The 72,089-nt window shown below is 38.5% G+C and overlaps 3 protein-coding genes across 3 annotated transcripts; 2 read left to right on the top strand and 1 right to left on the bottom strand.

Moving 5' to 3' along the window:
• Positions 1–32,999: 32,999 nt before the first annotated feature.
• On the bottom strand, positions 33,000–33,947 carry LOC129007079 (olfactory receptor 52R1). Its single transcript, XM_054437355.1, is given in 1 exon segment — positions 33,000–33,947. A coding segment is annotated over 1 exon segment (948 nt).
• A 17,063-nt stretch (positions 33,948–51,010) lies between these two features.
• Positions 51,011–52,146, top strand: LOC129008968 (olfactory receptor 51F2). Its single transcript, XM_054441548.1, has one exon. It carries the CDS (start codon positions 51,076–51,078, stop codon positions 52,102–52,104), a length of 1,029 nt encoding a protein of 342 aa, XP_054297523.1. The 5' UTR covers positions 51,011–51,075; the 3' UTR covers positions 52,105–52,146.
• Positions 52,147–61,832: 9,686 nt separating this feature from the next.
• On the top strand, positions 61,833–62,774 carry LOC129008892 (olfactory receptor 51A7-like). Its single transcript, XM_054441353.2, has one exon. The coding sequence runs from the start codon at positions 61,833–61,835 to the stop codon at positions 62,772–62,774; it is 942 nt and encodes a 313-aa protein (XP_054297328.2).
• Positions 62,775–72,089: the final 9,315 nt, after the last annotated feature.

Below are 72,089 nucleotides of genomic sequence, written 5' to 3'. Positions count from 1 at the left end.
ATAAACGGAGGTTAAAAATGTAGCAGATAATGAGAAATTTAAAATATAAAATGTGAAGAATTTATTGATATATAAAAGTCCTTAAGAAAGTTGTAGGTGATTAAATGTAGAGCATGAGTAACCTTCAAAAAGATGAGGACCATCGTTTGCACTGATGCTGGTGAGTAAGTGTCAAATATGTAAGTTTGTGGAGAGTTATATGATGAAATTGTTACCTTTTTCTCTGAAGTATTTGGGGGTAATTTACTGCTGTTCAAAAGTGTAAAGTGATGGCTGCTGGCTTCAGGATACAGTAGACGTTTTCAGGAGACAGCAAATGAGAAGGGCAATCGGCTCAGTAAACAGAAATGCTATATCGCCTCTTTCAAGTAAAATTCTAAAAATAATTTTGTCAATTAATATATTTATATTGTTCAAATCAATTTTGGGGATAATTAAATTAAATAATAGCAGTATTCATGAGTATAATGTTAGTATTTTTCACTCAAGCCTTTAAAAAATTAGATGTGTCAAATTCATGAGAGTAAATATTCTGTAGCAAGGATACAAGTTACTGTTCCCTTTATGCTAGTTTTCTATGGTTTCTTTTAAATCTCCAGTTGTCTGATTTTCAATTCAATCTGAGAAACATTATGAAAATATTTAAGTATGAATTATTAGAGGTTGTATATCTACGTGTTATGTGGATCGATGAGGACAGGGCAAACCCTCATGATATCTGACTTTTCTATAAACCCATATGACTATTTGTGAATAGGTAACAAAGTAAAAGTCAACACGATAAATACATCTATCTACCTTCTTACCAGCTTTACATGGAAAGAGGATCCTTCTCTGTCTTTGCTAGATGAGGAAGAATAGACTACAGTTCTGGAGCCATGGACTTTATAGTAAGGTAGAATTGAGCTGTGAGATTATTTGTATGATTTATGTCTCTCTGAGGCCAAAGACAGAGAAAAAAAGAACCCCCCCATCTATAAAAATTAGAGGGCAGGAGTGTGCAATCCCAGAGGGTTTTAGCTACTAATCCAAGTGACCTGTGGTCCACAGGGACATTAAATGCAAAGGAAAATAAACCAAATTATACATATAAATAGAAAATTTACACATTGTTCATAGCATTGGGGAATAGAGAGAGACGTACATCATTGTCTCTGGATTATAAGTGTGCTGGCAAGATAGGAAAAGAAACCACTGTTCACTGGGATCATTATGGTCACAATGAAGAGGGAAAATTTTACACCCAGTCTCTAGGCTCCTATGCTTACATTTCCACATTGAACCATAGGGAGAAGATAGATGTCCATTCTCAAGTCCATCCTTTTTCAAACACTGAGTTTTCCCCCAGTAAATGTGTCAGCTCCTGGTATATTAATCTGGCCCTGTTTTGCTAGTAGCTAGGATTACCATGAATGAATGATGTTCTCATGTGCATGTATTCTTACTCTGTTCCCTGCTGTTTTCTTGCATTAATACATTCAAGCACCTGATTCTTGGGAGAGTTTTTTCGTTTTTGTCAGTGTAGGCAGTTGACTAAAGGATGCAGACACTTTACAGTCTACTAATTCTAGGTTCATAAGAAAAGTCTCACATTCAAGCCTTTGTTTCTCCTTTATAGAGAAGCTGCACATTTGTGGAGACAGTCTTGTTTTTGTTTAGGTATCAATAATACCAGTAATTTGTTCCTCACTCAGCTATTTTTCTTTGATTTCTACTTTGCTATTATTCCTGTGCATTCCTGTTCAAGTAATTTTAATGGCTGAAAGTGTGATGGGTTCAATTCAAGCACTATATCTCTACGGGGCATTCCCATCAACTGTTTTGACTAATACTTCCACGACAAAAATGAACCATAATCAAATCATTTTATAAGTCAGAAATAAATAATTAAAAGTTTCACCTCTGTTGCCTTCAAAAAGCTAACTCTCTAGAGTTTTCACCCAAATATCTGTGATTGTCAGATTGCAAAATAATAAAACATTCCCTGAGTACTCCTACGTTCTTGGACTCAGCCCATGTTTATCCTCTGCTGTTGAGTGTGGGTAGGACCTCTGACTAACTTCTAACCAATAGAATATGGCAAAGTTGACAGGATATCGTCACATATATGTCATACAAGATCTGCCTTTGGTGAATCAAGATTCCATGTTTGGCAAACCTACGTGGCAAAAGACTAAGAGTGGACTCCAGGTAACAACCAGCCAAGAACTGAACATGGCCTCCTCTAGCCAACATGTAGCAAGAAACTGAGTCCCTCAACTCAACAGGCCACAAGGAACTAATAGAATCTGGCAACACTTCATAAGCTTGGAAGGATAGCCTTCCACAATAAGGCTTCAAATGAGACACAGCCTTTGGAGAAAACTCAACAAAGCTGTATTCAGACTCCTGACTTACAGGAATTCAGAGGTGTAGTGTTTGTGGGGTTTTTTTTTTTTTTTGCTAATTGTTTTTGAATTTTAAATTTTATTTTTAGTTCTGGAGTACATGTGCAAGATGTGCAGGTTTGTTACATAGGTAAACATGTGCCATGGTGGTTTGCTGCAACTATCCACCCATCATCTAAATATTAAGCCCAGAATGCATTAGCTATTTTTCCTAATACTCTCCCTCTGCACCCACCTCACCCCTTGACAGGCCCTAGTGTGTGTTGTTCTCCTTTCTGTGTCCATGTGATCTCATTGTTCAGCTCCCACTTATAAGTGAGAACATGCAGTGTTTGGTTTTCTGTTCTTGCATTAGTTTGCTGAGGATAATGTCTTCCAGCCTCATCCATGTCCCTGAAAAGAACATGATCTCATTCCTTTATTATGACTGCATAGTACTCCATGGTTTATATTTACCACATTTTATTTATCCAGTCTATCATTAGTGGGCATTTGGGTTAACTCCATGTCCTTGCTATTGCAAACAGTGCTGCAATGAACATACGTGTGCATGTTTCTTTGTAACAGAATAATTTCTATTCCTTTGGGTATATACCCAGTAATGGGATTGCTGGGTCAAATGGTATTTCTGGTTGAGGAATCGCCACACCATCTTCCAAAATGGTTGAACCAGTTTACGTTCTGACCAACAATGTAAAAGCATTCCTATTTCTCCACAACCTCACCAGCTTCTGTTTCTTGACTTTTTAATAATGGCCATTCTGACTGGTGTGAGATGGTATCTCCTTGTGGCTTTGATTTGCATTTCTCTAATGATCAGTGATATTGAGCTGTTTTTCATATGTTTGTTGGCTGCATGAATGTCTTCTTTTGAGAAGTGTCTGTTTATGCCCTTTGCCCACTTTTTAATGGGGTTGCTTGTTTTTTTCTTGTAAATTTGTTTGAGTTCCTTGTAGATTCTGGATATTAGGCCTTTGTCGGATGAATAGATGGCAAAATTTTTTCTCCCACTCTGTAGGTTGCCTGTTCACTCTGATGATAGTTTCTTTTGCTGTGCAGAAGCTCTTTAGTTTAATTAGATCCTGTTTGTCAATTTTTCCTTTGTTGCAATTGCTTTTGGCAATTTCATCATGAAATCTTTGCCTGTGCCTATGTCCTGAATGGTATTGCCTAGATTTTCTTCTAGGGCTTTTATAGTTTTGGGTTTTACATTTAAGTCTTTAATCCATCATGAGTTAATTTTTGTATAAGATGTGAGGAAGGGGTCCAGTTTCAATTTTCTGCAAATGGATAGCTAGTTCTCCCAGCGTCATTTATTAAATAGGGATTCCTTTTCCCATTTCTTGTTTTTGTCAGGATTGTTGAAGATCACATCGTTGTAGATATGCGATCTTATTTCTGAGTTCTCTATTCTGTTCCATTGGTCTATGTGTCTGTTTTTGTACCAGTACCATGCTGTTTTGGTTATTGTAGCCTTATAGTACAGTTTGAAGTCCTATAGCATGATACCTCCAGCTTTGTTCTTTTTGTTTAGGATTGTCTTGGCTATATGGGTTCTTTTCTGGTTCCATATTAATTTTAAAATAGTTTTTCTAATTCTGTGAAGAATGTCAGTGGTGAGTTAATGGGAATAGCATTGAATCTATAAATTACTTTGGATAGTATGGCCATTTTCATGATATTGATTCTTCCTATCCATGAACATGGAATATTTTTCCATTTGTTTGTGTCCTCTCTGGTTTCCTTGAGCCGTGGTTTGTAGTTCTCTTTGAAGAGGTCTTTCACTTGCCTTGTTAATTGTATTCCTAGATATTTTATTCTATTTGTAGCAATTGTGAATGGGAGTTCATTCATTATTTGGCTCTCTTCTTGCCGGTTGTTGATGCATCAGAATGCTTGTGACTTCTGCACATTGATTTTACTGCTCAATGATTTATCACTTGTAACTGCAACCCAGTTGATGATCTATGTTTTAGCCTGTTTTGTGTTCCTGTAAAAGAATACCTGAGGCTGGGTAATTTGTAAAGAAACAGAGGTTTATTTGGCTCATGGTTCTGCAGGCTGTACAGAAAGCATGGTGTCAGCATCAGCTCAGCTTCTGGTTGAGGGCCTCATGTTGCTTCCACTCATGGCTGAAAGTGAAGGGTAGTCAAGCGAGTGCAGAGAGTACATGGAAAGAAAGGAAGTGAGTGAGAGAGAGAGAGAGAGAGAGAGAGAGAGAAGGAGCCAGGCTTTTATTCTGTATGAATTTAAGGGATACAAGTATGGTTTTGTTACATGTATATATTGTATAGTGGTGAAGTCTGGGTTTTGAATGTAACTATTATGTGAATAATGTACATTGTACCTATTAAGTAATTTAGTATTATTCATGCTCATTTCACTCCCCTACCCTTCCAAGTCTCCAGTGTCTATCATTCCACAGTCCATGTCCTTGTGTAAACATTGTTTAGCTCTCATTTATAACTGAGAACATGCAGTACTTGACTTTATTTCTGAGTTGCTTCTGTTAAGATTATGGCCTCCAGTTTCATCCATTTTGCTTCAAAACACAGAGTTTTGTTCTTTTTGTGACCAAGTAGTATTCCGTTGTGGACATATGCCATATTTTCTTAACCTAGTCATTCTTTGATGGACACTCAGGTTGATTCATATCTTTGTAATTGTGAATAGTGTTGTGATAAACATGTGAGTGATGGTATCTTTTTTATATACTAATTTCTTTTCCTTTGAGTTGATGCCCAGTAGTGAGATTACTGGATCAAATAACATTTCTATGTCTTTAAGAAATCTTCATACCGTTTTCCATAGAGATTGTACTTATATTCCAACCAAGACTGTATAAGCATTTTCTTTTCTCCGAATCCTCCCCAACATGTGTTATTTTTTGACTTTTTAATAATAGCAATTCTGACTGGTTCAAAATTATATCTCATTGTGGTTTTAATTTGTACTTCTCTGATGATTAGTGACTTGGTTTGGCTCTGTGCCCCCTACCTAAATCTCATTTCAAATTGTAATCCCCAAAGTGTCAGGGGAGGGGCCTGGTGGGAGGTGATTGAATCATGGGGGCAGATTTCCTGTTGTGTTCTCATGATAATAAGTGAGTTCTCATGATATCTTGTTGTTTGAAAGTGTGTGGCATTTCCCCCTTTGCTATCTTTCTCTCCTGCTCCACCATGGTAAGACGTGCTTGTTTCCTCTTTGGCCTTCTACCATGAATGTAAGTTTCCCGAGTCTTCCCGGTCATACTTCCTGTTAATCCTGTGGAACTGTGAGTTCACTAAATCTCTTTTCTATATAAATTACCTAGTCTCAGGTGGTTCTTTATAGCAGTGTGAAAACAGACTAATACAATTAGTGATGTTGAGCACTTAAACTTAAAAAATCTGTATACTATGCTTACCACACACCAATTGATTTACCCTTGGACAATGGGACTTGTGATATAAACATTGAAAATTCTTAAAATACAAGGGTACTAGGACAGAATTCTAGGTTCTCCTCATCCTGATTTTTCCAATAGCTACTTGTAATTCTTTGGAAAATTTGATTAACCTCTCTGAATCTCAGTTTTCTCGGACATGAAATGAAGATTAGGCATAGTAACCTCATTTACTGAGCACCTATGTGCCATGAGATTTGGTCCCCTCTAGCTACTGTAAGTAAACAATGATGTCTTAACTTTGTATGTCTAGGAGTTAAGAATCATAAAAGTTAAGGACCCTGTTAAACTTTATATAGATAGTGAGTATCAGAGGTAAAATTCAAACACAGATTTGTCTGAAGATTTTAAAATATTTTCCCAAGTAGACAGTTTTATACCTAGGTCATTTCTGAAAGCCATAGGCATAGAAGGTAAAATAAATAATTTATCCTTAAATATTTGTAAGTAATTCTTTTATTGAAGTATACATACATCACAGTATGCAGATTAAAAGCAAACTGGTTGAATTTTCACATTTGAATACGTCCATGTTACCACCATCCAGATAAAGAAATGAAAAATTACTAACAGAAAAAACCACCTTTTAAGATATTTCAACCATTATTCCTTTCTCCTCAAAGGTGATCACTCTCCTCACTTCTATCCAAATAGGTTAGATAGATGACTATACCTCACCTTAATTAACTTATCCATTCTGTTGTTGATGGATATTGTTGTTTTTCCCATTTTCTATTGTGAATAATTCTGCTATGAATATTATTGTGCTTGGCATTTAAAACATATGCAAAACATATGCATACCTTTTCAATGGTTATATACCTGAGAGTGGAATTGTTGGATGACTGAGTAGGTTTATGTTTGGCTTTAGTAGATATGGCCAAAAAGTTTTCCGCAGAAATTGTGTATAACCATATATACTCAGTATATATGGCTATCCAAATACACAGTATATATGGCAGTGCATTGCAGTTCAAATCAATTCACATCTTTCTCTATAAGTGTTATTTCTGTTTTTGTTTTATCCTTTCTTATGGGTGTTCAGTGATACTTCATTGAAGTTTTAATTTTAATTTCTTTATGACTAATAGGGTGAAATAACATTTGATATATTTTGTGCTGTTTGGATACTCCCTTTTAAGAAATGCCTCTCCAAGTCTTTTGCCTATTTTCCATTGAGTTGTGCCCTTTTACCTTCATCATCACTTCATCATGTCGTTGATTTCCATATGGATATCCAATAGATCTGGTATTCATTATTAAAATAAACATTCTCTTGTTATTGCATTGTGATATCACTTTTGGTATCTATCAAATGCCTATATGTGGGTTTCTTTCTAGATTTCCTGGTGCTTCCCATTTGTCTATGTGTCTTTCCTTGCACCAATACTGCACTATCTCTGTAATATGCTTTGACGTCTGGTATTATAAGAATAAAGCTTCAACTTTATTCTTTTGCGGCAGTGCCTAGGCAATTCTATATACTTCGCATTTTCACATAAATTTTAGAATAACCACTGTAGGAAAACCTGCTAAAATGTTGATTTGGAATTGCATATATATGCCACTTTTGAAAGAACTTACTTGTTTAGAATATTAAACCTTATAATTCATGAACATGATAAATATGTGTATGTGTCTTCAATTTCTGATGATCAGTAGTTTTTTCTATCAAAACCTTTCACATATTTGATTCCCAGTTGCATGATTTCTGATGCTATTTTAAATAATATCATCTTAGAAATTTATTTTTTGTTATTGATTTATAGACATACAATTGATAGTTTAATACTGTTTTTTGTATCCAGTTATCTTGCTTAATAACATGAACTACTAATAATCATTTATTCATTCATGTCAATTATTGTATGTAGTGCTATGCCTCTTGTTTTTCCTGATTATGTAAATGCACAGTCATGTCATCTGTGAATAACTTAAGTTTTATTTTATTTTCCTTTGCTGGGTATTTTACTTTTCTTGCCTCATTTCAATTCTTAAGGTCTCGGATACAAAGTTAAGTAAAAGTGGTGATGTTAGGCATCATTATCCTGTGACCAAATGCAGAGGGAATACTTTAAGCATTTCAACATTAAGTATGATTTTTGAAGAGAAATTTTCTATTTCTGGTTTACTAAGTTACTATGAATATCAATTTAGATTCATCATTTTTCATATGGAGAATAACGTAGTTTTTCTCTTTATTTTATTAATGTGGTAAGATACATTGCATGATTTTTAAATATTCTTACTGAGTTATTTTTGATAATATTTTGTTTGAAAGTTTTGCCTCTAAGTTAATGAGAATTTTCATTTTAATTTTTCTTGTTTTGTAATGCCCTTTCAAGTTTTGTGGACTCACAAAATAAGTTGGGAAGTATTCTTTTCTTACCCACTTTAGAAGTGTTTGTACAATTAGTATTTTTTATTTTATTTTTCTATTTTTCCCTCATATTTTTGGATAATTCACTAGCAAATACCTCTGAAGCTGAATATTTCATTTCAGAAAACTTTTTGAATTAACATTTGAATTTCTTTCTTCCTTACATTAGTTTTGCTAAGTACTATTTTTAGGAAAATGTCAAATTTCATCTAAGTTTTCAAATTTATTGTTATCAAGTTGTTCAACATATTCCTTAGCTTAATGAATCCTAGCAAACGGAATAGAACCATTAACCATCACCAAGCTTAAGACACAGAGCATTACTGATATCTCTCCTTCAAGTCAAAACCTCCTCAATGGCAACCAGCCTCCTTACTGAAGCACCGTATTTTTTTCCAGTAACTGAACTTTGTGTAAATTGAATTAAACAGTACATACATTTTTGCTCCTTGAATTTTTTACTCAATATTGAATTGAGTGATTGTATATTCATCCATGTAGCTTTATGTAGTAGTTTTTCTCATTATCATCATTGCATAGAATTCCATTTGTGGGTATACATCAACTTATTAGTTTGTTGACTATTGATGGTCATTTTGTTTTTATTTTTCAATTTTGAGTTACTACAAATATTGTTGTTATAAACTTTCTTGCATATTCCCTTTGTAAGCCCATGAACACATTTCTGTTAGGGTTTATCAAGAAATAAAATTTCTAGTTCATAAGGAATGCAGTTTTAACATATATGACCAAAAAGGTTTTTGTAAGGATATAGCAAACAACCCTCCCACAAGCAGTGCATGAGAATTTTAGTATCTGCATCATCACTAACACTTGGTATTGTCGCCAATTTTAGCCACTCTGGCATATATATAATGGTGTTATGTTACGTTTTTAATTTACATTTCCTTAAAGTTGGATGCATTTTCACGTGTGTATAGGACACATGGATATCTTCTTTTGTAAAGTTATCGTTAAAAAGTTTAATCTGTTTTTTTCTCAAGATTATCTATTTTCTTATTGATTTTTGTTTATTTTTGCATGTAATTATTTTATTTGATATATGTAAAAAGGATACAGTGAAATCTGTACTCATACATTATGGCTAGTGGAAATGAAAGATGTCACTTTGGAAACAGTTCAGCAGGTACTTATAAAGCTAAACATACAGTTAGCATATGAGCCAGAAACTTCACCTAGGTGTTTACCTGTGAGAAAAGAAAATATATCTTTTTGCAAAGTACTGAAGTACATATTTCTCCATAGAAACAACACAGATATGCTTCAATGGGCAAGTAATTTTAAAATATAATATATAAACATATTTATAAATATATAAATTAATGTATCTATAAATAAATCTTTTTAGGTAAATATATATATCTGTAGATATGTAAATTACATATTTGATTACATAAATATATATGCTATGTAATAATACTCAGCAATAAAACTTGATGCATGAAATAAAATGGCTGAATTTCAAAAGTATCATGCAAAGCAAAAGAAGTTACATACAGAGACTATATGTTTCCATTTATATAAAATTCTAGAAAAGACTAAAGTATAGGAGTTTACAGCTCCAGCCAGGGGCTGGGGGTAGAAAAGAGGACTTATTTTATAGAGGCATAAGAGAATATTTTGATTAATGAAAGTGTTATCTATTTTGATTGTGGTGGTGGTTGCATGACTGCATAAATCTGATGAAACTTTGAATTCTATATACAAAAAAGGGTTACTTATTGTATGTATAATTTTATCTCAGCAAACCTGCCTTAAAAACTAATTGCATAATCAAGTATTAAACTGTAATTTTAATATTATTTTAAAACCATTCTGATTATATATTGTTGTATAAAATACCACCCTGATGTGGTTTGGCTCTGTGTCCCCACCCAAATCTCATCTTGTAGCTCCCATAATTCCCACCTGTTGTGGGAGGGACCTGGTAGGAAGTGATTGAATTATGGGGGCAGGTCTTTCCCATACTGTTCTCATGGTAGTGAATAAGTCTCCCAAGAGCTGATGGTTTGATAAGGGGAAACCCTTTTTGTTTGGAGCTCATTCTCTATTTGCCTGCTGCCTTCCATGTAAGACATGACTTGCTCTTCCTTGTCTTCCACCATGATTGTGAGGCTTCCCTAGCCAAATGAAACTGTAAGTCCAATTAGACCTCTTTCTTTTGTAAATTGCTCAGTCTTGGGTATGTCTTTATCAGCAGCATGACAATAGACTAATGCAGTAAATTGGTACCAGTAGAGCAGGACACTGCTGAAAAGATACCCTGAAAATGTGGAAGTGACTTTGGAACTGGGTAACAGGCAGAGATTGGAACAATTTGGAGGGCTCAGAAGAAGACAGGAAAATGTGGGAAAGTTTAGAACTCCCTAGAGTCTTGTTGAATGGCTTTGACAAAAATGCTGATAATGATATGGACAATGAAACCCAGGCTGAGGTGGTCTCGGATGGAGATGAGGAACTTGTTGGGAATTGGAGCAAAGGTGACTCTTGTTATGTTTTAGCAAAAAGACTGGTGGTAATTTGCCCATGCCCTAGAGATTTGTGAAACTTTGAACTTAACAGAGATAATTTAGGGTATCTGGAGGAAGAAATTTCTAAGCGGCAAAGCATTTAAGAGGAGACTTGGGTGCTGTTAAAGGCATTCAGTTTTAAAAGGGAAACAAAGCATAAAAGTTCAGAATATTTGCAGCCTGACAATGGGATAGGAAAGAAAATCTCGTTTTCTGAGGAGAAATCCAAGCCAGCTGCAGAAATTTGCGTAAGTAAGAAGGAGCCAAATGTTAATTCCCAAGACAAAGGGGAAAATGTAGGGCATGTCAGAGACCTTTGTGGCCCCTCCCATCACGGCCTGAAGGTTTAGAAGGAAAAAGTGGTATATTGGGCCAGGCCCAAGGTCCCTGTGCTATATGCAGTCTAGGGACTTGGTGCCCTGCATCCCAGCTGCTCCAGACATGGCTGAAAGGGGCCAATGTAGAGCTCTGGCTGTGGCTTCAGAGGGTGCAAGGCTCAAGTCTTGGCAGCTTTCATGTGATGCTGAGCCTGCAAGTGCACAGAAGTTGAGAACTGAGGTTTGAGAACCTCTGCCTAGATTTCAGAAGATGTATAGAAATGCCTGGATACCCAGGCAGAAGTTTGCTGTAGGGGTGGGGCTGTGAAGGAGAACCTTTGCTAGGGCAGTGCAGAAGGGAAATGTGGAGTTGAAGCCCCCACACAGAGCCCCTACTGGGGCACCACCTAGTGGAGCTATGAGAAGAGGGCCACGATCCTCCGGACCCCAGAATTATAGATCCACCAATAGCTTGCACCATGCTCCTGGAAAAGCTGCACTCAACACCAGCCTGTGAAAGCAACCAGGTGGGAGGATGTGCCTTGCAAAGCCACAGGGGCGGACATGCCCAAGATCATGGGAACCCACCTCTTGCATCAGTGTGACCCAGATGGGAGACATAGAGTCAAAGGAGATAATTTTGGAGATTTAAGATTTGAACGCCCTGCTGGATTTCTGATTTGTGTGGGGCTTGTAACCCCTTTGTTTTGGCCAATTTCTCCCACTTGGAATGGCTGTATTTACCCAATGCCTGTACCCCCATTGTACCTAGCAAGTAACTAACTTGCTTTCGATTTTACAGGCTCATAGGCAGAGGGGACTTGCCTTGTCTTGGATGAGACTTTGGACTGTGGACTTTTGAGTTAATGCTGAAATGAGTTAAGACTTTGTGGGACTGTTGGGAAGGCATGATTGGTGTTGAAATATGAAGTAAGATTTAGGAGGGGCCAGAGGTGGAATGATGTGGTTTGGCTCTGTGTCCCCACCCAAATCTCATCTTGTATCTCCCATAATTTCCACATGTTGTGGGAGGGATCCGGTGGGAGGTAATTGAATTATGGGGACAGGTCTTTCCATACTGTTCTCATGGTAGTGAATAAGTCTCACAAGATCTCATGGTTTGATAAGGGGAAACTTGTTTCTCTTGGTGCTCATTCTCTCTTTGCCTGCTGCCATCCATGTAAGATGTGACTTGCTCCTCATCTTCCACCATGATTGTGAGGTTTCCCCAGCCATGTGGAACTTTAAGTCCAATTAAACCTCTTTCTTTTGTAAATTGCCCAGTCTCAGGTGTGTCTTTATCCGAAATGTGAAAATGGACTAATGCCCCAAATTTAGTGGTTTAAAATAGTGACATTTTATTGCTCACAACTTTGAAGTGCAGGCAAGGCTTGGTAAAGCAGAGTTTGCTGCATTCAGGAACAGGATCAATTAGTATAATTCAAAGGCTGGAGACTGGACTCATCTGAAGGCCTCCTCATTTACAATATCTGGCAGTTAATAATGGTTGTTGGCTAGCATTTCAGCTGAGGCAGTGATCAGAACTCATACATGTGGCTTTTCGATGACACGGCTTGGTTTCTTCACATCATGGTGGCTGGTTTCCAAGGTGAGTGTTCCAAGTGCACAAGGAATCTGTAGGAATCAGAATTAGCCTTAAAAGATACTCTGGTGGATTGAATGGTGTACCTCTAGAAGCTATGCCCAAGTTGTAATCTTTGGTACCTGTGAATATAACCTTATTTGGAAAAGGGGTCTTTGCAGATGTAATTATGGTAATGATCTCAAGATGAGATCATCCTGGATGAACCAGGTGAGTCCTAAATCCAATGACAATTGTCCTTTTAAGAGACAGAAAAGGAGAAGGCCATGTGAAGATAAAAGCTGAGATTAGCATCATGTAGCCGCATGCCAAGAAAGATCTGAAGCCATGACAGCTGGAATAGGCAAGGAAACATTCTCTGCTAGATCCTTTGGAGTGTGTGGGCTCTTGACACCTTGATTTTGGACTCTGGCCTCTAGAACAGAGATGGTACATTTGATTTGTTTTAAGCCACCAAGTTTGTGGTAATTTGTAATAGAAATTCTGGGAAACTGACATAGGCACATAGCATTATTCTTTAAAATTTTTTACTAATAAATGACACATAATAATTATACATATTTATCGGGTACAATGTTATGTTTCAATGCATGTGTACATAGTATAATGATCAAATTGGGCTATTGTAAATGTGTTGCATATTTCAAGATGGCTAAAAGAGAAGATTTTGAATGTCGTCACAAAGCATCAATTTTGCCAGAGTCACAGGCCCATCCAGATTCAAGGGGAGGCAACATAGACTTCATTTCTTGATAGACAGGTGTCAATGTTGCTTGTAAGAAATGCATGTGGGTTGATATATACTGGTGTGACCATCTCTGCAAAATACAATCTGCTACCCTCAGCCCCCTAGTGAGATAACCAACCATCCCAGTTTTCCCAGGACTGTCACCGAAAGTCTCACATTCCAAGAAACTCTTCAGTTCTGGGAAAGATCAGACAGTTGATCACTGTACTAGCCATAATTTGCATTGTTAACAAATTAAAAAATGTATTTATCCTCTCTCTTAAGTACTCCCTGTCTCATGATATCAGCTTGAAGTTCAAGATCTTGTCCTCTAATCTATATATAGATGAGACTCTGTAGTTAAAGTTCCTTGAACACAGGTAATTCATGACTATTCCTTTTGATATGTATACTCATTGTCCGAGACTCATTAGCTACAAGGTAATTCAGTAGATAAATTAACAGTATTTTGTACCATCCTCTAGATTTAGTGGGTATTTCTCATTGCCTAGTAGATTATTTCTTTCTCATAATTGACTTTACATACATGACTTTTCAAATTCTTAGCTACTGTAATTATTTCATTATTTTCATAATTATCATTACAAATCCTAATTCACTATACAAAAAAACCTTCAGCCCAAATATTTTTCCTTTCAAATTCTGCAAATAGAATGCAATTTTTAACAAACAGCCTCATGAGGTGATAAATGACTGAAGCAGGAGATAACTATAATTAAGCACCAGATAGAGTTCTCTAAACTTCACTAAAATTGCAAGATCATTCCCTACTTCTTTGGGATATGTTTTCACTATGTTTTAGTATCCTTTACTGTGTAATAGATCTGTTCAGGGACATGTCTCCAGATCAGGGGCTCCATCTTATTGATCTTATTGGGGAGGCACTAGGGTTTTGCCTGAGGAAATCTTACTCAGAATGACAATCTCTTTCCCACTTGGCAAAACATGCTTTATTTATTTATTTTTTCTCAAAGTTCTCCCTTTTCTCTAATCTTGATGGACCTGGGGAAACTGAACAAGTCTCTGTGGGGTTCAATATAAAGCCCTGACCTGTGGATTACTTGTAATTCCTCTCTCAGCCCAGGTGTGTGTGAAACTGCAGGACCCTGGAGTAGGTAAGGAGCTGCTGCAGATCCAGACTGCAGGGAAGAGGAGAGCTGAGACTCAGGCAAAAAGAAAGCAGACGGGGATTTTTCCTCTTTCTGGATCTGATTCTAGTAAGAAGGACAGTTATCTGCACAAAGAGGAATAACTGCAACTCAGAATTTAATGCCAATCCTCCCTCCAAAATCTTGGAGACTTTGCCTGGTTCCCGTCTCTGGCTCTCACAACTGATGAAAATGCAGTGAACTTCCTATGAGAGTAGGATGGGATCTATCAGCAGTGTACCAATCTCAGCTCTTTTTCCTCTTTCAGTTTACAGTGCAAGGTAGTAAGATCTGCTGATCCCTTTTTTTTTTTTTTTTTTTTTTTTTTTTTTACCAAAACTGTTGTGAGATAGGATAAAGTAGGATTATGAGTGTGAGAAGTGCTTCAGGAGCCAAATGACTGAATCAATGAGGGCTATTGTATTTTTCTCCCCTTAGGCTGGCTCCACAGATTTGGAAGAGAACATTCCCAGCAATCTCTCAGGCACAGATAGATTTGGAATTTAGTTCCCCTGCTCAGTATGGGTGCTCAATGAAGTCAGGTACTAACTGACCAGCTCACCATGCCACACCTCAGCAACACCACATCTGAGTTCCCAATCTTCCTCCTAACAGGCTTCCCTGGGCTGGAGGCCTTCCACATCTGGATCTCAATTCCCTTCTTCCTTCTGAGCACAGTTGCTCTCTTAGGGAACAGCATGATCCTATTAGTTGTTACTCTGGAGCCAAGCCTCCATGAACCCATGTACTATTTTCTCTTCAAGTTGTCTGCCACTGACCTGGGGCTGACCCTCTCCACAATGCCCACGACCCTCAGTGTCCTCTGGTTCAGTGCACATGAAATCACCCTCAATGCATGTATCATCCAGCTCTTTTTCCTCCACAGCTCTGGCTTTATAGAATCCTCAGTACTGATGGCCATGGCTTTTGACTGCTTTGTTGCCATTTGCAGACCCCTCAGATATGCTACCATCCTGACAGACTCCAGAATTCTAAAGATTGGTGTAGCAATAGTCCTAAGAACATTGATCAGCCTCTGTCCATCCCTCTTTCTCATTAAGAGACTATCATTTTGCAAAGTCAATATCCTTTCCCATTCTTACTGCTTCCACCCTGATGTGCTTAAGGTTGCATGTTCTGATTCAAGGATGAACAGCTATGGAGGCTTAGCTGTTCTCATTCTGGTCACCAGGATTGATACACCATGTGTTGTGCTTTCCTACATCCTGATAATCCACTCTGTACTAAACATCATCTCTTCAGAGGGACGGAGGAAGGCCTTCAACACTTGTGGATCTCACATTGGGGCAGTTGCAGTCTTCTACATTCCCTGGGTTGTTCTTTCAGTTGTCCACAGATTTTTTCACAAGGTTTCACCAATATGTCCACTCACTATGGTCCAATATCCATTTCCTTGGCCCCCCTGTGCTGAACCCCATCATATATAGTGTGAAGACTAAACAAATCCGCAGGGCTATCCTCAAGCTCTTTCAAACAAAATCAAAAGAAATGTGATGGGGGCTGTTCTTCCTGCTGTGGTCTACCTGATCCAATTATATTCTGTTGCATTTCTCTCCCACGCCACCCCATATTTCTCTAATAACAAAAAGAAGAACAGTAATGTTTACTGAGCACCCACTATCTTCAAGTTCTGCATTTGTCTCCTTTAAGTACATGCTTTCTTTTACTTAGCTTAAACCACAGTTCTTTGAAATGGATAACCATAATTTCAATTTACGAATTAAGAAATTCAGGAACTAGAATATTGAATGACTAGTTTAAGATAAAAAATCTGGAATTTATATCCACAGCTATTGTCTCAAAATCCCATGCCCTTCCTGGATATCATGCTGGTTCTAAGTATAGAAGATACAGTTAGTGCCATTATTTGAGGATACATGGATATCCGGTTCTACTCTCTCCCAGAATACTTAACAGGCACACAGCACATTGGAAAATTTCTGAAGAAGGGACACTATGACCCTATTCCTCTTCAATCTTCTATATTCTTTCTGCTTTCTCAGAACAGCTGTGCTAACAGAGATTTTATTTCTGGGTATAATAGACTCTTAGGAGACATGTCACAAGCCATGAGCTCCTTCTGTGAATCTCACTGAGATTCCTCCACAGAGGGAGCTCATGGCCTGTGACACGAGAACCCTAGATTTGAAGGAATCTAGGGTTCTAGTTGCTGCAGTAGTGAGATGCTACCATATGCACAATTCACACGTAAATAAGGAAAATGGCTTCTAAGAGGCAGAAGCTCAGTCACAGAAGCATTTTACCAGTAATGGCATTGCTTCTCAAATTTGCCTAATTTTCTATTTGTGACCTGGTAGATAACTGTACAGAAAAAAAATAGTATCTGTATAAGTGTCTAAAGAAGCATTAATTTTTTTTAACATTTGGTACAGTCAACTACAGAAACAGCAATTACAACACAGTTGGTGTTGTCAAAAGAAAAGCAGAATAAATTCGTCTTGAGCTTTAGAGGTGCCAGTTTGGGTTTAAGTATTTTGAAGGGTTAGGAAGATGAGAGTTGGGCTCAAAAACAGGGCATTTCCTCAGTATTCTCAATGTGATTTCATTCAATGAAATGAATGAACAGTGTTTTGGGGACACTTTCTCACCTCAAGTAGACAATATATTCAATGTTGTCAGCATGTATTGAATGGATGGATGGATGGAAGGATATAGAAGGGGACCACAGCTATGATTACGTAGCTTTGACCATGTCTCAGTTTTTGCCCTGGTGTTACCTGACGCATGAGTTCCCAGCAAGCCTGCATGGTAGAGAATAAGAACCTGATTCTCTCTTTGTGATTTTCCTCCACTTATCTATTTGTGGGTAAGTGAAAGTAAAGGGTTGGTTTGGCTTTCTCTAAAACAGCTACTCACATCAGACATTTGGCTAAGAAGTCTTGTTGAAAAATAATAGCTTCTAATTTGAATGAGTGATATGTGGGGATATTGAATATATGTAACTGAGGTTAGAGATTGTTGTGTTTCTATGTGGCATTTTTGTTTTGCAAATTTTTAAATCAAGATGAATTTCAGATTGATTGGTTTGATTTATGTTTCTAAAGCCTCTTCTCTTACATTTTATTATAATTAAATTGCAAAATGGCTCATTCTCTATTTCTATCTGGAAAATAAAGTGATTTTGGGGTCTCTGTTACTATATTCTTTAAATAGGAATCTCCAGAAGATGCTGGTAGCAGGTTCCTGACTATATTCCCATTTTTTGACAGGAATAGAGCTACACACGCTAGGTTATCATGTATTTTACCAGTATACAAGTTGATTTCCTGAAGGTAAAGATATCCCCTTTTTTTTTTTTTGAGATGGAGTCTCTCTCTGTCACCAGGCTGGAGTGCAGTAGCATGATCTCAGCTCACTGCAACCTCTGCCTCCTGGGTTCAAGTGATTCTCCTGCCTCAGCCTCCTGAGTAGATGGGACTACAGGCACCTGCTACCACGCCCAGCTAATTTTTTGTATTTTTAGTAGAGACGGGGTTTCACTGTGTTAGCCAGGATGGTGTCGATCTCCTGACCTTGTGATCTGCCCGCCTCAGCCTCCTAAAATGCTGGGAAGCACTTCACAGGTGTGAAGGATACCCCTTTTAAAGAAGAGGAATTCACACAGAATATGTTTACTTGGTTCAATAAAATATTTATGGAATATATATTAAGTAGCAGATGAAGGTTTAAAATAACAATATAGATAAGAAGATTGCATATATAACAAGATACCTATTAAATATGTAACATTTGATATTTAAATAGATGGATGCATACGTATTGAAAATTATAATACACAACTATATTTAAGAAGCAATTAGGCCAGGTACGGTAGCTCACGCCTGTAATCCCAGCACTTTGGGAGGCCAAGGCAGGCTGATCACGAGGTCAAGAGATTGAGACCATCCTGGCTAACACAGTGAAACCCCGTCTCTACTAAAAATACAAAAAATTAGCCGGGTGTGGCGGCACATGCCTATAATCCCAGCTACTCGGGAGGCTGAGGCAGGAGAATCTCTTGAACCTGGAAGGTGAAGGCTGCGGAGGCTGTGGTGAGCCAAGATTGCACCATTGCCATTGCACTCCAGCCTGGGCAACAGAGTGAGACTCTGTCTCAAAAACAAACAAAAAAAGCAATTAATTGTTAAATAGTTTCATTTCAGATTTTGAGGAAAAACTCAGCATATTTATGATGTTGCTGGAGTTTCTCCCATTTCACTCTGGGATTCAATTTTTTGACAGTAGGTCACACTTAGAAATGGGCCTCTCAGTCCCTCTTATTTGTTCCAGAAGAAGGTATGTAATTGCTATTTGGAGGAAGACATAAGTACTGGTAATTGTATGAGATCAAATCAGGCCATAGTTCTCTTCTCCAGAATGAGGGTGGTGTATGAGCAAAAATAGTAGGAAAGGGCCCAGGCAAGAACATGGTAAGTCAATCTGATGGTCTCGTCTTCTACACACCGTCTTCACTTCCACAAATGATCAATACACATGTTGCCTCCTGCCATAAGCTCCTAATGGCTCTCCATGAGTAGTGGTTTACTTTTCTAGGTTAACCATGCCAATTCAGTATTTCTTCATGCACACCATGCTTATTATGATGTTCATAGCTTAATAGTTCCTGACATTTAAAAATAAAGGTGCTAAGACCTTCAAATAATGTATCTCATAACTGGTATGCATTCAGAACTTTGTATATAAATGTCTCATATTTCTAATTATATCTTAACTGCTACCTTCGAAGTACATTATGCTGCCTGAATAAATCTTATATTTAAAAAACCTAATATTCCAACATCCTGCTTGTTATATCGGTTATTCTCAATTGTTTCATCAATCAATAATCATTTCTTGAGCACCTATTGTGTGCCAAGCCCTGATAAATCTGAAGGGTGCATAAATAAAAGAGGCCACAATTTGTGCTTTTAGAATCTTAGAATCTACCACAGTAGGCTAAATAGATTCAAACGCCTGCAATGCAGTCAAGTACAGGTGTTAATAGTTGTGGCTATGAACAGAAGTGGGACATAATACTTCCAGGCTAGACAGCTGGGCTCATTCTTTGAATTAATCCTTTAGATTCCGATAAGACTGCTGATTGACACCTTATCCAGGTCTGAGACCAATTTTTTTTTCCTAGTAGAGGACTCTATAACCCATCATTTAAGAGAGTTTTACTAGCTTAGTTGTTCCCGAACCTTGATCTCTGTTGGAGTGTTGAGGTCTTGCCCTCATCTCTCCTGATCAAGCTCCCACTGTGTACCCTAGGTCTAATGCAAAGCAGCTACCTTATTTCTCTGTATTTTAGATCAATCTCTTGGGTCATTATATTTTTAATACTATCATAACAAATTGTTCCTGCCTTGTTACCTTTACCAGCTTTTGCTCTTACTGTTGCAATTTATTTTGTCTTATTTCTCTTGTGAGTTTCTTAAAAGTAGAGTTCTTCATTTCTCTATGGCTATAATTCTTAGAAAAGTGCAAGATGCAAAATAATATATAATGAATTGAGTATTTCAAAAAGTTTGGGTTCTAGGACTAGGTCCCCTGTGCTTGTGTCCAGTGTTGGGTTACAGATTTCTTTTTTCTGATTCCTGCTGCCCAGTAGGAAACAATTCACCCCGAGTCCTTCCCAGCTTAACTTCTCCCTCTGCTATCTGCTTGTTGTTTTTCTAGCAGTCACCCTATCTACTTGTTTAGGTTTTCTTTGGGTCTTTAGAAAAGCATAATGTAGTGGATTGTGAGATTTTATAGCCTGAGTTCAAATCCTGGATTTCACCTACTAGCTGTGTAGCCATGTTCAAGTTAGTTAATACATGCTTCATATTCCTCATCTTATCTGTACAATGCAGATAATAGCAACCATACTTTATAGAAGTGACAAGAGGGTTTAATAAGTTAGTATACTGATAACAATAATAACAGTCTATACTTAAAAAGTACAAGTGTTTGACTATTATTGTTAACTCTGTTACTACATATACCAGAGCATATTGTAATTAGCACTTTGTCCATTGACTTGTTTGCAAGACTACATAATTCTCAAGGGAAGAGTCTAATTTTCTTTGTATCCCTCGTGCCCAGCTGGCACAAAGTAGGTCTGTAATAAAAATTATTGTTTTTAATTTTAATTGAATCTTTACTTATAACAAGATATATTTCTAATGCTTTGTTTCTGTGTACAATATCCAGAGAAAAATTGGCCCAATCTAGCATATTTGTTTATGGAAATGACCACTGTTATGTTTGGGATTTATAGTCAGATATTTTGTACATCTAGATAATTCTTGGCCAAAATTGTGGGGAGGGATTGACAAATGGACCCTGGGCAATAATTTGCTTTATTCTACATAGCAGTCCCATAAGTCAGCTTTCTCTCTCCTGCTTAAATTTTCTTGCATTGCATCATTATTAAATTGCCTTGGGTCTTATTTGATCTAGACTATTAAAACTTTGTAGTTTATTCTTCCTGAGAGTATAGCAGCTGGGCATTAGGTAGCAGAGGACATTGAAAATTAGGAAAGAGAATGGTAAAAATTGTACTTCCCAAAACATGGCTTCTACTTGGAAACTAGAGTTAAAAGTCATTAGACAGAGATAATATTTAGATATTCTACTAAGCATGTTGACTTTCTGGCACATTCATTTTGGTTATTAATTATGAGGTCATTAGAGTGTTCTTTGGGTGGTTATAATTGACAAGTATTTTCCACCCCTTGCCCACTTATGCATGTCTAGTTTAGTGCTTTTGATTAAATAAGCAGAATAAAATAGAAGAATCATTTGACTGAGAATAGAAGTATGAACACACATGCACTCACATGGCTGTACTTTAAAAAGTATGTGCTCAGCCGGGCACGGTGGCTCACACCTGTAATCCCAGCACTTTGGGAGGCCAAGGCGGACGGATCACGAGGTCAGGAGATCGAGACCATCCTGGCTAACACGGTGAAGCCCCGTCTCTACTAAAAATACAAAAAGTTAGCTGGGCGCGGTGGCGGGCGCCTGTAGTCCCAGCTACTCAGGAGGCTGAGGCAGGAGAATGGCATAAACCTGGGAGGTTGAGCTTGCAGTGAGCGGAGATCGTGCCACTGCACTCCAGCCTGGGTGACAGAGCGAGACTCTGTCTCAAAAAAAAAAAAAAAAAAAAAGTATGTGCTCACACTAACACAAACTCACATTTCAGTTCACAAAGACAGACACAACCTGAAATAAAACACAAATAGCAAATAATGATAATTATGGAATTATTTCCTTCGGAGGCAACTTCTCTCTTAAAAAGGAAGAGTTTTTAATGGGCCGAAGTACAAAACACCCTATCGCCCTCCCTCTAGCCCCTAACAAACCCTTAGCAACATATTTAGGGAGAGATATTTTTGACAAACACTTAGTAAGTTTTCTAAGACAAGAACAACCAGGTCACTAGAATATCTAGTTTGATAATTTTAAGTAACTTTGAGAGTAAAGGGCCTCATTTGTGGGTTATGCAGATTTTCTCTGTTGTCCTGAGGAAAGAACGAGAGAAGCAATATCCATTTTCACTGTCTTGTGTCAGAATAAGAGAACACACACCCCTCAGTAGAATGCACTACTTATCAATAGTACTTGGGTCATTAGAAAACATGAAAATCAGAGAGTTAAAAATCAAAAACTGAAAAGCAATCCTATTGTCTTGGTAGAACATGAACTTCTGTTATCACATACATGGCTTACAGTTGGGAAAACGGTGATCTTTTAGCTGCCTGAGGTTGGTCACAGGTCTTTAGATGAACACACAGAGAAAAGAAGAAGGAGCGGGGATTATATGTGTTGTTGTTTATTCATTGTATCAGAATTTACTGGATACTTGCTATGGCCAGCCAATTGACAGTTATTTCATATGTCTTATTTTATTATTGCTCTATAAAATGAGCATATTCTCTTACCTTTGTATCAGTAAAAACAAGTGACTAAAATTAGAGTGATTATCTCAAGTGAAACAACAAGACTTAAATAACAGATTTAAGTGACCTAGCTTACTGATAATTAAACCCATGTGATTCCAATAACCCATTTGAATGGGCTGGTGTGTTTAGAAGCAGTATCTCCAACAAGACTATTTGTATTCCTACTTTTACATAAATAATCTCATTTAATTTTATAAACACCCTTTGATGTAACTATAGTTCCAGGTATTATACATAAATTGAGATCATGTCTCCCCTGTAATTTCATTGGATATTACCTCTAGTTCTTTACTGTGAGAACTCAGTCTCTGGTGCAAATCTCCTTGAGGAACACAGAAGCAACAAAACTCTTCGGTGTTTCTATTGTTTTTCATATCAACTAAAACTTATGGCTTTTACAAATTGATAAAAAAAGAGAGAATTATAAATAAATTATTAATTCAATGAATTTTGATTGCTCCAATTAACGTAAATGAAGAGTCAAGGCAGTCTTAGGAAAATCCGGAATGTAGGATTATTCTATCCATTTTCCTAAGACATTGTATGTCTGTGTTGAATCATGATAAATTAGACAACATTTTTAAAACAGTACTTGAATAGGGAAGCATTACATTTTTCATACCATAGTTTCCTGGATCCTTGCTCTTCATGGGTTTACATCCTGAGAATTACTCACATAGATTATTTCATGAAATTTTCCTTAAATAAAATTTAATAACAGGTTGGGATGAATTTGGTTATTTATACGTCTTTGGTCCTTGACTAACAGGAATAAAGAAAATCAAGTTGGTGATTCTATGGCAGGAAATTTTCCCACAAAATCTCTGTACCATGTTTTCTTGGATATGCTTAGTCTTTACCCCACAGGTGATGGTATTGAACACGCAAGGCACTAATGAGTAAAGAATGAGCAAGGAGATGGGAATAACTGTGAGTGTATGGTAGCAAAAGCAATATGAGAAAAAGGAATAGAATACTGAGATGTGCAGGAACAGGGTGACACAAATGTGAAAGGCATATATGCTAAATACCTTGGGCAGAGATTCTCTGCAGGTAGCTATAGCACAGCCTGCAATGTATGATGTCTGTAGTTCTAATGACAAATATATCAAATCAAACCACAAAAAAGGCCATAAGAGACACATACCAGATTCAGCATGACCACTTGCTCATAGTAGGTCTAGGGCAAGATCTAGTTGAGGCAGAAGGGCATCTAGGAGAACATAAAGCAAAAGGGCTCATTCACAGTACACTCTGTGCCATTGTGAGAAACACACTCACCTGTCCAAACCCAAAGAATAGACTCAGAGACATGGAGAACAGTAGATGCGAGGTTTTTAATGGCAGTCTTGCGAGATCGGGTCTCTGGTGAGCAGGCACACCTGGTACAGTTACAACAAGTAGTTTATCCCCTAGGATGCAAGTCCCTCTCCTAGTTCCTCATAGGTTGAGTTCTATGAGGTTACAATCTTCCCGGATGTTGCATAAATTTCTTTTCTTGGTCTTTATTGGTCGTTGGGTTGGGGCTTTAGGTATTTTCTTTAGGGTCTTCTCACTGTATTTTGTTGCAGCTTATAATGCATTGCAATCATTGTCAGCTCAGGGACTGTTTAGGTATTTGATCTATGACCCAGGCGGTTACGCAAACTGTTAGGAATAGATAAGGTGAGCTATTTTGCAAGCTAGTAAACTCTCATTCTAAGCTAAACCCTTTGGTTTGGGTGAGGGTAACCAAGCGGTCCCGACAAGCAGGTGCTGGCTATTAAAGCAGAGGCCTAGGGTATCCTGTTTTTCCATAGTATGCAGGCCCAGGCCTATTCCAGGTATTTTGTCTTGAAAATAGATCACCATATACATTATTTTCTACATCGTCACAACTGTTCTTGGTTTGACTGCCAAGAACGGTCAACACCCTGCAAAACAGCAGGGTGAGGTGGAAAGCAGACGAACACCTCTACTGTCCAGATGGGAACAACTCATGACCACCTCTGACCAACATGGGAGAGAGTATAGATGAATCAGACTAGCATGGTTGAGGCAGTTATAGAAGTTGAATTTATGGGCTTAGAACCAATAAAAGGATAATGTCTTAGGTTATGTGTAAGACTACCTCACTCATCAAAGTTAGAAGCATCAGAAAGAAATATATGTGTTCCTAGAAGTAGTTAATGCAGGTCACATCAAAGAAGGGCAATATTAAATACAGCAACCACAACAATAGCTGATAAAGCACAGGAAACGGATCCAGAATTGGGAATTCTGCCACCCTGGAAAGACACAAGAAACAGGTGTGTGTTGTGTGGGGTGGGGGCTTTAGACCCCAATGGTGGTATCAGAGGATGACTGCTGCCCTAACATTTGGGGGAGAAACCTATCCTCTGAAGAGACCAACCAAGTAATAAACACATATTATTTCAGAAAAGATTGGGAATTATGAGGGCTAAGTGATTAGAAAATTGTCTGAACAGGAAACCACTTATCATATGTAAATCAACACACATTTTTTACTAAATTAAACCTAACAAAATTGGGCTACATCCAGTTTCAATAATGTTTATCAATCACAAGTCCAAATTTATAGAATGAAGAATAAGCATTTCAAAGGTTAAATGTCCAAATGGAAATGAGTCACATTAAATACTACATTAAACATTAAACATAAGAACGCTTGTCCTTTGTTTCCACATAAAAGTCAATTACATGTAAAAAAATTACTTTATTATGCCTGTGGGCAGGTCTAAACCTTCTTTTATTTTATGCACATGAAATTAAAATAAATTGGAAACATCAAGAAGATGGTGGGAGAGGACGAAAGGGGCAGGGAGAGAGAAAGAGAAAGAGAGAGAGGGGGAGAGAGAGAGAGAGAGAGACCTAACAGTCAGCCACATTCTTCCTACATTGTTTTCATTTCTTTATAGCATCCTAAAGATGGTTTTCATGATTTTGCCTCTTTGAACTGGGGCCAGTTCTATGTGTCAGAGTTGCCTTTTTTTCCCTTTGGAGCCCATTATTTTTTCCTAAGAGTTTCAACAGGACAAGTCGCCACTCTGAGTTTGCCCAGAATTCCTTAGTTAAAGCACAGGTGGGAGATGGCTATGTCATGTAAGCTACAACTGCAGTTCCTGGGAAAAGTAGAGCCTGTCTGTTGCTCTGCAGCATCACTTGTCTCAGAGGCAACTTGGCTGTTTCTTCTAGTTCTCTTATGGCTCATTGTCTTTGCCAATGCTGATTCCACTGCTTTAAGTTTCCTTTCCGTGTTTATCAATCTAATGAATTAAAACTTCTCAATTTACAATACAGAATAAACATTACCTCTTTAGGGATATCGCTTCTGATCCTCAGATAGAATTGCCTTCTCATTTGTATCCTGTTCATGAAGTCAATGTATTACTTGAAGTACATGTATTGAATTTCTGTTTTTTTTTCAAGTCTATCTTTCCTGACTACATTGTAAGGACTAAGTCCAGTGGTTTGATTCTGTCTGCACCATGCCCTACACAGCTGCATTCTGGATGTCTCAGGACACTGATCAATAAATCTTTCCTATCAAGTACCCCTTCCAAGAAGGAATTCATAAATATACAGACTTTTCATATACACATACTTTCTCTGTGTTGGGAAGTAGACAGGTCTGATAGGTGATTACTGTTTTACTCTGAGAAGAGAGGAAATGCAGACAAAGTTGCTTGGGCAGGGAAGGGTGGGAATTTCTCCAGTCACACACTGAGGAAAGGCCTGAGCTGGGACTCCTGGGAGATGCCAGGTCTCCTGCTGCTGCTGCAGTGCTTCTCCTCCTTTGCTGCACCTAAGGCAATCTCAGCCCTAATGTCCAGGAACCTTGGGAAAAGGATAATACCTCAGGGCTAGTTTCTTCTGTAATTGTTTCTGGAAGCATTGCAATTGTCAATGAGTTCATAAACAACAATGCACTTCGGGCTCTTGTACTCACCTGCTCAGTGAGAGTGAGAGCTCCCAGAGAACCAATACAGTGACTTGCTCACTTTTAAAAATCCTATCTGAGATCTCTTTAGAACACAGCATTCATCGTTCACATATTTATTCATGTAACAAATAAACTTGTCATATTTAACACTTCCCCTATTCCAGGCTGCTAAGTGCTGGGCATACAGCAATAAGAGTGATTTGGTGGCAGCTCTCAAAAAACTCATAATCAGTTGAGAAACAATTACAAAACATGACTGTTGAGGGTTAGTAAGACAGAAGACACATTGAAGCATTCAATGAAGTTCCTGAAGAAATGAAAGAATGAATGAATGAATTCTCATCCCATGTGTGTTTAATAAAACCAGCTTCATAAATTTCTGTTGGTAACTCAAGCCACATCCCAGTTGGCCCATAGCCTATGTTACCACGTGTTAGGCTTCTCTATTCCTTTCCCGGAGCAACATTTACTCATCCATGAATGGACTTTCCCTTCCTAATGTCTTGCCCACACCTTCCTGCTGCAGAGACTGTGCACTATGATTGCTCTGTTTCTGGTGGCAAGAGAACTCCTGCTGCAAATCTGGCTTAAACATCCACTGAGTCCTTTCTATTCAGTCAGGAAACCAATTAAAGTGGGGAGATACAGTGAGAAGGTAACCTTTCCCTAACCCCTCCCTGTAGGCCTTGATCCTCTTTTCAAAGCATGAAGTTTCAAACGGAGCTGGCACATTCAAGAAGCAGAAATTGGCCCAAATACAATTTATTTTTTAATATTTCCCTTAGGTACAGTTTTGCACGACTCCAGGGATATCATTAATTTGGATTACAATGTGAGCATCTCCTTGGAATTATACATCTCCTTTAAAGTTTTTAAAAGACTTCTAGCTGATTTCTTAGAATTAATCCCTACCCAGGAGCTCTGATTTTTGCTTATTTGTTTGCTTGTTTTTCCCATTCTCTGCCACTATTATACTTTCTGAATCAGAAATAAACCAAAAGGTGCTACTTATGTTATTTGGTTTCTGTTTCCTCATCTACAAAGTGGAATTGGATGATTACATTGACTTCACATGCTGAAATGCAGTGATGCATTTTCTGCATATTGACTTGTGGAAAATATTAGGGCTGGCATCTGGAGGACTTCCAAAAACTAGAGAATTTCAAATCTCTTTCGTGACGGCCCATACTTAAGATAGACATGTTGAGAACTGGAAACCAAAGACTGACAGTCCAGCTTCATCAGGGGTGGGGATGGGGTGAAGGGAAGAGACAAGCTCTGCAAAGTCTCTTTGCACATCACCTGGACCTTTCTTTCCTTCCACCTCTGGCCTCAGAAGACAGAGCAGGATGAGCCAGTGACTTCAGGATTAGCAGACCAAGATTAAACTTCAAAATTTTTCATGTCAAGGTGGGACTACAGGACCTCACCCACCTTCAGCCTTTGGCTTTATCATCTTCCAGGGGAGGTCTAGACCACAGGTCTACCTACATGGCATAAATACACACGATACTCAAAATGCAAAGTATTGAAAGTTTATATTTTAGGTCTTTACTGACATGCCTCTACTCTCCATTGAACGGAAACATACTGCTTTGCATGTACTTATTGATGCCTGCACTATGCTAGGATTTGCTGAGATCTGAGGTAACTAAGGCACCATTTTTTATCATGGTGCGTACAGCATGGAGGCTGACACACACCAGATCATTATGGCATAGAGGAGGGAGTGGGTATGATGAGAACAGAATGGAACAAATACTGTGGGAGCACAGAGATGGGTTCTAAGGAAAAGATGTGAACTTTTAGCTCTGTATTCCAGGCACTAAGCATTGCACTGGAGAAACAGTTATTGGTCAAAAATTGCTTGTTGATTTGAGTATGAAAAATAATAACATTATGTTTGGCTCTGTGCAGAGCAGAAAATACTGATGAAGCTTTCCCCTTTTGGAAAGTACTCTAAAACGGAGCCCTGACATCACAGTTTAGTTCTAAGTCATGTTTGAAAACCACGAAAAGCTGATGTACCAGGAGCTGCCTTTAATACAGTTTTGTCTGGCCTTTTCTTGGTCACTATGATTATAGATTTTTTTATTTGAGGGAAGAGAGGCACCGTTAGGTCTCTGCCCACCTACAAATGGAAAATCAAGTCCCTCAGTCAACATGCTCACTTGATAGCTTCTGTAAATATTTATCTTGTTAGTCCATTGTTTTGCTTTAAGAAAATACCTGAGGCTTTAAGAAAATTACCTGAGGGTAATTTATAAAGAAAAGAGACTTAATTGGCTCAGGCTGCAGACTGTACAAGCATGGCACTAGCATCTTCTAGGCTTCTGGCAAGGCCTCAGGATGCTTGCAATCATGGTGGAAGGCAAAGAGAGAGCTGGCACATCACATGGTAAGAATGGGAGCAGGAGAGAGAAGGGGAAGGTCTCAGGCTCTATTAAACAAGAAGATCTCACATGAACTAACTGAGGGAGAACTCACTCATCACCAAGGAGATAGTGCTAAGCCATTCGTGAGAGATCCACCCTCATGATACAATTACCTCCCACCAATGTTGGGGATCACATTTTGACATGAGATTTGGAGGGTACAAACATCCAAAATGCATCATTATGCCCCCGGCACTTCAAATTTTATGTCCTTCTCACATTGCAAAATATAATCATCCTTTACCAATAGTCCCCCAAAGTCTTAACTCATTCCAGCAACAAGTCCAAAGTCCTAAGTCTCATCTGGGACTCTTCTCCTTTCACCTATGAGCCTGTAAAATCAAAACAAGTTATTTACTTCCAAGATACAATGGTGGTACAGGCATTGGTTAAATATTCCCAATCCAAAAGGCAGAAATTGTTCAAAAGAAAGGGGCAATAAGCCCCACACAATTCTGAAATCCAGCAGGCAGACATTAAACCTTAAAGCTCCAAAATAATCGCCCCTTACTCCATGTCCTTCATTTAGGGCATATACTGGTGCAACAAGTGGGCTCCTTGGGAGCTTGGGAAGTCCACCCCTGTAGCTCTGCAGGGTGCAGTCCCTGTGACTGCTCTCATGGATTGGAGTTGAGTACCTGTGGCTTTTCCAGGCTCAGGATGCAAGCTACTGTTGGCTCTACTATTCTGGGATCTGGAGGGCAGTGGCCCCCTTTCCACAGGTCCACTAGTCAGTGGCACAGTGGGGACTGTGTGGACACTCTGACACCACATTTCCCTTCAGCGCTGCCTTACTAGAGTCTCTCTGTTAGTGTACTTCCCCTGCAGCAGGCTTCTGCCTAGGCACTCAGGCTTTCCAGTACATCCCCTGAAATTTAGGGGGAAGCCTGCAAGCCTCCTTCATGCTTGCATTCTGTGTGCCTGCAGACTTAACACCACATGGAAGCTGCCAAGGGTTACAGCTGGCACACTCTAGAGTGGCAGCTCAAGCTGCACCTAGGGCCCTTTGAGCCATGGTTGTAGCTGGAGCAGTCAGGATGCAGGGAGCAGTGTCCCAAGGCTACACAGGACAGTGATCCCTAGGCCTGGCCCCCAAAACCATTTTTTTTCTTCCTGGGCCTCTAGGCCTGTGGTGGGATGGACTATCTCAAAATACTCTGAAATGCCTTCAAGACCTTTTTTCCCATTGGCTTGGATATTAGCACTTGGCTTCTTTATAGTCATACTAATCTCTCTAGCAAGTGACTTCTCCAGAGCTTACTTGACTTCCTCTCCTGGAAATGCTCTTTCCTCTTCTATCACATTGCCAGATTGTGACTTTTCCAAACGTTTATGCTCCCTTCCCTTTTAAATATAAGTTCCTACTTTAAGTCATTTATTTGCTCCTATATCTGATTGTAGCCTGTTAGATGCAGTGAGGCCGTCTCTTGCATGGTTTGCTGCTTAGAAATTTTTTCTTCCAGATACACTAAGTCATCCCTTTTAAGTTCAAACTTTCATAGGTCCCTAGGACATGGACACAATGCAGCCATGCTCTTTGCTTGGGTGTAATACAAATGACCTTAATTCCAGTTCCCGATAGCTTCCTCATTTCCATCTGAGAACTCGCGGGTATAACACAAATGACCTTAATTCCAGCTCCCAATAGCTTCCTCATTTCCATCTGAGAACTCATCAGCCTGGATTTTACCGTCCATATTTCTTCACTTCACTTCAAGTTCATGTGGACTTAGTTCATTTCTTCACTTCAAGTTCATATGAACTTCACTGCCCATATTCCTATCAGCATTTTGGTCACAATTATTTAACCAGTCTCTAAGAAGTTCCAAACTTTCCCTTGTCTTCCTGTCTTCTTCTGAGTTCTCTGAACTCTTCCAACCTCTGCCCATTACCCAGTTCCAAAGCAGCTTCCACATTTTCAGGTATCTTTACAGCAACTACCCTACACTTGGTACCAATTTCCTCTGTTAGTCCATTGCATCACTATAAAGAAATATCTGAGGCTGGGTTATTTATAAAGAAAAGTTTAATTAGGTCACAGTTTTGCAGGCTGCACAAGCATGGTGCCAGCTTGTTTTTGGTGAGGACTCAGAAAGTGTGCAATCATGGCAGAAGACAAAGGAGGAGCTGGTACATCACATGGCAGGAGTGGGAATGAGAGAGAGAAGGGGGAGGGGGAGGTCCTGGACTTTTTATTTATTTATTTATTTATTTATTTGAGACGGAGTTTCACTCATGTTGCCCATGCTGGAGTGCAATGGCATGATCTCTGCTCACCGCAACCTCCGCTTCCCCAGTTCAAGCGATTCTCCTGCCTCAGCCTCCTAAGTAGCAGGGACTACAGGCGTGCACCACCATGTCCAGCTAATTTTGTATTTTTAGTTGAAACCAGGTTTCAATATGTTGTCTAGGATGGTCTTGATCTCTTGACCTCGCGATCCGCCTGCCTTGGCTCCCGAAGTGCTGGGATTGCAGGTGTGAACCACTGAGCCCAGTTAGGACTCTTTTAAATAACCAGATCTCGCATGATCTAACTGAGAAAGAACTCACTCATCACCAAGGAGATAGTGCTAAGCCATTCATGAAGGGTCTGTCCCCATGATCCAATCCCTCCCACTAGGCCCCACCTCCAACACTGGGGATCACATTTCAACAGATTTGGAGGGGAGCCAGGTCCAAGTCATATCAACTACAGGCACATTTGAGTTAGTCATATGCTTTATATTTTGGACATAAGGATTCTTCATGTTATAATGAAGTTAGTCATCTATTTTCATTGGTTCAGAATATTTAAGTTTACTTACAATCATGATAGAGTAATACAGCTTAACTAATTAATGTCTATATTGGGGCTGGAATTGCAGGTATTCATTGTTTTGATTTTGGGTGGAAATCATGCAAATTAGATGTTTTGTTTGTCAGTTTATTTTGTTCCCTATTCTATCCCCACCTTTTGGCAGAATGCTAGGTGAAGAGTAATTGCTCAATATAGTACTTGAATAGAAATTTAAAATGTTACAAATATTTTATTTTTCATTAAACAAATGACTGGAAGACAATTTGCTATCTGTATAACAAATTTATCTTATCTGACAATATCCTTTACAATTCTAATTCTGTAGGGTGATAAAAGAAGTCCTTGGGACTGAGAGGTGTAGTATTGTATTCAATTTTGGAGAAATGAGATAAAAATGGACCTGGACCTGCAAAAGCCATCTTGTGATAAGTACTAGGTGAACATCACACTGAATCACTTAAATATGTAAATCATTTTGTATCAATAAAAACATGGTTAAATTAAATTTAAAAATACACTAAAGTATAAAAATATAATGAAAATGCCATAAGCATCACTACTCCAAGCAGCTATTTTTTATCATTTGGATATATTTCCTGAATTCCTTTCTTTACGTATGTATTCCAGTTTAGAATTGGCATCAAGCCTTATGGGCAATAGTTTTTCTTTTCAATTTAAGATTATATTTTGCTTATTTGTCAAATTTTCAGATAGTCCTTCCAAATAAAATAGTTAAATGGCACCTGATATTCAATTGAGTATTGCTTCATCTGTAATCTTATAGGACAATATTTGAATCATTTTATATTTTATTTTTATAAGGCATGATTTTTTGCATGTCTTTGTACATATGCACTTTATTTTTATAAACATATTCTCAGATGAAGAAAATATATGTACTTTTAAATTATTTGACATAAATTTCTAAATTTCTTTTAAGCAAAGTGTACCTACTTCTACTGACAGTGTAAAAACAACTTTTTTACCTTAATCATCTGTGGGAGATGACATTCTTTTAAAATATTCACTGATTTAATAGGTAAAACTACTTTTATTGTTTCCATGTGATGATGAATATGTAGTCAACAAAGTTGTTCTTATCCATCACATCTCTCAGGTATCTCTTTTCTAGATACCCTGAAAATTGTTTCTCTTGCCTCTAGAGGGTTGCTTACCTCTGAGCCAGTTATTTACAGAGCTGACTTAGTGATAATAAGTAATTGCCTGTCAAATGTTCATTAATGTTCCCACATTAGTGGGGCAATGTAAGTGATGGGTATACACTGACCCTTTGCTCAGGGGATGTTTCCACAACATCCTTGGATAACCCTGTCCCTGATCTGTTTGGTTCTAACTCCATAAATGATGGGGTTGAGCATGGGATGTATCAGTAGATAGAGATTAGCAAACAGGTTGTATACAACTCAGGGCACATGATGGCCAAAGCGGTGGGTGAGGAAAGAAAAAAGGGCTGGGATATAAAGAGCCAAGATGACACAGATATGGGAGGCACATGTGCTAAAAGCTTTGAGGCGGGCTTCACCTGAGGGCAACTGAAGCACAGCTTTCAAAATCATCATGTATGACATACCAATGACAATCATATCAAAGCCAGCCACAGAGAAGGCAACAAAGAGCCCATACCCACGATTTATGCTTGTATCAGCACACACCAACTTCAGCACAGCCATGTGCTCACAGTATGGCTGGGGAATGGCTTGGTGTTGGCAGAAGGGCATCCTAGACACCATGAAGCAGAAGGGGCTCACCCACAGCAGCCCTCTCAGCATCATGATGGTCCCCAGTTTGATCACGACCAATGGGGTCAGGATGCTAGAGTGTCGGAGTGGGAAGCAGATAGCCACGTAGCGGTCCAGGGCCATAGCCATGAGCACCCCAGACTCCATAGAACAAAAGGCATGGATGAAGAACACCTGGATGAAGCAGGCATGGTACTGAATCTCATGAGCATGAAACCAGAATATGGCCAACATCTTAGGTTGAGTGGAGGAGGAGAGGACCAGGTCAGTGATGGCCAGCATGGCCAGAAAGAGGTATATGGGCTCATGCAGGGTGTGGTCAATTCTGATTACATGGAGGAGAGTGATATTTCCAACAACAGCCACAGCATGCATGGCACAGAACGGAAAGGCAATCCAAAACTGGAAACTCTCCCGGCCTGGGATTCCAAGCAGGATGAAGGACGCAGGATGAGAAGAGCTGTTCCCTGAAGCCAGCACCATGGACTGGTTAATATGGTCTCTGTTGGGAAGGCAATCTACTCTCTGCAGATGATAACAATCAAAACAAGTGTTATTATTACATACAAGGCTTTTGGATGGGACTATTGGATACCAGGGTGATTGGGTTTGATTATAAACTAGAATAATTTCAACTGTTTTAATAAATAATATGTTGCAACATGACATGTTACTCTGTTGTTTTTCGTACTTATGTCATTCAAAATGGGGTAGAACATACTAGTTGCATGTGTAACTGTTTTTTAAGAATCAACATTTTTCTTGGCCAAGTGTGGTGGCTTACACCTATAATCCTAGCACTTTGGGAGGCTGAGGCAGGCGGATTGCTTGAGGTCGGGAGTTCAAGACCAGCCTGGCTGACATGGTGGAACCTCTTTTCTACTAAAAATACAAAAAAAAAAAAAAAAAAACCCATTAGCCAGGCGTGGTAGAGCACGCCTATAGTCCCAGCTATTCAGGAGGCTGAGGAAGGAGAATCGTTTGAACCCAGGAGTTGGACGTTGCAGTGAGCTGAGATCACACCACTGCACTCCAGCCTGGGTGTCAGAGCGAGACCGTCTCAAAAAAAAAAAAAAAAAAAAAAGAATCAATATTTTTCTTGAAAGTAGCATCTGCTAAGGGAAAATAATCATGACAAGTAATATTATAGAAATTCTTGCTCTTCAGTTATATAGAACTAACAGCTGATTAGTTTAAACTTTTCCACAGGTCCTTTTTAAACCTCTGGTTAGCCACTTGGCCAACTTCGCAGAGTAGGAAGTTAGTAGAGTTTGCAAGCCTATAGCAATTTATGTATTGCTTTGAAGTTAGCTTTGAATCTAGGTCAGTTACCACAAGGGCTTGGGTGGGAAGTTAATCTACTGACCAATTGTACATTTATAATTTAATTTATTATCTTTAGTGTAGGTTTCTCCTAGACAAGAAGTTAGCAAACTTGTTTTCTTTAAAAAGTGAGATCACAAAATTTTGAGAAATTGTGGCCTATACTGTCTGTTGCAGTAGATCAATTCAACCATTGTAGTGTGAAAGTAACCGTTGTCAACACATAAATGTGTGAGTGTGGTGTGTTCCAGTAAACCTTTGTTTACAAAAATGGGTCGCAGGCAGGTGTTGGTTTCCAGGCTATAGTTTGCCAACCTCTGTCCTAGAAGAGGAATTTTTCATGAAATCAGCCGTGAACCCCACACTATCTCTAGCATCTCTGTGCTTGGTGCAGAGTAGGAGTTTAATAAAATATTCCTGAAGAAAGTAGCAAATAAATGTCATTATTCAAAGGCAGCAGACTCATTAACTGATTAACAATATTCTAAATACCCAGATAGAGCCCTATTGACTACCTTGAGGCCATAGAGGTTGCCCTACTACAGTGGATACTGTGTGAGCCCTACTGTCTGTCTCTATTCGTTTTACCTGAGTTTATTCCACTCTTTGAGTTTTTTGGTGATCACTATCAATCTCAGAATCGATGGCACAAAGCTCATTTTGTTCTTACCCAACACTTTTTCACTAAACTCAGTTGCATGTGCTTTGTTTGAAAGCCTCAGTTCTTACCGCCTTCAAAAGAGAAACACCTGGGCAAGAAAAGTATGCATTTAAATACCCATCACCTCTTGGAACTAACACATGTCTCATTCACCAGAAAAAAAAAAAAAGATTCCTAAAAAGAATTTCTTCAAGATCCCCAAAAGGCCTTGTCTTTTCCTAAATTTCTCTTACACTTGCTGAGGAGTGCTTTAATTCCAACTATGTGGTCGATTTTGGAATAAGTGCGATGTGGTGCTGAGAAGAATGTATATTCTGTTGATTTGGGGTGGAGAGTTCTGTAGATGTCTATTAGGTCCGCTTGGTGCAGAGCTGAGTTCAATTCCTGGATATCCTTTTTAACTTTCTGTCTCGTTGATCTATCTAATGTTGACAGTGGGGTGTTAAAGTCTCCCATTATTATTTTGTGGGAGTCTAAGTCTCTTTGTAGGTCTCTAAGAACTTGCTTTATGAATCTGGGTGGTCCTGTATTGGGTGCATATATATTTAGGATAGTTAGCTCTTCTTGTTGAATTGATCCCTTTACCATTATGTAATGGCCTTCTTTGTCTCTTTTGATCTTTGTTGGTTTAAAGTCTGTTTTATCAGAGACTAGGATTGCAATCCCTGCCTTTTTTTGTTTTCCATTTGCTTGGTAAATCTTCCTCCATCCCTTTATTTTGAGCCTATGTGTGTCTCTGCATGTGAGATGGATCTCCTGAATACGGCACACTGATAAATTTCTCAAGATTTATAACAGACTGGAAGAAATAGGGCTCAGACTTTATAAGTCTAGATCTAAACTGGAATCTTGACCATCCTGCCAGAGAATAAGATATAGGTTTGCTCAAAACAAGTACTTGCATGTAGAGTATGGTAAAAATTCAAAACCACCTATATCTGGGGTCCACCTATATCTCTGTCCCCCTTTGCCTGTCCCAGACTTTCCAAGCTGTTTTGTATATTCTGTTTGAGCTGAAGTCTTTCTATCTGTCACTTGTATATCACCCTCAAATTGTCGTGGGGACAGTCCCCCAGCTTCAGGGGTACCTTGAAAAGCATACCCAGACCATCCTCATTGCTGTACGAGGCAATATAAGGGGTGCTGGCCAAATCCCGGAACTTAAAGTAAAATTAAAAAAATAAATAAATAATTGTTATTTTTGGAGACATAGCACTATAGACTTAAAAAATTTTGTTTAATAAACATACGTGTGCATGTGTCTTTAGAGTAGCATGATTTATAAACCTTTGGGTAAATATCCAGTAATGGGATTGCTGGGTCAAATGGTATTTCTAGTTCTAGATCCTTAAGGAATTGCCACACTGTCTGCCATAATGGCTGAACTAATTTACACTCCCATCAACAGTGTAAAAGCATTCTTATTTCTCCACATCCTCTCCAGCATCTGTTCATAATAGCAAAGACTTGGAACCAACCCAAATGTCCATTAATGATAAACTGGATTAAGAAAATTTGGCACATATAGGCCATGGAATACTATGCAGGCATGAAAAAGGATGAATTCATGTCCTTTGCAGGGACATGGATGAAGCTGGAAACCATCATTCTAAGCAAACTCTCGCAAGGACAGAAAACCAAACACCACATGTTCTTACTCATAGGTGGGAGTTGAACAACGAGAACACATGGATACAGGGTGGGGAACATCACACACTGGGGGCCTGTCCGGGGGTGGGGGGTTGGGGGAGGGATAGCATTAGGAGAAATACCTAATGTAAATGATGAGTTGATGGGTTTAGCAAACAAACATGGCACATGTATACATATGTAACAAACCTGCACATTGTACACTTGTACCCTAGAACTTAAAGTATAATTTAAAAAAATGATAAATATTTGTTTATTTGCTTGTTCTTTTTCTTTTATTTTTGAGACATGTTTTCACTCTGTTGTCCAGGCTGGAGTGCAATGGTGTGATCACAGCTCACTCTAGCCTTGAACTTCTGGGTTTAGGTGATCCTCCCACCTCAGCCTTTCAGGTAGCTGGAACTACCGATACGCGCCACCACGCCCAGCAATTTTTTTGTATTTTTAGTAGAGACAGGGTCTCACTATGTTACCCAAGCTTGTCTCAAACTCTTGGGCTCAAGTGACCAGCCAGCCTTGGCCTCCCAAAGTGCTGGAATTAAAGACATATGCCACTATGCCCAGCCCAAATTTTGTTGTTTCTAACTCACGCAAAACCTCTGCATCCTCCTATAACAATGAGAAAACAGAGTTCAGACTAGTTACGTCATCTGCCCAAGATCACACAGCAAGTAAGTATCCAGGTGCATGACTTTGCAGCCAGTGCTCTTGGTGGTACCCATGCTGCCTGTGCTAGATAACAATTCAGACTCCTGCCCAGGTTGGGGAAAGCAGAGTTTGCTGTCCTATCATGACAAAGGCAAACATGAAGGGGGTGTGCACAACTGCATGCTGAATTAGAGGAAGATCTGAATTTGGACCCAGGGTCCCTGCTACTTCACTGGGCTGGAGCCTCTAGCACAGTCTCCGGCTTGGCCTCCTGGGATCTCTGGGTGTGTGCTGCTTTCTCTGGGAGGACATCTTTAATGTATTCTGCCCATGAGCCTTAATGGAGAACTCTCCTGTTCTCCACCCTCCTTAGGAAGTGATGAGTTTCTCCTCAGCCATGTTTCAGCTACCTGTATTCTATAGCCCCTTTACAAACCAGTTTCTGTCTTCCCATTCACTCATACTTCAGACTCCCCAGTAGGCTTTTCACAGGGCAGAGCTTCCGCATGAAGTTATGTCTCTCAGCCTTCCTCATCCCATTCTGCTTGCTCTGCTTTTCTGCTCTCAGATTTTCTTTTTTTGGTGGACAATGGAGGAGCAAGGCTGCCCTGGTATCCAAGACTGAATTGAGAGATGGGGACTGTTGACAGGTGCCTCCCTTTCTTCTCTCCATTTTCCTCTGCTGACCTATGGAATCTAGTGCCATCACTGTCAGTGGTTCCCTTATCTTCCTTTTCTCACAGACTTATGAACATAACACAGGCAGACTTAATGCTTCAAGGCATGTGGAGTAGACATGGAATTAACCAATACTTAGCCATTTTTGTCCAGTATGTGAGGTTTTCAACATAGGAAGCACAGGTTGTCAGCTTGCTGCTGTGTTAAGAAATGGAATGTGCATTCTCTAAAAGGTAGGAAAAGAAAAAACCATATAATTTATCTTCTTCCCTAGTACTTCTTTCTCCCCAACACTGCTTTTAAATCTGTTCCCCTCCACAGGCTAGAATTCTTATGAACATAGTACATACTGAACGTTGAAATGAAATCATGTCATTTTCAAACACTATAACTAAGGACATAACACGTTTAACGTCAGATTTAATTTTTCTGTTTCCCAAAATAAAATCTAACTTGTAAAAACCTCCATATAGGGTTTTGTTATATAAATGTGGTTACAAGAACTATATTATCACACTGAGTGGAGCTCAATTTTCACCTGTCAGACTGGGTTTGATTCCAACTATAACACCCACTGGCTCTGTTGGATTTCAATGATCTCACCCATTATGTGAGAATAGTTAAGTTCATCAGTCAGCTGTGTTGCTCAAGCCAGTGAGGGAATAGAAGATAAAATCAACTGAGAGATTTTGCTAAGGAATAGCTTCTAGGAAGCTGTTTTTTCACTTTGAGGTATCTGAAAATAAGGCATAGATCAATAATGCTGGAGCAGTGTGGTGTTCAGAGCCACCTCTTTTATGGAAATGTTGTGTGTGGAGGCAGTATTCCTACCTTTCTCAGGTCTCCCTGGAGGACACAGTGGGAGCACTGAGTCTTCTCCCATTCTTAGAATGAAGATCAGTGGTCTTGGATCTGTAGACCTGAAGCTCCCAGTGAGTTAGGCCATTGCATTGGCCTTCCTGCTTCTGGGAGCTCTATGACTCCTAATGCTTTCTGTGATGGGCAGAGGTGTCTGAGGTACAGATAATCACTCACCCTGACCTCTGCTCTGTCTTTAACCAAGCATGACATGGCCAGAAGGAGTTCTGAAATTCAGCCTTTGGCAGAGACCTCAGATCAAGGCGTATTTAAAGGGTTGTGTCTGGACGTTTCTGACCTTTAAGTATTAGTTTTCTCACTCCCCTGAGCTCCAGTGCGTCATATGCACACTGGCTTCCTCTGAGACTGGAGACTAGAGCTGGAAGCATTAACCCATCCCTTTCCTCTCTCCTCTGTATACAGAAGTGGGAAGGCAGGGAATTTGAATGCTTGTGCAAAAAAGGTGTGTTGTTGAGATTACATGAATGTGATTTTATCTGTATGCATGTATTTTTTTTTTAGTCAGAGTATGTATATTTATAATTCAGGGGATATTTTGTACAATATGAAACTGTGTTGATATGTAGGTCGATGTGTTTATCTGAGAGATATGTTAATAAACACATGTATAAGGCACTGAATTTGCATATAAGTGTGAGTATTTGTGCGAATAAGCGTATGTGTATATCAAAGTATGAATCATAATTTGCTTTAAGTATGTATCATTAGTGTGCGACCATCATGCTATGAGCTCAAGGTTACTGAATACACACACTTTGTGAAGGCACATGCCTAGCTACATACCTGGCGGTGTGAGGTTGCACATAGTGTGTGTACATATGAGTATGTGTATACAGGGAGTGTGGGGTTAATGAGGATGTTGAGCATCCATTAGTGTATCAGTGTTTACTAAGGTAGCTATGGTTCTGAGACCCCTCACCTCTGAGTGAGTGATTATCCAGATAGGTGAAAGGAATTCCAAAGAAGACCATGCCATAGTCAGTTCTGAAACTTTGTTAGGGTGGAAGGCCCTCTTCACTCAATCTGAACAGTGAAGGCCTACACAGAGCTTCCTCTGTTTCAATACAGAATCCAGATTTTTAAATCTAATGTTTTTAATCTAAACATTAAGGAAGATTTGAGAAAGGAAAACATATAAGAATGCAAAGAATGATTTGTTTGCTAAGAGTGCAATCTGTCAGACTTGAACAAAATACGAAGTGCAACATACATTTAAATGGAAAAAATTACCAAGGTTATCAGGTTTACATCGATATGCATATGATAGATGGTAATGATCAAGGTCACAAAGGTCATAATTTTTCATCTATCAGCCTACAAAATCAGAAGTACCATTTTCTTTTTTAGAGAGTCCAGGTATACAGGAAGTATTCAAAATATTATTTTGGAGATCAGGCTGACATTGTACATTGGAATTTCAGGCTTCAAATTATTTTTCTTTTTCTTTTAATGTTTCCTTTCAACTTTTATTTTAGATTCAGGGAGTACCTATGCCAGTTTGTTACAGGGTAAATTGCGTGTCACAGGGGTTTGGTGTACAGATTATTTTATCACCTAGTTGATAAGTACAGTACTCAATAGGTAGTTTTTTATCCTCACCCTCAATCCAACCTCCACGCTCAAGTAGGCCCCAGTGTCTGTTGTTCCCTTTTTTGTGTCGATGTGTACACAATGTTTAGCTTTCACTTATAAATGAGAACATGTGGTATTTGGTTTTCTGTTCTTGCTTTAAGTTAATTTGCTTAGGATAATGGCCTCTAGTTAAATCCATGTTGCTGCAAAATACATGATTTCATTCTTTGCAAATCATTTTTCTTTATTTCTTTTTGTTGTTTATTTCCTTTAACTTCAGTATGTGATGTTCTTAGTATATTGGAAGCAGAACAAAATTCAGGTCCCTTTGCCTTCTTTTTCTTCTTGCTTTTTTAGGAGCACTTTTCTCTTTCAACAGAATATGACATCCAGGATAGGACCTGTGGTGTTTCATTTCTGACTCTTCCACAGTCCCAAATGCCACTTGATTCTAAGCAGGCGTGACCCAGGCTCTTGTGGAAAGCATTTATCAGACTACCCACACTACTTTTTAAGTTCAGTAGGGGATTTCAAGGTGAAAGGAGCATATAGTAGAAATGTCAGAATTTTTCTGATTGATCCTCCCAGAGACCCCTCATCATTTAAGTCTTTCCAAAGCTGGTACCTCTCCAGGATGCACTGAGGACTCTAAACCTGGCTCACAGCCCTTTGTCGAAGCCCAGTTTCCACTGGAATGTACCAAGGTTTCTGGGCAGTTTTGAGAGCCCAATAAAAGTTGGTTATGATAAACTTATAGTCACACCAATCTGCAATTGTAGGGTTACAAAGGCAGGGCAGAAAGGATGTTTAGAAAGAAACTTTTGTTGGAAATAAAGGTTGTTGGGGATATTGACATGAGAATTCCGAGACAATTCAACATATCTATGTAGAAATATGTTGGTGTGTATATATATATATATATATGTATATGTATACATGTAGTATATGATGTGTACATGTAGTATGTGATATGTAACATAAATATTACATAGACATATATAATGTATTTGTATTATGTAAAGAGATAGATATGTGAAACTGAAGCAAATGACTGAGGCAGGTCTCAATCCATTTAGAGGTTTATGTTGCCAAGGTTGAGGAGACATGCCTAGGGAAGACAGACACAGCCACAGTAGAATGCGTGGCCTGTACTTTTTCTGAAGAGGATTTTGAGGGCTTCAACGATTAAAGGGGAAAAGTGGACAGGAGGGGAAATGGGAAAGAAAAAAAGAGGTAGGATATGATCACATCCTTGTGAGGCTTTGATTAGGCTACTGAATCCAGTATGTTGCAGGTGAAAAGGGTTGGATAGAGGGAACAATCTATGTATTTATTTCACACTCATTAAGTCTCACTTGACATAAGATAAGCATAGAGTAGAGGAAGCAGTCAAATAAGTATTTGTTTCAGGGTGGATGGGGAGATGATTTCTAGTTTCCTCTTAACATGAACCTGTGAGGACAGGCTGTTAATTTACATTGTCAGGGTGACGGAGGCCTTCTGTGGAGACATATAGCCTTCTTTCTGTAACTATGTTTAGAAACAAAAGGAAGGGCAGATGTGTGTGTGTGTAATTTAGCTTCTGGGCTTAACTTTTTCCTTTTGGCATAGTAAATTTGGCATCCTGAGATTTTCTTTTTTTTTCCCCACAGATATTATATGTATATGTTTATATGTATGTGTATGTGTGAGTGTGTGTGTGTGTGTATATATATATATATGGGAGTCCTGGAAAATGAATATACCAATAAGTACATTTTAATCCATTGTTCTTTTTTATTTTTATTTTTTATATAGAGTGTCACTCTGTTGCCCAGGCTGGAGTGCAGTGGTGCAATCTGAGCTCACTGCAAACACCACTATCTGGGTTCAAGAGATTCTCCTGCCTCAGCCTCCCAAGTAGCTGGGATTACAGGTGCCTGCCACCATGTTAATCTATTATTTTATGTCATTTATAAATAGGTATACGTTGTATGCACCAGTGGACTTTTAAATAGTTTTAATGAAATTGTTTATCTAGACACTTACCCTAAGGGTGGCCTTGTATTTATTTAAAGATAGATCAATACATTATTGAAAAATTGATAAAGAAACCAGAAATAGCTTTAAATGTATCAGTAATTGATTTTCCTTTTTTTCTTTCTTTTTATATATTTACTTATTATTTTTTAGAGATGGGGTCTTGCTATGTTGCCCAGCTGGGCTGCTCAGAAACTCCTGGGCTCAAGCTATCCACCGCCTTGGCTTCCCAAAGTGCTGGGATTACAGGCAGAAGCCACCACACACTGCCAGTAATTAATTTTCAATAGATGAATCAATTCTATTCCGTGACAGAACAATGTTTTTATGGTGCTAGAACAATTAGAAATCTGTATGAAAAAACAAAGTGAAACTCACCTTCTACCTCAAAGTAAAATATCTTTATTTGAGGTGTAAAATAAACCTAAATTTGAAAGCTAAAGCTATAGAGCTTCTTTAAAAAGTACAGTAATATTTTTATGAACTCGGGGAAAGCAGATTTCTTATACAGGACACAAAAGTCATTAGCCACAATATAAAAGAAGATCAGCAATTGATCTTCATTAAAATACAAAAAAATCTACTTCAAAAGAGACCAATACAAAAGTGAAAAGTCAAGTCACAGACAGAGAAAACATTCACAATGCATATGTCTGACAAAGAGAGCCACATAATCAATAAAAACGAAAACCAACTCATGAAAAATGCAGGCAAATGGTTTAAACAGGCCCTGTACAGCAAGAGGTAGACAAATGGTCAATGCGCATATGAAAAGCTTTATTATTATTATTCAACATTATTATTCATTAGATAAATGAAAGTTTAAACTGTAACAATTTAACAATATAAACTAATTAGAACAGCTAAAATTAAGAGCACTGACAACACTAAGTATTGGTAAAAATGAGGAGCAATTGGAGCACTCATAAATTGAATCTCTTTTGCAATTTCTAGTAAAACTAGACCTCTTTTTGAGCGAGCAATTTCACTTTTAGTTGCATACTCCAAATAAATGGTTTATACATCCACCAAAAATGTCTAAAGATGCTTATAGCAGCTGTATTCATAACACCTAAAATGTGGAAACAACCCAAATATCTGTCAAAGATTAAAGAAAATTTGCCACACTTAAGCAATAGAATACTACTCATCAAGAATAAAAAAGAATGAAGAACTGAAAAAAAGTAAATATAGAATAGTAGTGTGGAAGTATGAAGCGCTTGATGAAGAGTAGATAAGGAGTAGAATCTAATGCTTTAATATAATTGGGAGAAAGATGACCTACAAAAAGAGCCCAGTAAAAATCGTTTTAGTCTACACAGACTTAACAGTGAATTGGTGAGATTTTCAAACAGTTTCTACAAACCAGGTTGTGTTCCAAGGGTTATTATGCTCTAAGAAGTTTTTTTCTGAGCATTTTAAAGGGTTAGTCTAATACAGTGGATAAAACTACTGGCTCTGTAGCCAGCAAGGACAGCCAGTAATCTTATCCACTGTATTAATCAACCAAACCTTAAAAATATTTAGAGAAAATTAGAGCATAGTAATTCTGCATATAGTTGTGAACCAAAAGTATCTGAGACAGGTGTCAATCAATTTAGAAAATTTATTTTGCCAAGGTTAAGAACGCACCCGTGGCACAGCTTCAGGAGGTCCTAACGACTTGTGCCCAACACAGTCGGGGTACAGCTTGCTTTTATACATTTTAGGAAGGCATGAGACATCAATCAGTAAGTTTAAGATATACATTTTTTCAGCCTGGAAAGGCAGGACAACTCAAAGCAGAAGGTTCCAGGTAATAGGAAGATAAGAGACAAAAGCTGAATTCTTTTGATCAGCCTTTCACTAAATACACAATTCACACGTGAGGGGGTGGGTAGAGGAGTAGTCACTTATGCCTCAGTCTGGCTCAGTGACTGCGTTTTTACATAAACAGTAGGGCAGAGGAAGCAATCAGATGTGCATTTGTCTCAGGTGAGCAAAGGGATGGCTTCCAGTTCTGTTCTTTTTTCCACACCTGTGAAGATAAGCTATCAATTTTCATTGCCAGGGTGAAGTTCGGCATAACTGTTTTAGGGTGAAGATCTTGAGGCCCACAGACAATTTCCTTGTGGGCAAATTGAGAGGCAGGTATGTAGCTTTTTATACTTAGTAGCTAACTTTTATAGGAATAAAATGGGAGGCAGGTTTGCCTGACACAGTTCCCATCTTGACTTTTTCTTTTGGCTTAGTGATTTTGGGGTCTTTAGATTTATTTATTTTTCATATAGTCAGCACAGCAATGAAGTATAACAAAAAAAAAAAAGAAAGAAATTTTTGACAGGGAACACAGCAAATTTATCATTTATGTACTTTTTTTGGAATGAAAAATCCTGGAATATATGCTTTAGCAAATGAAATTGGTATACAATAAAGTTCAACAATTGATAACCAAGTATGAATTAAAACTACTTATGGATGCTATGTAAAATAATCCCAGGAATACAACAATCCGACATGCCTCAAGAAATGCAGAACATATTAGAACGTTGCACAAAATATGGCCTCAGACAGGAATGATGTCAGAAATTTAGAATTCAGGCTCCATTTCAGTCCTAATGAGTCAGAATTTTCATTTTAACAAGATCTTGAGGATATTTACGTGTTCACTCAATTTTACAAGCATTTAATTTTCCTTATCAACAAATAACTATAATTTGAGATCTTTCTACTTTTTTTGATGTAGGCATTTATTGCTATAAACATCCCTCCCATACCGCTTTTGCTGTCCCATAGGTATTTGTATATTGTACTTCCATTTTCATTTGTCTAAATAAATTGTTTAATTTCTCTGTTGATTTTTTATCAACCTGTTGGTTGTTCAGGAAGGTGTTGTTTAATTTCCATGTATTTGTATTTTCCACAGTTTCTCTATATTGATTTCTAGTTTTATACTACTGTTTTCAGAAATAATACTTAATATGATTTTGATCTTCTCGAATTAGTTAAGACTTGTTCTGTGGCCTAACAGATGATCTATCCTGGAGAATGTTTCATATGCAATCTAGAAGAATATGTATTCTGTAGCTGCTGGTTGAAATGTCCGTCAGGTCCATTTGGTGTAGAGCGTAATTTAAATCCAAGGTTTCTTTATTGGTTTTCTGTCTGGGTGATTTGTTCACTGCTGAAAGTAGGATGTTGAAGTCCTCTACTATTATTGTTGCAGTCCCTCTCTTTAAGTCATTTGTGAGATAATAAAAAAAAAAAAGCTTTTCTTTATCCTGCTATCAGACAAAACGAAAGATAATTTAAATTCCAGAGACAACATAAAAGTTGTTCCAGAAAACTATGGTCCAAAATAAACAGAAAATTGACATGATTATGGGCAACTGAATTAGTATGAAAGGAAATAATCAATTTTCTTTTGATGAATGGGTGCCTTCTTTTTTTTTTTTTTTTTTTTGAGACGGAGTCTCGCTCTATTGCCCAGGCTGGAGCTCAGTGGCGTGATTGCGGCTCACTACAAGCTCCGCTCCAGGGTTCACGCCATTCTCCTGCGTCAGCCTCCTGAGTAGCTGGGACTACAGGCGCCCGCCACCACGCCCGGCTAATTTTTTTTTGTTTAATATTTTTAGTAGAGACGTGGTTTCACCATGTTAGCCAGGATGGTCTCGATCTCCTGACCCCGTGATCCACCCGCCTCGGCCTCCCAAAGTGGGGTGCCTTCTTTTATAGTGGCATGTTTAGTGACATAGGATGATGTGTCATTATTTTTCTAATCATACCATATATTCTGTATTCCATGTTGAATAATTATTTAATTATATTTTAATAATTTTTTGTTGCTTTTGGAGTTCGAATAACCTAAACAAATATAAAATCATAGCTATAAGATTGTATGTAAATTTTTATATATGGCCTAGGAAAGTATCATACTACAGGGTACTAAATTTGGGAAAGGAGAGGGAAGAGAAGAAGGAAAGTATAAGGGCATTTGTTCCTCGCACTCTGCATAGCAGGAAGTAGAATCTAAAGTTAATGGAGGTTGCGCATGGTGATTTATGCCTGTAATCCCAGCACTTTGAGAGGCCAAGACTGGAGGATATCTTGAGCCTAGAAGTTTGAGACCAGCCTGGACAACGTAATGGGACCCCTTCTCTGCAAAACAAATAAATACATAAAGGTAGGTGTGGTGGTATGCACCTGTAGTACAAGTTGCTAGGGATGCTGAGGTGGAAGGATTGCTTGAGCCTGGGAGGTCAAGGCTGCAGTGAGCCATGATTCTGCCATTGCACTCCAGTCTGGGCAACAGAGTGAGACCTCATCTTAAACAAACAAACAAAAATCTACAAAACTTTTTCGTATTTTGGGGAAAAAATGGAAAAAAAGAACATTTATATTCATTTAAAATATTATAAAGATAATACAATAATTAAAAGGAAGCTGTAAACATATTATTTGGATCTGCTTCAGTCTAGTGTGAGGAATCTCCTGGGAATTTCTAGTCATTACACCTTGGGTCAAGTCCCAAGGTTCTCTTGGCAACAGGGTTGGGTTATATGCAGGGCTTCTTAGAGAAGGCCAGGTCCAAGAGCCATCTACAAATACACTTGGCTGGAGAGTGAGTAGAAAGGGCACCTCTTCCTCTGTTGGGAGCCAGGTAAGGTGTGAGAGCATGAGAAAGAGCAGACCAAGAAGGCAAAGACTGTTGAGGTCTAAACTGGGGGGCAAGAGAGAGCAGAAAGGGAGGAATGGGAAGTGGAGAGGCAAGTGCTCAGAGGCAAAGGACTGCAAATCAGGGGTAGAAATATTGGGAAGCAGGGTTCAGAGTGACAGGCTCAGACTAAAGGGTATGGGAACTAGTGATATATCAGCAAGTAGTTTGCTAACAAATATTTCTTCTGGGCTAGATAAGTTTGAAAAGAAAGAAAGAGTCTCTTTCTTCTCTTTAACATTGGTAGAACTCAAAAATCAAAACACATACTCTTGTTTGCTTTATTGGTAAATATTTTTTCCATCATTACCATTTCTTCTATGCTAGATTTTATTTCCTCGGCTAGTTTGGTAATTGATATTTTCTTATAAAATCATCTATTTTATGTATGTCATCAAACATATTATCATAATTTTGCTTACTATTCATTATATTTAAAGTTATAGTTCTCTAATCATAGGTTTGTTATTATTTTCATTTTTCATCCTTTTTGTAAAATTTTCTTGACTGTCTTTGAAAAAAAGAATCGTTATATTCTTTTAAAATAATCAACTTTGGTTTTATTTTTAACTCATTCATTTATGCCTTTCATCTTTGTTAATTGCTTCTTTTGATATTTGTTTAATTATAATCACAGCTTCTTAAACTGAGAACTTAGAAACTTAATATTTTCCATCATTTTTTCCTATATTCTTCAAGCTATAAGTTGTTCTGGATGTCATCTTGCCTCACAGTTTCTGCTATGTGGTGTTGTCATTGTTATTCAGTTTAAAAGACTGTTTTTCTTGTTTATGTGTTTCCGAAATAGAGAAGGTACTTAATAAATGGATGTTGTTATTGCTTTGGAGTCTTTCATTTTATATTATTATATTAATGTTACTATATTAATAAAATACAGAATTAGGCTAATTCAATAGTCCAGGTTAGACAGTGAGTAGATTTGGAAGAGAGTATTTTGTACTCAGATAAAGACAAGTTGGAAGAATAAAGAGAGATATTAAAGGTTGAATAGAAAAGCTTGGAAGAGGTGTTGGTTAAAAAATAAGAGAGTACAGGATAACTCCTAGATTTCTGATTTAGAAAATTGGGTCATTTTAATGAAAGTTATAAGCTTTACACATAAAATGGTATAGGAGGAAAAACAGTTATAAGAGAAAATAATCAATTTGGTTTTGAACATATGAGGTTTTTTTATTTACCCATGAAAAATCTAGATGGAAATGTTCAGAATAAAGTTTTATCTTCAGACATGGAACCTAAACACCAAAACTGGTTTTCAGAAATTCATTTGAAATTTATTATTGTATAGGTGAAATATGAGGCTGTGAAAATGGGGGAGATAATTTTACAAGTGACTTGAGATAGATCTCTGAAGAATGCCAAATATAAGGTTGGAAAACATAAGGTACCCGGGAGAGGGGGGAAAGAAACAAGAAAACTGAAACAGTCAGAGAAAGAGCTGATTAGTGGGAGAATATTAAGAGAGATTGGTATCATAAAACAATGAGGGAGAGAAAATTTCCAGAATCATCAACAAAATATGTATTTTCGGAAGAGTGAGATGGTCACTGAAATGAGTCAACTGAAATTTTTTTTTTTTTTTTTTTTTGAGACAGGGTTTCTGTCTGTCACTCAGGCTGGAGTACAGTGACACAATCATGACTCACTGCAATCTTGACTTCTGGGCTCAAGAAATTCTCCTACTTCAGCTTACCAAGTAGTTGGGACCTACAGGCATGTACCACCATGCCTGGCTAATTTGTAAACTTTTTTGTGGAGATGGGGTTTCCCTATGTTACCCATGCTGGTCTTGAACTCCTGGGCTCAAGTGATCCTCCCACCTTGGCCTCCCAAAGTATGGGATAACAGGCATGAGCCCTGTGCCTGGCCTCAACTGAATTTTACAGTTCCATTTTGGCGTTATTTTCCATAGTGGATATAGCCTGGACACCTGATTTTCTTGGCCCTTTGCATACAAGAACTATCGATATTAAGACTACTTTCCATGGTGTATACGTGCCACATTTTCTTAAAACCTGCACGTTGTGCACACGTACCCTAGAACTTAAAGTATACAAAAAAAAAAAAAGACTACTTTCCAGAGAATCCTAAAGAGCTTCATATCTCCACAATTCACATGGAATTAACATTTGACACATCAGACTCCCCTCCAAAGATACCACACGGACCATAGTATGTCTCTTTAAAATCATACACCTGGAGACTTTATCAGACTGGTTTAGAAATTCCTTTTATGCATTCCTCAGCTTTACTGAGTGAAGGCATTGAGGTTAGACACGCAGGTTTCATCCTCAGTTCTTCTACTGCCTAACTGCATAATTTGGGGCAAATTACTTAATGTAAGTATCAGTTTCTTCATATGTATATTAGGGATAAGAAGTTTATTTTCTTTGTTGAATAATTATAATGATTGGATCATATTATGGAGATGAAGATAATTGTGTCTAGCATATGGCACATGTTCAAGAAATGCTGGCTATTGTGTTTTTTTGAATTTTGATACTAGCCTGTGGTATAATTTATCATAGTGTAGTGCTTAATTTATTGTAGTAAAATTATGGTAAGATTTGCTTTTTTCCTCCATTCCTTCCCTTTCTTCCTTCCCTTCTTTCTCACTCCCTCCCTTCTTCCTCATATTCCTCCTCCTCTTGCACTTTCCTCCTCTTCCCCCTTGTGCACTTACCTGCCTCCACCTTCACTAGTCTTTCTCTTTCTCCTTCTTCTTCTCCTCCTCCTCTGTCATCTTTGTCTCTCTCTTTTCTCCAACTTTCTTACTTTTGTGGTTTCTCTCAACATTTAGGCAGTGCTTTATAAAGATAACATTGGGTGATTGCTGAGTCTTAGTTTGCTCATCTGCAAAATCCATGTACGATCTATCTCCAAGAGTTGGTGTATGGATGAAATTATATAATGCATATAAAATGTCAACGACACAGGGAACTCCCAACAAATGCAATCAATATTTATTTTTCTTAGGGTGTGTTTTTGGACCACCCTATTACCACATATATGGGCCTGTGTGTCCCAGGGATGTTTTTGGCATTCTTCTGGATATTTTCCAAGGAAATATAATAATATTCACATTTCAAATATGACTTAGTTTGCTCAGTGTTTTATTCCAGAATCAAAACATTTTCAACAAGTACTGGAAAGCAGGTTTCTCATAATATTGTTTAGGTATTTTACTGAGGATTTATATTGGCAGACATGACTTAATTGTAATGTTTATTGCTAGTAATGAGAATTATAGGCTTAATATACTTAAGAAAATTTGATGTGGCACAGTTCAGGGAATTCACTTTTCTCAATAAATGTGAAACACTGACAGACTTGGAGAGAAATGTGTAGCTCTGGGAAATGAAAAAAAAAATTCAAGTTCTTTGAAAATTAGAAATAATAACTCAGTGAATCTTGAAGTGCCAGAGAGATGTTATAAGTGATAAACTATATATTATGTGTTTTGTTAAATGACTGAAACATCCCTGTCTTCTCAGTCCTTCCCTATGTCAGTCCTCAATAATACCAATGCTCAGCCTCTGATCTTCTTCCTGACGGGCATTCCAGGCCTGAAAGCCACCCAGTACTGGATCTCCATCCCTTTTTGTCTCCTATATGTTGTTGCCCTCTCTGGAAATAGCATGATCCTGTTTGTGGTCCTCTGTGAATGGAGCCTCCATAAGCCTATGTACTATTTCCTCTCTATGCTTTCAGCCACAGACCTGAGCTTGTCCCTGTGTACACTTTCTACTACCCTTGGTGTCTTCTGGTTTGAAGCCCGAGAAACCAACCTAAATGCCTGCATTGCCCAGATGTTCTTTCTACACGGATTTACTTTCATGGAGTCTGGGGTTCTACTGGCCATGGCCTTTGATCGTTTTGTGGCCATCTGTTACCCACTGAGATACACTACCATCCTTACCAATGCCCGAATTGCCAAGATTGGGATGAGCATGTTGATAAGAAATGTTGCCGTCATGTTGCCAGTTGTGCTGTTTGTCAAGAGGTTGTCCTTCTGCAGTTCTATGGTCCTTTCACATTCTTACTGCTACCATGTTGATCTCATCCAACTCTCCTGCCCAGACAATAGGATCAACAGCATCCTTGGTCTGTTTGCGCTTTTCTCCACTACAGGGTTTGACTGCCCTTGCATCCTGCTCTCCTGTATCCTGATCATTCGATCTGTCCTCAGCATTGCTTCCTCAGAGGAGAGGCAGAAAGCCTTCAACACCTGCACATCCCACATCAGTGCTGTTGCCATCTTCTACATCCCTCTCATCAGCTTGTCTCTTGTCCATCGCTTTGGCCATCCAGCACCTCCATTTGTCCACATCATCATGGCCAATGTCTTTCTGCTAATCCCTCCTGTGCTCAACCCTATTATCTACAGTGTGAAGACTAAGCAGATTCAAAAGGCCATTATCAAGGTCTTAATTCAGAAGCACTCCAAATCTAATCTTCAGCTATTTCTGATTAAAGATAAAGCCATTTCTGAATAAGTGCTTTGCTAGAATGGAGTAATTGTCCCAAAGTTCCCACACATGCCTCCAACAGTCCAAACTAAGCAACTTATAGGTTATGTGACATTTATTTAGTCAATTTCTTTGTCAATAAATTCATGTCATTGCCAACTAAATTATGATTTTGTTTTCAATATGAAGTGAAGAAACATATATAAACAACTAATTATATTTGTAAGCAGTATGAAAGATACATAAAGTATTAATTCAGGCTCTGTGTACAATTATAAAAGTTCACATTTAATGTGAGAAACTTTCTAAATAAGTCAGTTGTTATTTTCTGAATGACACACAGAAAACACTTTAATTTGTTTCTTTTCTTGAAATTCTTAATTATTTGTGCGATTCCAAAATAGAGATTCTATAGGGTGGATCCTAAAATACACATCAATGTAATTCCACATTGGGTCTTATCTAGATGGAATTATTTTGCCCTTTATTATGTGCAGGGGCTGCCTAATGTAAATACATGATACCCTATTATGTGCTCAGCATCAGTTACTGCTGCTGTTAGCTGAAGAGTTAAAAGTTGGTAATTACATTGTTAACATTCTAGGAGTAAGGATAACACTATTTTTCGTTTTTTTAACCAAGATTTGCCTTGGTATAAGAGAACCTGTACTTTTGGCTCATATTTATCTCTATCCCTGATTTTATGGCTTAATTTATGGGCTCACTGGACTAGCAATGGCAGAGCAAAAGCTGGCTGATATCAATGTATAGATACTTTATAGCTGGCTGTTGAGTCCCTCCTCTGAAGTGAATACTCTCTAGTGAGTATTAACATAAGACACAGAACTTTTCGTCCTTTGTGTCCGCTTCAATAGCACGTCACATGCAGACTTTCTTACATCTCTTCTAACAAAGTTGCTAGTTCCATCTGCCGACAAATTATCCAAGCCTTTCAGCAAAGTCCTAGTCCGTGTATATCCACAGACTTCAGACAACTTCTCCTCCAAACAAAGTTAACAACCAAGAGTGCTACTCACAACTCTGCCCTTTGGAAATGTTTTCTTTCACCACCCTCCTTTACGCCATCAAATGTAGGGCTGTTGTGCCACTGCACACAATTTTTGGTTAGCATCAACTTGTCTACCAATCTATTCATGAACTAAGCCTGAGTATTTTCCTCCTTTTCCAGAAACTTATCAAAATCCCCCAATGAGGCCATGGATGTGAATTAATGCAGAGACATCCATACAACAGTGACAAGTGTCATAGGATTCTGGGCCAACTATTCACATAAATTATTTGTGCTTTTTGACCTTGTCCATCATTATTCCTACAATAATTGCTCAAATGTCTCAGATAGCATAATAACATAAGAATTTTTCCTGTTGCTAAGTGTATTATCCTCAATTATATGATTAAGCATCTGAGGAATAACCACAAGTAAAGCTGAAAAATTATTGGGCTGACTATGAGATAAACGTTGTTTGTAACTCCATTAATCACTCTCAATAATCTTATAAGTTAACCAAAAGAGAGCATGTTGATATGTTTGAGTGAACAAACTCTTTGAGAAGTCTTAGATATAACCTTAGATAACCTATATTTAAGAGTCCTTAAAGAGTTGGGTATTCTTTGTTTAATGAACAGTTACATTTGTAAATGACCTTAGGCTGTTTGGGGGGAAATCTGGATAATTTTTATTACATACTGGTAGTAGCATTGCGGGACACTTGGTGGGGGAGATCAAGACTCATATTCAATTAATGGGTCCTGTATACATCAAGTAACTTACATATTTAAACAGGTTAAGGGATCATGACTTCCCATTATATGGCTGATGTCAGCCTGGTGCTTAGAAGTTCTCTATTGTAAATGTATGCTGGGTACATCCTAGAAGACTGTTCATTTAGCTTGTCTCCAGGAAGACTATCATCTATTGCAAGATATCACTATGGGTCCCATCACTCTGATAGCCATTCTAGCCTTTCTATCCTCTATAAAAATTATGCCCACTTATATGATTTTTAAGTACTGCTGTGTGGTCTCAGAATTCCTTCATTCTCATTGTTAATAGGAAGCCCATTTCCACAGAAGCATCTTTAATTGTTATGTGTAGCCTACAGAGTACGGCAACTGCTGACCTTTGAAATGAACCAGACTTCCTCTTACAAATGCATTCTTTGTTGCCTCCATGAAGACATTTCTCTTCCCTCATGGAGAAAATAATCATGTGGTAAATTCATTTGTCCCATAGGATAAATCAATTCTAACATGTCAACTTCCCTAATATTTCTATAGTCCACATTTTGCCAAGAATATTTGGCATCTCCACCTAATTTTCTGTGGTCATTATCATATCCAATCTTGAAACAACCATCTCAGTAGTGCATTAGCACAGTTTCTGGGTATCCTTGATATAATATTGCACCTCTAATCATGGATCAATGCCTTCATGTCAATAAACTTTTCTCTGTTAATTAATATTCATACTACCACATACTTCCACTGCTGCCTGGATCTAACACCTTCAAGATCCACTCTACTCATTTGATTCCAGTTAGTCCAATTAAGTAGGTTCTGCAATGCCTTCAGTAAATAAGCTATTTTCTCCAAAAATGTTAACAAAAATTCTCTTTTCAGGCTTTGCTGAGACCTGATTGGTTATTATTTTGGGTGCAATGAGAAATGATAGGGCAGTTCTTGTGGAGGAAAGGTATCAGTTGTGAGGCATCACACTCAGGTTTGGTTTGTGTAGGGTTTCCAGACAGTAATAAATGAATTATCTTTGAAAAGTAAGAAGGGATCTGTTTCTTCTGGCATAAAATATTCAAAAGTTTCAAGATTTGAAGACTTATTCACTCAAATGTCAACATTCCAGGAATGAGGATCTCATCATTTTCCCATTACTGTATTTCTAGTCTTTTTCAAGGTTTTTGACTTTATCACAGAAGATCTGTCAAAACTGAGCAGTCTGCCTTGTATCTCTGCCACCCTTTTAGTTAAATCCTTTGCCTGATTTTTAGAGCTGTATGATCTATGTCTGAGTGAGATAAAGGTTTCTGTCAGTGTTCCTACAGAGAACCTTTGATTTTCATGGCATACCCTGCATTGTGAGTTGGATGTCCCAATCTGATTAGCTCTTATTTCAAGATTTCTGAGGCAGATAATAAAATCAGCCCATTCCATAATCTTTAGATGTTTTAGGTAAAAATGGAAGACTAGATTCAAAATCCATAGTTACCATATAACCTAATACCTTACCTTCCATCTGAACTTCATCCAGTCAATCACAAATAAGTGTGATAGTAATTGTGATGCCATTGAATTTCAAGGATCATTGTCAGCCCTCTGACTGCTAGCACTCAGATTTTGTTATCAATTGACCATGTTAATGATAATGTGCTTCCAGGGACCATGAATGAGGAACAACTGAAGTGAAAGAAGGAGGAAGAATAAGATGATAGAAAACACCTCATTGAGTTTGATGCTGCATTAATCAGGGTTCAATCAAAAGACAGGAATCATACAATAATTTTAACAGGAAAAATTTAATGTAGAGAATTATTAACAAGCAGCTAAAATAGTGGGGAAATTAGCTTGCTAAAGAGAATTATAAAGAATTCAGTAGAAACAGCTATAAGGGGAAACCATTACCCCAAGCGCTGGGATAAAGCACCCGAGGAGGATTCCTTTCCTTGCACTAGGCTGGTGAACTCACAAAAGGGCCTTATCAGTGAGGTTTTCCATAAATCTGCCCTCTGACAGTTGCAGGAAAGGCCTTCCATAAGAAGGTGCCAAGCCCCAGAACTCTCTAAGTGCAAGGGAAACTGCTGATTGCTGGGCACTGCTGTACCTGGGAGCTGGAAAGACTGTTCTCTCTAGGAGTATAATGCATTTCCATGTGTGGCTGTGCCTGGAGTGGCTCCAGCCCGCCTTCTCTGGATAAGTCGAGTGACTACCTTGCTAGAAGACTAGTCCCATGGGGCCCCTGATGTGCACACAGATATTCAGGGCTAAGGAGAAGATATGGAAGAAGCTATCTCAGCTGCAGTGCTGGCATATTATGCCTATGTTTCCAGGTTATGCCATTGTTGTTTCAGTGGAGAGCTGGAGAACAAGCTCAGTGGTGACATGCTGAAGAAAGCTATGCACTGCTGGAACTGAGCCCTGGAGGAACCACACAGAGCCAAACAATAAAGAAAAATCATGATTTGTAGGAGTCTGGTTGGCAAACGACAATAAAACCAGGAAGAGAAAAACCTCTTCTCCTTTCAGTGTGCCTCCACTACCCTCTACTGACAAATCTTAACATTGTACCAGCTAGCAAAACATTATAAGGCCCAACATCTTCATCACAGAGCAGGTAAAAAGGAATTTGGAGGTTGAGAAATGGCACATCAATAATAATCCAGATGCCATTATGGGTGATTATTGCCTAATCCTACAGGGCCACCTCTGAAGCCTTATCAAATATGTCTCAGGATACTTGACCCAGGAAAATAAAAAGACAAACAGTTTATCCATTGGATCCTTTTTCCCATTGCTCATAGTCTACCTCATGAATCCTTAATTCCCCCCTATTTCTGGGTTGTACATGCATGAATACCAAGTGAGTACATGTAGATATTTCATCATTCAGTGTCAGTCTCGGGGCAAGAAACAAGAGGTGCATGGCACGCGCCTAGGTTGAGAGGTTTTCAGATTCTTCCTGCGAAAAGCCAGCCAATGACTAAATGAGTCTGATTGCTGTAACAGTGATTGGAAAATGAGGCTAAAAGATTTGCGGTGATGCACTGGAAGCAGTGAATTCACAGGGTCAGCTCAAACCTTGATGTTCTATCCTGGAGAGCTTGTAGGTTCACAGAAAATGCAGTCACCTCAGAATGAGGTATGAGCCATTTCTTCTGCTGTACTGAAAATCTATCCTTGTTCTTTTTTGTTATTGTTTTTCATGCAAGTTCTGTTATTTAATCCCGTAAGTCAATTAAAATGATATGCTTACCAACTTGTTTCTTTTTTTTTAAAACTCCAAATAGAGAAGAAAAATGATCCTGAAAAAGGTATCCATGGGCCAAGTCTTTTAGAAAACATGGGGATAGCTCCAGAGCAATGGAGAAAGTGCTATGAGCACATAAAGTATACAGAAGTGGTCTCAGGAAGGCTGCTGAGAGAAAAATCCTTTTGCAGGGAATATTTATTATTACTAAGTTTACACCCTTTTTTGTTAAAATGGTGATATTAACAATAATATTGTTATTATTTGTTTATTGTTGTTAGCAATAAATAAAAAGGAGAAGTAAGGGAAAGCGGAAATGGAGGAGGAAGAGCTAGGGCAGCAAGTCAAATAAGAGAAAAAAAATAGAAGAAAGATAATATATTTTATTTCATCTTTTTCCTAAAAATTACCTAAATTTAGCCTTTCCAAGATGAGAGTTCTAATTGTTTTGCTCCCTAAAAAAAAAAAAAAAAAAACCACAACAAAACAAACACAAACTTGTAATTTTTTTCATAGTTCTAGTTGCTTTTTTGACCTGGTGACCCTGTAGCCTTTTCTGGATCTGGAGACCAATTAATTTTCCACTCAAAAAGATGTAGATACATGTCAGGAAGTAATAGAAGGATGTGCCATAAGGCAAACATGAGCCGTATAGATTCCATTATGATTCTGGACTAATGCTGGAAAAAATACATCAACATTAGAAACTTGCACTTCTTTTGGTAATACTCTAGTTAAAATATACATTTTTCTGAATGTGCAAAATCAAATTGAATTATGTCTCCTATCTGTGTATAAGAATAGGAATGTGAGGAAGCAGTGCTCCTCGTTTTTCAAAGCTATTGTAGACTGAAGAGGTGCTCTTCATTACCTGCTAAAAACTGCTCTAGGTTTAGGCTCAAGGTTTTCTGGAATTTTACCTCTAAAAGTTTCTGAAAGCTTTTTATATTGATTATCCTACTCACTGACGACCCATAGTTGTCCTCTGAGCCATAAGCTCAATAAAAGCAATGCATCTATTTTGGTCATCTGTGTTTCTCAGTAGCTGGACACAATGCATTGTCCATAATAGGTCATCAAGAAATACACATCAAATAAATGAATGATGACGGCAATAGATATGTTGTTTATGGCAGGTAAACATAAGAATTGATGGGGAAAGGAATAAAATTTACTTGTACTATCTATCTATTTTAGAAAGCGGGGGGAGATTTTTTATTATCAGAAAAGGTATTTTCCTAATGGGGGGAGGTTTGAATAAAGATTAAAGTTTGAATGAACACAAACCTTTAGGATTATCTTCTCTAATTAGGATAATCTAACTAGGTCTGCTCTCTTGGTTCGACACTTATGTGCCCCCTTTTCTAGGCCTTCATTATATTTTCATGACAGCTGCAATTTTTCCTTTACAGATGCCAGAGCAATAAGTTGAGAAACCTAGGCTGGATATGTTGGCTAGAATTAGAGTAGGCCTTCATGGTTATTTTGCTCTGGTCCAATAATAATAAAGAGGAGCATTTCAAAGGATATTCTGTATCCCTTTTGTCTGTCATCTTCAGCAACCAGCTCTAAATATATTCAGGGCCTAACAAATCTGGTTTCAGTCACCCATCTGCCCGGGAGTGTCAGTGCTGCATCTACCCAAGTCTAGTGAAGCCTTGAGTCTAGGGGACCTAAGGCTTTCGGAAAATCAGACAGTATTTAACTAGGACTGATATTTTCCTGAAGGCAGAATATTAGGTATCATAATCCTGACTGTATTTCTACTGGCATGATCTTGCAGTAAAAGGCTACTAAATACCAAAAAAATTCTGACCTTAAGTAGGGTTTACAGCTTTATCAAAGCTCTGCATATTATCAAATCTTCAGAGGTGTTAAGCCAACTAGGCCCATGTTATAGTATATGTCTACTAGTTTACTGTATTCTTTTCTCCAATTTTCTGCCTGTCCTAACTGATGACTACAGACCCCAACTCCATCACATCACCTCTTGTATTAACCTGAAGACGAAGTCATCATTGTCGGCTATCTAAGTTGGTTCATTTATCTGATATACTTTGTTTCAGGCCAAAAGTATTTTGCTAAATCTTATTTTCTGTTTTCTTTATCTGAAAATCATATGCCTCTGCACAACATGCCAGCAGAATTATACAATTTATTTATTTCTAATTTTCAAAGTTAGTGGGCTGAACAATTTCCCTTCTGAATGTGAGGGTCTGAGATATTAAGCATGCTGTGACCCTGGGCATTACTTTTTGTTTTATGAGATTAAGTGCCTTTGAGGACCAATAAATGTTAAGGGGCTAGATATAAGATAATGGGGAAAGAAGGAGCCTATGATAAATTAGAGACCTTTTCTCTTACCTAAAGCCATCACATTAAAAATCTGTTTAGACATTGTGATGATCAAACAGAACACATTTGTGGGCAGGATTCCACCTCAAGTCTGCCTGTCTCTGACCTCTGTGACTGGCTTATGTTGAACCTTTTAAGGTATACACTGAATCTTAGATAGAGCCATTGCTGGATTTGGGCTGTCTTTGATAATGCCTTAGAGTGACTGTCCCCAAATCCTGCACCTGTGTGGGAACAGGATCACATCAGTTAAAGCCATCACTGTGATTCAGAGCCTGCTCACTTAAGAGAGCTCATTATTGACAGACATTGATGAGACAAATCAAAGCAAAATTAAAACAAAAGTCATTGTTCCCAGGGGACTAGGTGCCTATTAATTCTCAAGAGGATGTTCCTCTGCTAAAGAAGAGTATGAGGATATAAACAAAGGTGCAGATTCCCAACAGAGTACTGGAACAGAGAAGCTGCAGAAGCTGTAGGATCTGAAGGCTTTCCATTCTTGGTCTGGAATAAGGTAGCTAGAAGCCTGGTAGGTGTTCTGGTGAATGAAATTGAATTTCCTTAGGGTGGTTTTATCTTTTCCAATGAAAACACTGTAGTTTATAGAGATCAACCCTATGTCTTTCAGGGGAATGAAGGTAAAAATATTTCATGGGTTGTTCAACCTAAGAAATCAAGCTACATTTTGGACAAGGTTTATGGCTGAAAAGACTAGTGTCCACATGTAGCATAGGGTACTTACTTGTATTTACATGATGAATACAGTTGAATACAACAATGTTGCCAATAGTGACTCATGTATTGAGTTACCTGAGTTACACTGGAAGCTTGTCAAGAAAGGCCTCAGGCATGAAACCTTGGGAATGGTCCATTTTGAGGGGATTCATTGAAGGGAGAGGGATGTTGTGTTATTGCTTTTGTCTCTGTCAGAATTCCACTCCTCTGACAAGAACAGGCTGTTAGCCGCACCATTGGAGCTTTTTATTCTACAGCTCTTGAAAGGAAAGTTACCCAAAGTGTCAGTAAAGCTGACTCCAGGAGTATGAGCAGGATCAAACCCAAATTCCAGAGACAGACACCTGCACTGGTCACCAATCTGAAGGGTAGACACAGAGAAGCCAAGTGCAATAGGAAAAAAATCCGTGAATGGACAAAGACAAGAGCTGTGACCATTCTGAGCAGGGCCAGTAGCAATTGCACTGTAAGGTGGTGAGTACTTTAAACACATACAAATGGCATCTGTGTTATGGGATGCATAACAAGGACGCATTGGTCACATATAACAGTAAGCCTGCCTTATAGCTCCTAACTCGTGTCAACATGAGGCAAAGGTCCTTAAAAAATTTTGCAGCATACAGAATAGCTGCTATTTCCCCTTTCCTTCACTACTTTCTATTTCTACCCACCACTTTCTAGTTTCTTCTAGCTGAATGCAACCTCCTCTTTATCTACCCTTGTCAAGACATGCTCAGAGACTTTCCATGAAAGGACAAATGATCACACATGGCCAGCCTCTCTGCACCTCTTGCTGCCACTAGCCATCTAAGTCATGAGAACTGGGTCAGAGGAGCCCTTCCTCCTCTGCTCACTGAGGTGCTGTGTTTACTCACACTGCCCTGCCTCAGGCTACTGTCAAGATCTGGCAAATGGTGTTTGCTACCAGACTTGAAGATCTCTCTGAGGTTTTGAGTGTATCTTTTTCTGTGAATACCCAAAAAGTGAATCATTTTACAATGTGTATAATTTTCAGGCACATATCATCCCTAACACATATGCTTTTTATTCTCTTGTTTTTTATTTTAATCATATTCTTTAAAAATAGAAAAACTCCACATGTTGTACAAAACAGGCCATGGGCTGAGTTTGACTCTGCATTACAGTTTGCCATCCTCTGTCATAGACCAATTCTGTATATTTTCACAGACATGTACCAAGATTGATAACATAAGATTCAGGCCTCCCTTAAGTGCTGTGACTATAGCATGCATCTGTGGTTTGTGTGAGTACATGACCATTGACCACATGCGTGATAGTAGATTGTAACACATTCCACTTAGTTTAATTGAATCAAAAATCTCAAAAAGCGAGGGTTTCAAAAAAAGTGGACATCAAAGCATCTTCTTTCTAGCTAGAAAATTATTCAGAAATATATCAGGGAATAAAGATAGAAAAATAACACAAAGGTTTTAAATGAATCCTGGGGTGAACCTGTTTAAATATTTTCCATTGTTTTCTTTACATAGGAAAATATATATTATGCTATTTCTTGACACCTAAGATTGAGCTATATTTAATTTAACCAACAACTGAACTTAAATATGTTCAGCAAATACAATTAAAAATTTTTATCTATTGTGAATCTTACTTTAGACCCAGGAGCAGATAAGCTAGTGACCTATCTGTGATGTTTCTGCTCAATATCTCAGAAGTTGAAGTCTCCACATTCCTATTGATTGGGATACCAGGACTTGAGCATGCACACATTTGGATCTCTATCCCCATCTGTCTTATGTACCTCATGGCCATCCTGGGCAACTGCACCATCCTATTTGTTATCAGAACAGAGCATTCCCTGCAAGAGCCCATGTACTATTTCCTCTCCATGCTGGCCCTGTCTGACCTGGGCCTGTCTTTCTCCTCCGTACCCACTATACTGAGAATCTTCTTGTTCAACAACATGGGGATTTCTGCTGATGCATGCATTGCCCAGGAATTCTTCATCCATGGATTCACAGACATGGAGTCTTCAGTCCTCCTAACCATGTCCTTTGATCGCTTTGTAGCCATTCACAACCCCCTAAGATATAGCTCTATTCTTATCAGCTTCAGGGTGTTGCAAATTGGACTGGCATTTGCTATTAAAAGCATTCTGCTAGTGCTACCCCTTCCTTTTACTTTAAAGAGACTCAGATACTGTAATAAATGCCTTTTATCCCACTCCTACTGCCTTCACCAGGATATAATGAAGCTGGCCTGCTCTGACAATAGGGTTAACTTTTACTATGGTTTGTTCGTTGCACTCTGCAGGATGTCAGACAGTGCTTTTATTGCTATTTCCTATGTGTTCATCCTGAAGACTGTGTTGGGTGTCGCATCCCATGGGGAGCGGCTCAAAGCTCTTAACACCTGTGTGTCTCATATCTGTGCTGTACTCATCTTCTATGTGCCCATCATCACCCTGGCTACCATGCTTCGCTTTGCTAAGCATAAATCCCCTTTAGCTATGATTCTGATAGCAGATGCATTCTTGCTGGTACCACCCTTGATGAATCCCATTGTGTATTGTGTAAAAACTTGGCAGATTAGAGTAAAGGTCCTGGAAAAGTTGGTTCTGAAGCCTAAATGATGGGGCAAAGGTGGAAATTCTATTTTTTTCACAATATATTTTCTTAGGAGAAGGACAGTGTTTCATCCAAATAGGAAATGGTTCTATTTACTTCAAAGTTTTTAAATTAGCATTAATTAATTAATTGGTCAATCAACTAATCCCTAAGAAGCATCTAATATACCACAGCTTTTCTACTTTTGATAAAGAAGAGGCTTATATTTCATAAACATGTTACAAATCATTTTGTTGTTATTTGAGTGATTGATAACATCAATTCTCAGACACGAGAAGGAAGAGCAAAACTCTTGCAAATCTTCTAATGAGAAGTTAAGAAAAGCAGCCCTGAACTGTGGCTGGGAGAGCCCTACAAAATTCTGGTACTATTTAACATCTTGATATTTACCTCCTCTTATTTTATTTTCATTGTGATTTACATTAAACTCTTTATAAAGTGTCTGAGTTTATCTAAATATGTTCTTTATTTTGCTATTCAAAGTGTGGTCTGCTGACCGGAAGCAACAGCATTACCTAGAGAGTTGTTAAAATTGCTGCAGAATCTCATGTCCTGCTGCAAGCCTGTTGAGCTGAAATCTGCATTTTAGCAAGATCTCAGGTGACTGATATGTAGGTTAGTGTTGAAGGAACACTTTTCTCGGGTGATGTGAAAGGGAAACATAGAGACTATGTCATTTGGTGAAGCAAATTTTGGTGGCAGTCAATTTGGAGAGGAAGTAATAGAAGGGCCATGGCACTTGACAGTGTTTATAGTAAAGATAAGAGGCTGAAACTTTGGTGCTCAATGGTTGCAGGCTCATATGTATTTCCATCATGATGCATATATCTCTCTCACTAACTATACTGTAAATTTCCACAGGACAAGAGTTACGAATTATTCAACTTTCACTCTCCTGACAACAAAGTACTCTGTTGATGGTATGTGCTTGGTAGATCTATTAATATATCAATTTGAACTAAAAAAATAGTCTAAAGAAAAAGAGGTAGCATCGTGAAGCCAGGCCCCTTAGGTTTTTCTGGGGTGAAAATTCTAGGGTGCATCAGAGCAGTCATCATCTAGGCTCAACACAGCACTCTGTCCTCTGCATGCCTCATAGTAAGAAGTTAACATTGCAGATATATAAGGAGGTTCGTGAGATGTGGATTCTTCCCTTGGATGCTGCCTTCTGAATTGAGGGGAGCCCCATATTACTGTTCATGAGTAATGATAGCACATAATCTGCACCACTGTGGCCAAGCAGACACTCAAATAACTTTAATACCTGAGCCTCCCTAGTCTCACCTCTCACTTTATGGCATTGTGAATGGAGCCAGACCAAAGGGCTCCAATGATCTCCTAATAAGAAAGGGTCAACAAGGAAACTTTAGGAATCACTAGGACTGTGCAATCCTTATTTAGTACATCAGGGTCCAAGATCACTCCTAAAGAATAAGATACAGTGTAACTCTAGGCTGAGAATTTAGGAATTTAGAGGCTAACCCACAGAAGAAGGAGTAAATAAACCCCATCAGGGTTACGTGTCCTGTAAACTCTTTACTGTGATAGCTCAGTCCTGCCAGGGAGGAGATCAAATGAATGGAAAAACTAGGGACTTGGTCAGGAACAGGTCCTCTGGTTTCAGCTCTGCCATTTCCTGGCTGTGTGGTATTGAGAAAATTACTTCCTATGTATTATGATATATTTCATATGTACTTTTAAATTAAGAACATAATTATTTCTCCATACATTCCAGGGATTAAATAAGTTAATGTGTTTAAAAGCTTTAAGATCTCAATATGGTCTTCAGACAGGTTTTGTTTGGACATGGCAGTGTTTGGATGATTTTGTATTTTTTTATATATATATATATATATAATTATACACACAAAATATATAAAATATACCCATAAATTATCTGAAATATGGAAAGACATGGAAGTAGTAGACCTATATTCCCCCATGGAAACATTCAAACATTCAGGAGGCAACCCCTGAGAAGTCTTAAGCCTCTTGGTTAATAAAGATCCCACTACTCACAGTGAGAATATGTACTTGTTTTATAAATTTATATTATTTCCTTGGCTTCTCTAGACATTTGAACTTATGATCCCTGTTATGAATTCTCAATATCTCCCTCCCCCACTCTCTCTCTCCTCCTCTCTCTTTCTGACACACACACACACACACACACCCACACACAGAGTAACATTCTGGTTGCTATCCTGGAGAGCTTTGTTTAGCAAGTAGACCAACCCAGAGATCTGGCTTTTGCAAGGCTTTTCTCGATCTGCAGTTTTATCCACCTTCTGTGTATCACTGTTACACTTTGTAAATGTACTTGCTAATACTTTCTCCCCTCTGTGTGCTGTTAAGAAATTTTTTTTCCCCTTAACTTATCAGTCAAGTTAATGTGATTTGCAGAGGGAGAATAGGATCCTAGACTGGCCAGGGGTATTAATAACAACCACTATATGGTTGAAGGTTTTGACAGAATTGGTGTGGACTTGGCCAGTGTACAGGAGAGAGTGGGAAAAAGGAGAGAGCAATTGAGGCTCTGCTGTGAAAGAGAGACAGTTTTCTACTACCCTGATTTAGCAGAGTAATAAACACATGGAGGCAGCCAGAGGAGTTGGGTTTCAGTTCAATAACTACCACTGACTTATACGGGACCATTCAAAGGGGCTTTCCACAGGCCAAAGCTGCAGCTTTCTGTCTATAAAATGAGGTGGAGTCGGGGGAAGATTAAAGAAACTTCCAGCTGTAAAGCTCTTTATTCTGATTAATCATGCATACAAAGTTTAAATATAGTTACTTTTTTTTATTAATTCCAAATCATTTATTGAATATCTCTGTGTTCCTACATTATGGTATAGATGTTTTACTGTAAGATAAGAACTGCTTTATTTATAATAGAAACAAAAGACATACATTTATAAAATACATGTAAATATATTTAACTTAAGCAAATAATTTTATTGGAAAACAGAAAAAACTGTTAATGAAACATTTATACACTCTTGCATGTGAAAACTTATCATTAATGTTTATTTTCTTACATTTAATCTATAAATATAATTTAACACCTCCTAGAAATCCAAAGCTTTCGTTTGTTTTGTGAGATGGGGTTTGCTTTACATCTCACATTAAGTAAATCACACTATAAAGCTATAATAAATAAGTGATATGTCATCATTCCTAAAAAGATCTGCAAAGCAAAATGTATACACCTACACAAACTACTGACGAGCAAGCATTATAATAAATACTGTGGTGGTGAGCACCTGAGATTTTTTGGTTGGTATACAGTAAAAGTGAACTAAGAGTGTTAGTACACTGTGTATACTTATATATACATATAATTTATAATATGATATGCACAGTATTTTATTTCAGTGAGAAAAGGAATGTATTTAACAGGTGATTCTGCCGTTAGTAAATATCCACCTTGATTAATATAAATTTAAACTTCTAACAGAAAAACTTAGAAGTAAAAACTATTGTAACAATTTTAGAAAATAGTATAAGAGATTGTGCATTGAATGCTTGGAATCAAAGACATCCTTTTTTTTTTTTTGGAGATGGAGTCTTGCTCTGTCACCCAGGCTGGAGTGCGGTGGTGCAATCTCTGCCCGCTGCAACTTCTGCCTCCCAGGTTCAAGTGATTCTCCTGCCTCAGCCTCCCGAGTAGCTGGGACTACAGGTGTGCACCACCACGCCCGGCTAATTTTTTTTTTTTTTTTGTATTTTTAGTAGAGACAGGGTTTCACCATACTGGCCAGGCTGGTCTCGAACTCCTGACCTGGTGATCCGCCTGCCTCAGCCTCCCAAAGTGCTGGGATTACAGGCGTGAGCCACCGCGCCCGGCCAAAGACCTCTTTTTTAAAGCAATATATGAAACACAAAAAGTATAAAGGAAACTAAATTTAGATTTGTTTAAATAATGCCATCTGTATTTGCTTGAGAGTTGATTGGCAAACAAGATCAAAGACAAATACCAGATTGGGAAGGGCATAAAACAAAAATGTTTTAGAAATATTTATTTATTTATTAGGTTGCTGCAAATGTAATTGCTGTTTTGTCATTACTTTTAATGGCAAAAACTACAATTAAATTTGCACCAACCTAACATTTATTTATTTTTGAGACAAGGTCTTGTTCTGTTGTCCATGCGGGGGTGCAGTTTTGAAACCATGGCTCACTGCAGCCTCAACCTCCTGGGCTCAAGTGAACCTCTCACTTCAGAGTCCCTGGTAGCTGGGACTATAAGCACCTGCCACCATGAATGCCTATTTATTTTTTAAATTTTTTGAAGAGATGGAATATTCTTATGTTGGCCAGGCTGGTCTCAAACTCCTGTACTTAAGCAATTCTCTTGCCTCAGCTTTCCGAAGTGTTGGGATTATAGGTGTGACCCACCCACTTATATTTAAAATACAAACAACCCAATAGAAAAATGGATGAAGATTATTTGAATAGGCTATTCATGGGAGAGGAAACAAAAATAATCAATAATATGTGAAAGACAATCATTTTTACTATTAGAAAAATCCAAAATTAAGTAAAAGTAGATAATTCTAACTTATTTTAAAGTAAAATAATTTTACTTTATGTAATTAAAGTAATAAAGACCACTATAAACTTGAAGGTTCTGACAGAATTGGTGTGGATTTGTCCAGTGTGCATGAGGGAGCAGGAACAAGGAAAGAACAATTGAGGCTCTGCTGTGAAAGAGAGACAGTTTTCTGCTACCCTAACTTAACAGAGTTATAAACACATGGAGGCAGCCATGTAACATTGATTACTATTAATTTTACATAAAGTAAAAGTAATTAAAATGTTATTAATTTAAATTCATAAAAATTTTAAAATATTAGAGCAGTCAATTTTGTTTTATATGCAAGAAAAAGGCATTCTCTGATATAGTATAGAAGTATGAATTGCTGGCCGGGTGCAGTGGCTCACACCTGTAATCCCAGCACTTTGGGAGGCTGAGGCAGGCGGATCATGAGGTCAGGAGATCAAGACCATCCTGGCTAACACGGTGAAACCCTGTCTCTACTAAAAATACAAAAAATTAGCTGGGTGTGGTGGTGGGTGCCTGTAGTCCCAGCCACTCGGGAGACTGAGGCAGGAGAATGGCATGAACCCAGGAGGCAGAGCTTGCAGTGAGCCAAGATCTCGCCACTGCACTCCAGCCTGGGCACAGAGGGAGACTCCGTCTAAAAAAAAAAAAAGTATGATATGAATTGCTGTAACTTTTTGAGAAAAGAATCTACCGACAAACATATAAACTTTTAACATGTAAATCCGTTAAAGCCAGCAATTGTGACCTGGAGATCAGTCTTTCAGAAGTAATAGCCTAAGTATACATGGGGAATTGTAGAAGAGCGTTTATTAGAGCATTGCTTGGAGTGGCATAAAACTGAAGACAACTCTAATACTCACTCATAGAAAACAGTTGAATAAATTACCTTGATCCATACCATGGAACATTATGATTATGTGGTCATTTGAATGAATTAAATCCATACTAGTGCACTTGGAGGAATGAGGAATTTCTCCTATAAGAAAACAAGATGCAGAAAGGCACATAGAAGGTTATCGAGATTGAGAGGGCAGGGACAGAACAAGATGTAGGAATAGAAGGCTCCACCAATTGTCCCCCCACCACAAGGACACTGATTTAACACCTGTACATAAGAAACACTTTTATAAAAACAAAAAAGTCAGATGAGTCCTTATAATAACTGGCTTTAATTTCATATCTCTGAAAAAGGCACTGAAGAGATTTAAAAAACCTATCTTGAATCGCCGATGCTGCACTGCCCGTGTCATCAGGCAATGGCAATGACAGTGTGGTGCAGAGAATGTCTCTGGGTGCTGGGGGAGGGAGAGAAGACATACTGGTGTCAGAAATGAAATTCTGATGCATTAAACTCAGTGCTGTCCTGTTAGAGCGGGAAAACAACAAATAACAACAACAACAAAACTGGACCAAACTCAGCTGATGCTCACCCATGGAGGGAGCATTTAAAACAGCCATAATCAGAGGGGAATCGCTGATCCCAGCAGTCAAAACTGGAGTTCTTGTAAACCTCACCACCACAGACCAAAGTGATCTGGGTCTTTAAGTAAACTTGAAAGGCAGTCTAGGCCACAAGGACTGCAACTCTGAGACGAGTCCTGTTGCTGAACTGGTCCAGAGACAGTGGACTGGAGAGGGGTGCAACCTACCGAGACACACTGAGGCTGCTAAGGGAGTGCTGGTATCACACCTCCCTTAACCCCAGGCTGCATAGCTCATGGCACCAAAAGAGACCCCTTCCTTCTGCTTGAGGAGACGAGAGAGAAAAGTAGGAGGAGTTTGTCTTGCATCTTGCAGGCCAGCTCAGCTGCAACAAAATAGAGCGCCAGTCAGAGTCCTGAGGCCTTTGTTCCAGAACCTAGCCACCAGATGGCATTTCTAGACACATCCTGGGCCAGAAGGGAACCTACTGCCTTGAAGGGAAGGACCTAGTCCTGGCAGCACTTATCACCTGCTAACTGAAGAGCCCTTGGACCCTGGACAACAAGCAGCAATACCCAGGTACTATGTCAAGAGCCTTGGGTTAGCCTCTGAGACTTGCTGACTTCAGGTGAGATTCAGCACATTACCAGCTGTGCTGGCTATGGGGAGAGACTCCTTCTGCTTGAGGGAAGAGTAAGGGGACTTTCTCTTGCACCGTAGGTACCAGCACAACCACAGGGGTGTAGAGCAGGTTCTTGGGATCCCCCATTCCAGGATTTGACTCTTGGATGGCATTTCTGGACCTGCCCTGGGCCAGAGGGGAGCCCACTGACCTGAAGGGTGAGTCCCTGGCCAGGTAGTATTCACCATAAGCTGACTTAAGAGCCCTTGGGCCTTACAGGAACATCTGCGGTTTTCTGGCAGTACTACTCATGGCCAGTAGTGGCAGGTGGCTACAGAATGAGGTTCCTTTGCCTTTGAAAAGTGGAGGGAGAGTGGGAAGGTCTGTATCTTGTGATGTGAGTGCCAGCTCAGCTGCAGTGTAATAGAACACCAGGTAGACTTCTAAGGCTTTTGACCCTAGTGCCTAAATCCCCGACAGCATCTCTGGACCCACCTGGGGCTTGGGGGATCTCACTTCCTGAAGGGAAGGATGCAGGCCTGGCTGGCTTTGCCAACTACAGATTGTGGAGCTCCATGGCCTAAAGCAAACAAAGACAGTATCCAGGAAGTGGTTACAGCAGGCCTTGGGTGAGACCCAGTGCTGTGCTGGCTTCAGGTCTGACCCAGCACAGACATACTGGTGGTGGCCACAGGGGTGCTTGTGTCACTCCACCCTTAGATTCATTTGGCTCAGAACACAGAGAGACTCCATTTGTTTGGGATAAAGTAAGGGAAGAGAACAAGAGTCTCTGCCTGGTAATCCAGAGAATATTCCATATTTTGTCTAAGACCATCAAGGCGGTACCTCTGAGTCTAGAAGAAGCACAGCATTACTGGGCTTGGGGTTACCCCTAAAGTAGATACAACTTAGATCACAACACCCAAGTCCCTTGAAATATCTATAAAGCCATCCCAAGAAGAATGGGTACAAACAAGCCCAGACAGTGAAGACTACAATAAATAAACAATTCTTGAATGACCAAACAGTGAATAACATTGTACAGGAAAACATGACCTCACCAAATAAACTAAATAAGGCACCAGGGACCAATCCTGGAGAAACAGAGATATGTGACCTTTCAGATAGAATTCAAAATAGCTGTGTTGAGGAAACTCAAAGAAATTCAAGATAACACAGAGAAGGAACTCAGAATTACATCAGAAAAAATTAACAGTGATATTGAAATATTTACAAAGAATCAAGCAGAAATTCTGAGGCTGAAAAATGTGATTGGCATACTGAAGAATGCATTAGAGTCCTTTAATCACAGAATTAATGAAGCAGAACAAAGAATTAGTGAGCCTGAAGACAGGCTATTTGAAAATACACAGCCAGAGGAAACAAAACAAAAAAGAATAAAAAACAACAAAGCATACTTACAGGATCCAGAAAATAGCCTCAAAGGGCAATTCTAAGAGTTAATGGTCTTAAAGAGGAGATAGAGAAAGAGATAAGTAAGAGTCAGAAAGTTTATTTAAAGAGATAGTAACAGAGAACATCCCAAATCTAGAGAAAGTTATCAATATACAAGTACAAGAAGGTTAGAGAATACCGAATCAATTTAACCCCCAAAATAACACCTCAAAGCATTTAATAATCAAATTCCTCAAAATCAAATATAATGAAAGGATCCTAAAAGCTGCAAGAGAAAAGAAACAATATATCTGACAGCAGACTTTTCACTTGAAACTTACAGGCCAGGAGAGAGTAACATAACATAATTAAAGTGTTGAAGGAGGAGTTCTTTTACCCAAGAATAATATATCCAATGAAAATGTCTTTAAAAGATGAAGAAGAAATAAAGACTTTCCAAGACAAACAAAAGTTGAGAGATTTCCTCAACACCAGACCTGTTCTATAAGAAATGCTAGGCTGGGCATGGTGGCTCACATCTGTAATCCCAGCATTTTGGGAGGCTGAAGCGGGCAGATCACCTGAGGTCAGGAATTCAAGACCAGCCTGACCAACATGGAGAAACCCGTCTCTACTGAAAATACAAAAATTAGCCATGTGAGTTGGTGCATGCCTGTAATCCCATCTACTCAGGTGGCTGAGGCAGGAGAATCGCTTGAACCTTGGGAGTGGAGGTTGTGGTGAGCCAAGATCACGCCATTGCACTGCAGCCTGGGCAACAAGAGCAAAACTCTGTCTCAGAGGGAGTTATTTAATCTGAAAGAACATGACATTAATGAGCAATAAATAATCACTTTAAGGTAGTAATACAAAACTCATTGGCAATAGTAAGTACATAGAAAAACACAGAATATTATAACACTATAACTGTGGTGTGTAAACTACTCTTATGCCAAGTAGCAGGTCTAAAAATAGTTAAATAAAAAATAATAGCTACATCAACTTTTCAAGACATAGACAGTACAATAAGGTATAAATAGAAAAAAGTATTAAGATGCAGCGGAAACAAAGTTAAGGTGCAGTTTTCATTGGTTTTCTTTTAGCTTGTTTGTGCAAAGAGTGTTAAGTTGTTATTAGGTTAAAATAATGGGTTATAAAATAGTATTTGAAAGCCTCATGGTATATTAGTTCATGCTTACATTGCTATAAAGAATTACCTGAAACTGGGTAGTTTATAAATTAAAGAGGTTTAATTATCTCACAGTTCCACAGACTGTACAGGAGGCAAGTCTGTGGAGGCCTCAAGAAACTTAC

This window comes from Pongo pygmaeus, chromosome 9 (genome assembly GCF_028885625.2).
Source record: "Pongo pygmaeus isolate AG05252 chromosome 9, NHGRI_mPonPyg2-v2.0_pri, whole genome shotgun sequence".
NCBI classification, from domain to species: domain Eukaryota; kingdom Metazoa; phylum Chordata; class Mammalia; order Primates; family Hominidae; genus Pongo; species Pongo pygmaeus.
Note: the sequence above shows the minus strand (reverse complement) of the source record. Positions and strands in the feature narration are given on the sequence as shown.

Bases quoted from the DNA above. Each gene is read 5' to 3' on its own strand.
- LOC129008968 (XM_054441548.1), top strand. From the start codon at position 51,076: ATGACTGAAACATCCCTGTCTTCTCAGTCCTTCCCTATGTCAGTCCTC.
- LOC129008892 (XM_054441353.2), top strand. From the start codon at position 61,833: ATGTTTCTGCTCAATATCTCAGAAGTTGAAGTCTCCACATTCCTATTG.